General features: G+C 49.5%; 1 protein-coding gene across 1 annotated transcript; it reads right to left on the reverse strand.

Annotated features, from left to right (window-relative positions):
- Positions 1-8329: 8329 nt before the first annotated feature.
- IGLL1 (immunoglobulin lambda like polypeptide 1) lies at positions 8330-41863 on the reverse strand. The gene is made up of 5 exons (XM_040619396.1): positions 41714-41863; positions 41224-41628; positions 17396-17600; positions 10116-10234; positions 8330-8784 (listed from the first exon to the last, which is right to left on the reverse strand). The coding sequence occupies exons 1-5, from the start codon at positions 41757-41759 to the stop codon at positions 8465-8467; spliced, it is 1095 nt and encodes a 364-aa protein (XP_040475330.1). The 5' UTR covers positions 41760-41863; the 3' UTR covers positions 8330-8464.
- Between the last annotated feature and the right edge of the window lie 29422 nt (positions 41864-71285).

The raw sequence follows: 71285 nt of genomic DNA on the forward strand, positions 1-71285 counted from the left end.
TGTCTTCCTTGTAGGGGGTCTCAGTGATGCCATGAGCTTCAGCAGGTGTCTGGAAAAGTGTCCCCAGGGCGCCCCAGTGCCACAGCCCCCTACTCCCCGGGTAAAGAAGCATGTTCCAAGTCCCATTTTGGCCCCAGCTGGGCCAGTCCCATCTTGCCTGGGACACAAAGAACCAAGAGTCCTATACAGGGCAGGCCCCAGGAGGCCTCAGGGAGGGTTCATGAATGGAGGGGCGGGTGGTCAGATGAGTGACTGCCCAGTCTCTTGAGGGAGAGCCATGCTTCTGGGTTCCCAGGTCAGCGATTAGGAGGGTCCCCTTTCTCTCCCGCTCCCCGTACTTGGCCCAGTCCCTGGAGTTCCAGGTCTGGGAGCAACTGCTGAGGTGTGATGCAGGGTCCCACATCCAGCCCCGCCCAGCCATGCCCGGTCAGGGCCCCTCTGAGCTCCAAGTGTCTGCCAGTGTCCCTTGGTCAGAGGCAGCTCCATGCCTGGAGTTTAAAATGGTGCTAAAGGGGGCCCCCCGAGGAGGGGGCAGGACCCACATGAACACAGATTCTGGAACAGAAGACGCCACGTCTGACTGTTGATTGGTTGTGATCTTGAACCCTGGCCGGCTCGGGCCTGGGCACAGGGCTTGGGCAGCCTTAGTGCTGGGATGCGGGCCCCTTCTCCAGCTGGGCTTGTGGAATCTTCTGGAGCTGGACCCCTTCCCACTATGGAAGCTGGAGGTGCCTGCTGCTGGGGCTGTTTTGGGCTTCGGGGACTCTTGGTTTCACCAAGCCAACTGCACTGGGGTGAGGGTGCCAGGCCTGCGGGAGCCCAGCCGCGGGCCGGGGTGCTGGCCTGAGGCCGGCTGGGGTTGGAACAGCGCAACGATAACGACAGCCACAATCAACCACAGAGACAAACTAAACATCCATTTAACATGATTGTCTCTCCCCTCCCTCCAGGGGTGAGGTTCCATTATTGTCAACCAGGCTGCACAGAAGGGAAACTGAGGCCCCAAGCAGCCAATTCCAGCTACGGGGACCGTGCCCCCAGTCAGGGCTCCTCCTGGCCCCTGGCCTCCTCCAGCTGCGTGGGTGGGAGACCCCGGCCGGTTGCCGCCTGGCTCCTTCACCCCACTTTATTTCTCCAAGACACAAACCACATCTCCTGTGCCACACCGCCCACATTACTGTTAGACCTGTTTCCATCTCCCCCAGACGTGAGTGGTCCGAGCAGGGCCACGTCTGCCTTGCCCCCGCTGTGGGCCCACACATGGTGGGTGCTCAGGGAAGAGACGCCGAGCAGGCGACTTTGCTCTGGGTCGTGTCTACACCGGCTCATCCATGCTGGGCCTCGGTCCACACTAGAACTGAGGTGGAGCCCCTGTCTGACTAGAGACCCCCGAGGATGGGGCTCCCCTGGCTGGTCTGGGGTCCCACCCTCTCCAGCCTGCTCTGTCCTGCAGCCCCGGGCCCAGCACCCCTTCCCTCAGAGAGCCGCGCTCTACCGCCTGGCCCACGGCAGCCTTTCTGTCCTCTGCTGGGAGTCAGGCAGGTGCTGGCCGCCCCTTCCTCTCTCCTCCCAGGGTGGTCAGGAGACCCCACATCTCCCTACGAAGGACGGGCACCTGGTGAGGACACACGGCTGGTCCCGGCTCCAGACCACAAAGCACCAGGCACAGCGCATACTCAGTGGACCCTCGGTGGCCGTCAGCCCTGCCATCAGATGTCCTTGGGCTGGATGCTGAAGAGCAGGAAGGCCCTGGGGCCGAGTCCAGGGTGTTCATGTGGCCACGGGAAGAGGGTGTGACTACGGGGGGGTGCCCTGGTGGGTCATGCTGACCATCAGCCACTCTGTCCCCAGAGTGGACACAGGGGCGTCTCATGACCCCGGCTCTGTGACACTGGGCACAGAAGTCACCCCGACCTGTCCCTGGTCCCTGTTCTGGTTCCCCAAGACATTCTGCCTGATTCCTGCTGGGTTCCCGGGGACAAGGGCTGCCAGAGCAGGGGTCTGGGTCCCCACACATGCTGTATTGTCAGGATCACACCCGGGGGCTCTGGCTGGGGCCCACAGAGACCAGGAACCCCATGGTGACCATGGGGTGTGGCCCCTGGTGAGGTCAGCCTGGCGACTGCGGGTCCCATCGTGGTGCCTCTGTCGAGGCTGGCCCACAGAGCACCCGATGGTGCTGTGCTGCGGGTGTGTGGCGCGGCTGACCTCGGGGCTGGGGGCTGGCCTTGGCCCCCGACGCCCATGACAACTCGTTACATGGAGCACCATTCAGTCATTCAGCAAACAGTTATGAGCTCAGATGATTAAAATTTATCATCAAACTGTGACATTTCTGGGAGTGGAAGGGGTGCTATTAATAATTAACACCAGGACACAGGCCTGAACTGGGAATGTCCAGGAAAATCCAGGACACAGGTCCCTCCCCTTCCCCCAGAGCCTGCCCTGAGCCTGGATGTTCAGGGGGAGGCCACCACTTGTGGGATTCCTGTTCAAACAGAATTATGTTGCTGTGGTCCCAGGAGACCAACTGGCTTTTTAGAAAAACTGATCCAAGGACTGGCCGAGTCCCAACCCCACTACCTTCCATCAGAGATGAGGCCATGTGTAATTCCTCATGGTGACCAAATGGGAGCAGTCACCTCCCTCTCCTCCCTTCCCCCCAGGGCCCAGAGCTGACACCTTTCTTCCCCTGCCCCCAGGTCCCTCTGCCCTCCCCTGCCTCAGGCTATTCTGGGCTCTGGCTTTTGGGCTGAGAAGGAAGCCACAGCCTCCCTCCCCCCAATCTGACTCAGTCACAGTCCTGTCCTTTAGCCCAGGCCTTCAGCAGGAAGGAGGCCCGGAAGGGAGGGGGGTGCCCAGGGTCCTACAGCTAAGGCAGGGCGGGGCCAGGTCAAGCCCCCCTCCCGGGACCTGTCACTCTTCTCCATCCTGCTGTGGACCTGTCCGCCTGGTGCCCTGGGGCCACCACTCCTTCCAGGGAAGGATGACCCTGCTCTGAGCCGGTCTGGGCCTCAGTGCGACCCTCCTGGTCAGTGACCTTCAGTGAAATGGGCAATGACAGCCCTGACTGGGACGTCAAGGGTCCATGAGGGGCTGCGAAGCGCCTGGAGTGGTAGCCAGTGACTGCAGCCAGGGGCATTCAGCTCACATTTCTCTTGGTTCCATCTTATTCTAAGTGAGCGGGAAGATGCTTGGGCTTCATCAGGTGCTCCCTGGGCTGAGAGCTGATCTGGGGGCTCAAGGATGAGAGTGGGGTCAGCGGTGGTCTCCGTAGCTGTCCTTGGCCATGAGCTCTCTCGTCTCCTTGCTCCCGGCCCTGGCCCACAGCAGTGCTCGCTGAGGGATTGCTGAATGAAGGAGGGTGTGAATGAATGAATGACATGTCACACGAAACATGTCAAGCCGAGGACGGGTGGAGCCGAGGAAAGAGCCTGAGGGGCAAGGACAGCAGGAACTCACCTTGTGACCCCTGGCAGCACCCCCGTCCCATTGTCAGAGCCTCAGCTTTCTCGTCTGTGAAATGGGTGCACAACACCTACCCCTGCTTTGTTCAGGAGTCTGTGGCCCTCGAGGGGCTCTGACATCCTCAGATCTCAGCCTCCGGGGGAGCTTGAACTCAGTGTGCTGGAGGGTTCATGGGCCTGCAGAGACACACCCTGGGTGTGAGGACAGGAGTGTGGGGCCTGCACTGGGAACTTCAGAGTCAGAGGGAGGAGGCCTCTGGAGAGGGTCAGGAAGTGGCCTGCACTTCCCTGAGCCTGTGGGCCTAGTAGAAGGAGGGGGTAGGTGGGAGACCCCTGGGTCCCTGGCTGGGGCGCAGAGGGCCCGCTTCCAGTGTGTGGAGCTGACTGACCCCGTGGCTAAGAAGTTGCCCGTGAGATGCAGAGGGATGGGCACAAACCCACACACTCACAGCCGGTCACACCCGCAGCTCCAGAGCTCACACACACAGACACACACACACACACGCATCGCCCCCACTCACACACAGTGACACACAGCTCACACACACAGACACACACACACACACGCATCGCCCCCACTCACACACAGTGACACTCCTGCTGCCACCCTCACCACGTTCCCGGGCTGACCTTTCTCTCACCGTGCTGGGGGCTGAGGAGCCCAGATTCCCCACCCCACGGATCCTTAAGGAGATCCCTGATTTCTGGAGATTGAGGGGGTCTGTGTGCTCAGCACCTTCTCCTGGCCTGGTGTAGTCGTGACGTCCTCAGGAAGGAGGGTGACCTTGGGGTGAGGGAGTGGCCTGGGTGCCCACCATCTCTGTGGCTCTGACCACCTGGACCTCAGCAGGCCCGCAGCGCTCTGGAAGCCTCCGGCTCCTCATCTGTGAGGTGAGGGGGTACTAGTACCCGCCTCCCGGGCTGGTCTGGGCATCACATGAGGAAAAGCATGAGCCTCAAGCAGCCCTCAAGCAGGGGGTCGCCGATAACCCGTCCACGGCCGCTGCCTGCAGTGACCCACCTGACCTACCTCCGCCAGCCCCCCGAGTGCAGGGGAGGAGCGGCACCCCAGGGGCCCAGCACAAAGGACTGAGGTGCTGGGGCCGGGTCCACTGCCCACCCCTCATGCCAGAGAGCGGTCAGCACCCCAGACGTCCGGAGCCCCACAGCACCACCCAGAAAGTTCCCTGATGGACCCTACTTTTCCCAGTAACTTCCAGGGTTGAATGGAGAGAATTCAGAATAAACATGCGTCCCCCTCCCCCAGAAGATGGCAGGTGACTTTCTGAGCCACACACCTGAGACAGTACCCCATCTTTCTTTGGCAGAGCTGGGACACGAGTGGGGGAGTGGCTCATAGGCCCCGGAATACTCAAGGGGCCATCAGGCCGACTGGGCATGAGCTGGACGTGCAGTGGGTGCAGGGCTCTGGGACTTGGTGCCAAGGGTCCGTTCTGGATCCAGGGTCAGGAGCCTGCCTGGCTGCGCCTCACCGGGCCAGATCAGGGCACTATAACTGGGTAACCATCCCCCCCGCCCCACCAGGCCATGGTGACGGGGTGGTAACGGAGACAGGAACATGGGGGGGGGGCGCCCATGCAGAAGCAGCCGTAGCATCCTCATGGTCATTGACGTAGCCTGAGGCTGCCGGGTGGTTATCTCTGTGTGTGTCACAGCCCGATTCCCATCAATGGGGAGGCATTGGGTAAAACACATCCCCACTTTTTACTACGGTACGAGATGCCTGCCCTCAGCACTGAGACACCAGTTTCCCCCCGGCAGGGTGTCCTTCTCAGAGAAATAGTGAGGCACCTATTTCCCTCCTTGCACTGGTTCCTGGGGAGCTCAGAGCTTATTTTGCTGGTGCCCAAACCTCCTGGCAGGCCTTGTGAGCGACAGTTTCCTTCCTGGCTTCCTCCTATTCCTCTCACATCTCTGAACCTGCCTTCTGGTGACGAATCAAAGTGACCCCCAGATTTAAGAGCCTGTGAAGCCAAGCTACTGGGGTGTCCTGGCCCCCATGGTTGGTCCAGCCTGAGGGAGCAATAGGGCAGGGGGTAAACATGGGCAGAAGCTGAGCTGGGCGGGGTGGAGAGGAAGGGGGCATAGGGGGGCTCGGGCCAGGAGCAGAGGGAGTCCAGGCCAAAGCAGGGTTTCCAGGCTGAGGAAAGAGAGGACATCAGACTGTAGAGGGTCCCCACAAGGTCAGGCAGGCAGGGCTTATCTACAGGTCACCAGCCATGGCGGCTCCGACCAGAGAGGCAGCAGGGAGTCGGCATGGTTCTGTGCTGAAGGAAGAATGGTGGAAGGAGAGGACAGAAGGACTAAGGTTCTAGTGACCAGACTCCTCATGTCCCAGGGAGACTGTGAGCCTCTCCTCTTGGGCTACTTTCCCACTGGGTGCCTAGGATCCCATGCATCTCACCCTGAGAATCCTGGAGAGGTGGCAAATTAAATACGAGACCCCCCCCCCAAAATTAGCAGAGAGCATGAATTCTGATGGACAAAAGGACATTTTATTGAGAGCTGATTGGGTGCTGAGAGCAGGGCTGGGGATGACAGTCGTGAGCCCTGGTTAGAGCCCCCCAGGTCTGTCGGGAGCATCCCAGTGCCCCAATCAGGGGAGACCTGGCACCCGCTCTTTGGTCTCAGTCCCTCTGCAGGTTCACCTGTCCTCATAACTCGCCATCCCACCCCTGAGCAGTCTTGTTCCTGGCTGGCATCAGCCTTGAGACCTTAGAGTTTCTAGAGAAATCCATCTGTCCTCCAGCAGCAGTCTCTCTGAGATCTCCCCCAGTAACTCTCTGTAGTATCTACGTATAGGGCTTCTGTATTTGGCTTGGTGTCTGTCTTTCAGGCTCTCCTCCCTTCCAGGGAGAGGCTTCTTTCCTCACAGTACCAGCCACTGAGACCCCAGGATTCCAGGGAGGACCTTAGCCATTAACCAGGAGGCCATGGGGAACCATGGGCAGTGGGTCCCAAGACCGCTGGGGGTGGACATGGTCCACACAAGAATGGTAAATGTAGGGAAGGAGCAGAGGGTGGGCTGTCCTGTCCTGCTGGCCTATCTTTTATATTCTGGAATATTCTCTGGGCTATTCTGGGTAAGAATGAAACTACCCCATAAGGAAAACTAAGATTCCTTCTATCCCAGAGGCCAGATGAGATGGTCAACTGGAGAAACAGCTCTGAGTCACAGCGAGGAGGGGCAGGAGGAGGTCACTGGAACTGGCCCATCCTGTCCCCACCACGTGCTTCAGAGTGGGAGTAGGCTACAGGGGGTGAGATGGCCAGACAAAAAGATGAAGTTTCCAGAATGCCAGAGCAATTCAGATCCAGTCCTAGACTGAATGTAAAGGAGAGAAATTCAAATCCAAATTTCACTTTGGTCCCCAAAGAGAGAGAAAGCACGGTCACCTGAGTCCCTCTACTGAACACGTAACACAGCGACACAGCCTTGAACACAACCCTCTGTCATCCCTGAAACCCCACACCCCCGACCCAGGGCCACACGCAGCTGCTTCGGAGGCTCAAAGTCCAGCCTCTTCTTTGTGGGGGCTGGTCTGGCCCATGGGAGCTTGAAAGGGCCCCCCCCCACCTGCATCTTCAGTTCCTTGGGGGGTGAGCCTCCCCCCATCCCCAGCCATGGAGGGGTAGGAGGGACTGTCTGAGTGACATATCTCACCCCAGGTAACTTCCCGGAAGGAGCTCTGTCTATGGCTCCGCTTGCTTGGGGAACGCCACCTGGAAGAATGGACAGTCCTGTTTCCAACACAGACATGATGGGGCCTGTGCCCTCTGCTGAGTTGAGGTCCATGGAGGGTTCTGGATGCCACCACACATCCTAGATCCATGCCCCACATGGCCATGTTTGCAGTAGTAGGTGTGTGAGTGTGTACTAGTGCATGCATGTGGGTTTACGATGTGTGTGTGAGTGTGCAGTCTGTCTGTCTGGGTTAAGAGGTAAGACCCTACATCCTGAGCTAGCTCCTGGCACAGCAGTTTACCTGGTTCTCAGGGCCCATTCCCAACACCGAAGAAGGTGAGTCAGTCTCCCAGATTTGTCCAGGGCACAATCCAGAATCTGATCTTGACGTTGAACTCATGGCCTCGGTAACTACCCATGGAAACTTTGGTTTAGTGCTTGTGATTGGGTGAAAGTCCAATGACTTTATAGGGTCCCTGCCTCCCAGGGACCTTGAATACAGCTGGGACCCCCATGACACACGTGGGAGGAGGAGCCCTCAGTGGGAATGTGGGATTGAGTGACTAGGGTCCAGGGACTGAGGGTCCTTTAGTGAGTATGACAGAGATGTCTGTGGGAGAGGCACAGGACAGTGTCACTGGGGAGGCTGGAGTAGGGAGACTGCTAAGAAAGGGGGGATGCTCTAGGCTATTGACGATGGGGAAAGTTCATATGGGGTAGGAAACCAGAGAAAACATGGCGTCGAGTGGGTGAGTGGGGGCCTACAAGGAAAGGAGAATGGGACAGCTCAGGAGGGAGCTAGACCCTGATGGTGAGGCCCCAGGTCCAAGGAGGAGCTCAGACATTATCCAGGAGTACACAGGGAACCAAGAGCAGTGGGCTTTGGTACTGTTGGTGACCTATGTGGTCCATGCAAGAAAAGCAAGCATAGAGACATGGTGGAGGATGGCCCATCTTGGTTCTGCTGTTGGTATCTTCTGTTCTGGAATAATCTCTGGCAATTCTGGGTGAGAGTAAAACTACCCCTCACAAAAACATGACGATGCCTTCTGCTGACTCCTTTCCCACAGGGTGAAAAGAATCGTGTTCACATTTGAGGATGATAGAGTTCAGGACACAAAGTGTTAAATGCAATGAACAGAGAGCCACAATTTCCGACTGAATAAAGAACATTTTATTGAGTGTTGACTGGGTGCAGGGAGAAGGGCTGGGATGACCCTGGTGGGAGGGCAGATCCTCCTGGAGGTCCTGTGGCTCCAGGCCCCCTTGGGTGGGGGAGGGTCTCAGGGACCTAGGAGCACTCTGCAGGGACCACCTTCTTCTCCACGGTGCTCCCCTCGTGCGTGACCAGGCAGCTGAAGCTGCTGTGAGATTTCCACTTGTCAGGCGACAGGCTCAGGTAGCTGCTGGCCACATACTTATTGTTGTTCTGTTTGGAGGGCTTGGTGGTCTCCACGCCCTGGGTGATGGGGTTGCCGTCTGCCTTCCAGGCCACCTTCAAGCTGCTAGGGTAGAAGTCACTGATGAGACACACCAGGGTGGCCTTGTTGGCGCCCAGCTCCTCAGAGAATGGCAAGAAGAGCGTGACCGAGGGCGCAGACTTGGGCTGACCTGTGTGGGCAGAGGTGAGAGATGCGGAGACAGTCCAGGTGTTGGGCAGCCCTTCCCTCATCTACAGCCTCTGTGACTGTTCCCATGATGGCCATGCTTGTTCACCCAAGGGACTCTCTTTTCCACTCCAGCCCTGGACAGCAGGCAGCCCCCCATGCTCCCAGCAGCTCTTCCACATCACCTCTCCCAGATGTGAAAGGTGCATTTGCAGCCTCGGTTTCCTCCCCAGCCCAGCATCTGGTCCCCGTATCACATCATTCTTCTGGATCTGGGTGCTTCTCCTGTGAACTGGAGTCCCCTACCCAGCCAGCTAGGACAACTGTGACGGTGTGCATGGAGGTCATGAGCCCTGCACCAGGTGGGGCATGGAGCCCCCGTCTCCCTCAGGAATGGCTCTGTTCCTGCCTCCTGGGAAGGCTACGTACTCCAAGGCTCTGCTATCTCCCTCATCCCTCCTGCCCCGACCACAGGACCCTTCACTTCTGCTGCCTTCTTGGGGCTACTCCTTGCAGACGACAGGCAGTATGGTCCCATGGCCACCCCAGCACCTCTGATGACTCCTGACTTTAAGGGGCAGCTGTGTATCTCTGAGCCCCCACTCGCTCCCCACTTTGTCATCTCTTAAGTCTAAAGTACCCTTTGAGGAAGGCAGGAGACCATCTCTTGGACAGGTGAGACACCTGAGGATTATGGGGCTCCAGGTACAGGTAAGGCTCTGCCCCATGGGACCTGCTCTTTTCTGACCAACATCCTGGGAGGGCTGTGTTTCTGGACACTTTGTCCTACATCACTCATGTCTCTGTCCCTGTGTCCTCACGGCCTAGCAGAGACCCTCAGCACTTCAGCCTAGAGCAAACCAGACTGTTCTGTTCCCCTCCCATGGGTCTCCACTCGGGCCCCAGCCATGTCCCCAGCCTCCTGTGTGGCCCTCCTAGCCTGGATGGACATCAAGCCCTCAGCCAAGACCCCAAGGGACTCTCTCTAAGGCCGCCCCAGTGCCCCTAGTCAGAACCAGCCTTGGATCCCACACAGGTGCCTGCCCTGGAGGAAGGGAAGGAATCCCCATTTTTGGATCACCACCCCCCAAGCGTAGGCCCCTGGAATCTGGACACATTCAACAGTCAGCTTCTAAAGGTAAATGCTTGTACTATTGGGGTCCTTATTGCTGGTTTCCCTGAGACCAATCCACTTCCCCCAGATCCCACAGATCCGCTAGAGGGTCAGTCCTTAAGGCTGGAAGGGCAGACAGGAAGCAAGCCCCAAAGAAAAATAACTTTCCCAAGACAACAGAGGGGTGGGACAGGTTGGGAAGTGTGGTGAGAGCCACTTACCTAGGACGGCGAGCTGGGTTCCTTCACTGAAAACAAACCAGGGTGACTGAGATTCGGACCAAAACCCACCGGGCCAACACCTGGGGCCTGCCCCCTGGGGGCCAGGCCAGAACAGGAACCTGTGATGGGCATAAGGCTGTAGCAGGTGGGGCTGGGCAGCCAGCCTCCTAGAGGCTGTGGCACACCTGGATGAGCCCACAGCCCAGAGGTGTCCCTGTGCCCAGCCCCCTGATTGAGGCAGACTCCACCCATGTCTTGTATATGTCCCTTTCCAAGGCTGTCCTGATCATCTCTTAATCCTGTGCTGACCGTGAAACTGCATGGAGTAGGTGTTCAGTAAATCCCTGAGTGCCTCGTCCTCTCATGTGGTGTGGCAGAGCAGGTCCTGAACTGGCTCAGACCTGCCTGATGTCTCCTGGCCTCATTTAGAGCTTCTGAGGGTTCCTCTCCTACAATTTCTCATAGTCCAGCCAGGTGGCTTCCTCCCTGGACCTACTGGTTGGTCTGGGACTGGGCCATTCCTGAATCATAGTACTCCCATGTGAAGACCCCCCACTTTTTCTCTACACATCAAGACACAATGCAGTCCCACCTCTTTGATGAAGCTTTCTCTGATCTCTCAGACCACTGTTTTTCTGTCCACCTCTCTGTCCATCTGTCCATGTGTTCATCCATCCATCATCCATCCATCCATCCATCCATCCACCCACCTATCCATCCAACAGTAGCTCCAGGCACCGTTTCATATGCTGGGACATAGAGGGTCTCCCTGGCTTTCATCTCCATCTCTCCTTGAAAGCTCTCAGGTCAGGGCCAACAAAGCCCTCTTCCTGGGCATTTCCCTAGTTCCTGTTGTACATTATGTCATTACAGGATGCAACACAGAGTCAGCCTCTCTTTTCAGTAACTCTCTTCCTGTTGGCACCTGAGATCTCCCATCCTCCTCCCCTGACTTCCCTTTCACCCCTGCCTGTGCATGGCAACTGACTCCCAGACCGGCACCCTGGGTTCTCCTTCTTTGCCATCTTCCTACATTATGGATTCCTACTACTGCCCATTGGGTGAGGCTTGAGTCTATTCCAGCTCCAAACCCTCTTCTTGATTCTCCCTAAATTGCCTACTGACCATCTCCAGCTGGATGTTCAACAGGAATCTCAAACTCACCATAACCAAATGAGACTGACCACGTTTCCTCCAAACCAGCTCTTTTTCTGTCCTCATCTTGTCACATGTGACCATGAGTGCTCTCACTACCCAACCCTCAGGCCAGATCTATAGCTTCAATGCAATCCCAATCAAATTCCCAGCAAATTATTTTGCTGATATTGGCAAACTGATTCTAAAGTTTATAGAGGGGGCAAAGGACTCAGATTACCTAACACAATATCAAAAGAAAAGAACAAAGTTGGAGAGATGACACTACAGGGCTTCAAGACTTACTATAGAGCTATAATAATCAAGACAGTGTGGTATTGACATATATACAGACCAATGAGATAGAACAGAGCACCCAGAAATAAACTCTCACACATACAACCAAATGATTTTTGATAAGGGTGCCAAGACCATTCAATGGGGGAAAGGACAGTCTTTTCAACAAATGGTGCTGGGAAGCATAGATATTCACATGCAGAAGGATGAAGTTGGACTCTTACCTAACATCATATACAAAAATTAACTCAAAATGGATGCAAGACATAAATATAAGAGCTAAAACAATGAAACTCTGAGAAGAAAACATAGTACAAATGCTTTACAATATTTGATTGGCAATGATTTCTTGATATGACACTAAAGGCACAGACAACAAAAGAAAGACTAGACAAGTTGGATTTCATGAAAATTTCAAAATTTTGTATATCAAGTGATCCTATCCACAGGGTAGAAAGGCAACCCACAGAATGAGAGAAGATATTTTCAAATCATATATGTAATAAAAGGTTAATATCCAGAATAATAGGAAATTCCTAAAACCCAACAAGAAAAAAATAAACAACGCAATTCAAAAGTGGGCAAAGGACTTAAACAGGCATTTCTCCAAAGAAGATATACAAATGCCAGTAAGCACATGAAAGATGCTCAAGATTACTAATCATTAGGTAAATGCAAATTAAGACTACAATGAGATACCACTTCACACTCATTGGGATGGCTACTATTAAAAACAAAGTAGGAAATAAGTGTTGGTAAGGATGTGGAGAAATAGGAAACCTTGTGCAATGTTGGTGCACAAATACCGCATGATTCCACTTAACGTGAGGCATTTAGAGTAGTCAAAATCATAAACAACACAGTCTTAAGTTATCAATGGGTCAAAGAAGAAACTACAAGTGAAATTAAGAGATACTTTGAGATGAATGAAAGAAAACCCAACACACTAAAACCTATGGGTTTCAGTGACAGTGGTGCTCTAAGGAAAATTTATAGCTATAAAAATGCCTCTATTAAAAAGAGGAAAGATTTCAAACCAGTAATATAAGTCTATCTTAACGAAATAGAAAAAGAAGAGCAAGTTAATTCCAAAGCTAGCAGAAGGAAGGGAATAATAATGATTAGGGTAGAAATAAATTATTAGAGAATAAAAAACAATAGCGAGAACCAGTAAAACTAAAAGCTGGTTCTTTGAAGTCTAGCAGCTTTGAGAAACATTTACCAGACTGACAAATACAAAACAGAGAGGAGATTCCATTTATTAAAGTCAGAACTGAAAGTTGGGACATTACTACACACCATGCAAAAATGAAAAGGATTATAAGGAAATAATATGAACAATGGCATACCAACAAATCAGATAACCTGGTTGAAATGAACAAATTCCTAGAAAGACACAAACAACCCATACTGACTCAAAAAGAAATAGAAAACCTGAACAGTCCTATACCAACTAAAGAGATTAAAATGGTAATCAAAATCCATTCCCACAAAGAAAAGCCCAGGACGCTAAGGCTTCACCGGAAAATCCTACCAAATATTTTTATGTATGCATGTGTGTATGTACAAAATATTTATTTATTTATTTATTTATTTATTTATTTATTTATTTATCATTAAAGATTTTATTTATTTATATATTTAGAGAGCACATGCATGCACATGATTGGGCAGTGAGAGGGAAAGGGAGAGAGAGAGACCCTCAAACAGACTCCATGCTGAGCACAGAGCCCAAGGTGGGGCTTGATCCCACAAACCCGAGATCATGACCCGAGGCAAAACCAAGAGTCAAATACTTAACCGACTGACCACCCAGGGAAACCCTGCACCAAATATTTAAAGCTAGTTTAACACCAATCCTTCACAAGCTCTTCTGCAAAATAGGAAAGAAAGGAACACTTCCTAACTCATTCTTTGAGAATTACTCTGATTTCAAGACCAAAGACATCGCAAAAAAACCCACAAACTGATATCCCTTATGAATACACATGCAAAAATGCTCAACAAAATACTAGAACAGTGAATCCAACAGCATATTAAAAAAATCATACACAAGTGGGATTTATCCCAGGAATGCAAGGGTGGTCCAGCTTAAGAAAATCAATCAATATAACGTATCATAATAATAGAATGAAGGATGATAGCCATTTGATCATCTCAATGGATGCAGAAAAATATTTGACAAAATTCAACGCAATTTCATGACAAAACACTTAAAAAACTTGGAGTAGAAGGGAACTGCCTCAACTTTATAAAGACCATCTATGAAAAATCCACATTGAACATCATATTCACTGGTGGAAGACTGAAAGCTTTCCCGTCAAGGTCAGGAACAAGAAAAGGATGTTGATTTTTGCCCCTTCCGTTCAACACTGTACTGGTGAATGGCTAAACAAAATGTAATACATTGAAAAATGGAATCCTCAGCAGTAGAAAGGAACAAGCAATTGACAAATGGGATAAGCGAGGTGAACTGCAAAGGCATACTGAACTGCAGAAGCCAGACTCAAAAGATTCTGTACTGGGAATATTATTATTCAGTTATAAAAAGCAACAAACTATGATTCACCCAACAATCTGAATGGACATCCAGAAAATTAAGCTGGGTGAAAAACGCTAATGACCAAATGTTACACACTATATAATTTCACTTATAGAATAATCTTGAAATGACAAAATTAGAAATGACCAAATTAGTAGTTGCCATGGGGTCAGGAAGGGACTTGGAAGGGAGAGAAGTAGGAGTGGCAATAGAAGGGCAAGAAGAGGCATCTGTGGTCAGGGAAATGTTCTGGACCTTAACTGTATCAATGTCAATATTCTGGTTGTGAAATCTTACTATAGTTTTATGAGGCATTACCATTGGGGAAAACTGGGTGAAGGGAACATGGGACCCCCTTTATTGCTTCTTACAACTACATGTGAATCTACAATGATTTCAAAACAAAAAGTTTAATTTACAAAAAGGTAGTATACTGCACGGTTCCATTTATACGGTAGTCTGGAAAAGGCAAAACTATAGCGTCACAGAGAGATCAGTGGTTGCCATGGTTGGGGCAGAGAAAGAGACTGATTACAAAAGAGACACAAAGAAATTTTGGGGGGTGATGGAAATGTTCTCTATCTTGATTGTGGTGGTAGTTACCTGACTCTATGATTTTATTAAAATGTATACAACTACTATACCAAAAGGAGGGAATTTTACTCTGCATAAATTAAAGTAAAATAAAAATAGAAATCTTTATTATGTGATTACAGTCACTATATCTATCTATCTATCTATCTATCTATCTATCTATCTATCTATCTATCTATATAGTGAGTTTATTATTCTCTTCCATGGATATACCATAGTTTATCTTCTTTTATTGTTGGACATTGAGGGGGTTTCTACTCTTTCCTCTGAACACATGTACAATATTTAGCTGAAGTTCTGATTATTTCCTCAAGATAAATTTCTAGAAGTGGAATAACTACTTGGTTAAAAGGAATGCAGATTTTTATGAATCTTGACACATGGTGTCATTTGTTCCAAGAATTTCGTCTTCCACTGACCATCCGTGAGAGTGCCCAGTCCTCCCCCGTCAACCCTCTGGTACCATCACTTTAAATTCACTTGCCAATTTCACAGGTGATCTAAGTCATGTGTGGACAGTCTCCTCTCTGCAGCTCTAATCTGCTGTCAGAAAATCCGGAGCCATTTTCCCAAGACACAAATCTGACTCTGAGAGTCCCTTACATAAGTCCCTCAAGGGCCTCAGGAAAAACCATGGGTGCATGAAACCCTCTGCGGTCTGCCATTCCCCTTCCCCTCCTCTCCCCTCCCCTCCCCTCTCCCAACCCCTGCCTCACTCCCTCTTAGCCTTCGCAGCTCCCTTTGCCTGGAGACACCCCATCACTGGCCAACAGCGTTTCATCTGTAAAACCAGCTTGGTCATCCCCCCCCCCCACCACCTTACTGCTCCAAAAATTGTCTATAGGTCTGTCCTCAAGACTGCACATGACCCCCTTGGTTCAGGCCCATCCTGAACCCATCCCTAAGTGGCCGGAAGGGAGTGGACCTCCTTGGGGGGGGACCAACGCCTTCCAGACCACCCCTTCTCTTGGACCATTTTGTTAAGGTACAGGACACATTGGTGCAGTCACAGCGTTCTCCTAACTAGCTAGCAAAAAAGCCAGGGGGGCATCCTGGCTCCTCCCTTTCCTGTTACTCCCACTTTCTCAATCTCCAACTACCTGTGGACTCTGCCAGAGACACCACCACACCCTCCTCCAAGTCTATCTAGCCCTAGATTCCCACCCTCAACCACCCAAGTCTGGTCATGTCCTTTCCTTGCAAACATTCCCCAAGATCCCCCAGATGAAGTCTGTCCTCCAGGGATGGGTCCTCCAGGTCAGGGGCTGGTACCTGTGTGGCCTTCTCTCTGACCATCTTGGCCCCAGCAGCCCCTTGTTCCAGCCCTGCAGACCACTGGGAGCTTCCTGGGCGTTCTGTGCCTGTACCACCTTGCCGTTGTCCTTGCATGTGGTGGCTGCTTCCCCCGCCCCCTCTCCCGCTGGACCTTGAATTGGGGCCCAAACTTGCTCCTCTGGGATCCCAGCTCCAGCACAAGGCCTGACCCAACATGGGGGCTCCATCTCTCCTTGTGTTTCCCTGGGCCCTGCCGGATGCTGAGATGCCAGTCCTTTCCAACCCACACGTGCTGACCCGCCCTCCATGGCCGGCCTGCTAGTACCAAAGAGAAGCATCGCATCCTGTTCTAGCCCTTCACCACAGCAACCCCACCATCCTTGGGCTGGGTGTCAGGCTACAAGGCCCTCAACCAGTTAGGACCCCTCGCTTTGCAGGGTAGGCACTTGAGGCTGGGAGGGGCAGACCTGTCAGCCCAAGTTAGGAGGTGGGGGTGGGAAGAGCTGGAGGCCATCGGGCTTGAGTGTTGGGGTCTGCACTGGCTGTGTGACATTGGGCAGGTCTCCTCAGTTCCCTGGACCTCTATCCTCATCTGTAAAGTGGGGGTGACAGTGAGCTCTGCCTTGTAGGGTTGCCGAGGGAGGTTCTGCCCCTAAAGTGATTAGTGCCCACCGTGAACGTGCTGTCGGGTCACTCATTATCATAAGTGGACCCCGATGCTTGGCACTTCGTCCAGGGACTTTCTACCGCACTCAGAGAGGAGTGGGCTGGGCTTACTTGGAAAGTGGGGGCAGACCTTGGCCCCCCACAGACCCTCGCAGGGGCCTTTCCCACGGAGGCGCTTGCACCATGGGTGGGATCGAGTTCTTAGGGGGTCGGTCGCAGGAGGCGGCCCTAGCCGAAGGTCCTTGGCTGAGGGTCCGGTGACCTGGGGACAGCAGGGAAGGCCCACTCTGACGGAAGAAGCATCGGCTGGAGCCTGCACCCTAGTGCTTCAGGGAGTGGCCCCTGTCCAGCAGGGGAAGGGCAAGGAGGGGGCTAAGAGGAGGCGGCCTGGGAACCCTGGCCCAGCCACAGCACCCTCTACCCACGTGGGTATCCTGCCCCTGCCTCCTGTTTCTTCCCTACCTGGAAGACCAGGGTGAGCTGAGGGAGGCACTAGCCTTGGGTGCAAAATTTAGGAGTGCCAAAAAAATTCAGTAATGAAGATAAATAATAATTTAATACAATACTGAAAAAAAAAACCCCTAAGGCAACCGAATACACCCTGGACGAAATGTCAACACTTTATATAAAGCCAGGGTCTGTCCAGACTGTCCCTCTTCTTGCCAATTCTTCCTTGTCCTTATCCCCCTCACAGCCGCTCTGTGCCTCAGTCCCAGTTCTGGCTGCAAAGACCCTCTCCTCCCTCACTCACATGACTCACTCAGTCCCTTACCTGTCCCACAGGCTCCGAGAGCTGCTTCCTGCTGGGGCTCCAGGGCCGGGGGTGCTGTTCGGTGGGCCTACTGTTGTTGGCGGCAGACGGCCCTGGGCGCCCACGGCCAAGCCCAGCAGCAGCAGGGGCCAGCACGGCTTGGGGCCAGGGCTCTGTCCCCAAGGGGCCTCAGAGCCCACCTGACCTGTCCCCGGCCTCATTTGCCCTCAGGGTCAAAGGACCTGCAGCCTTGAGCTCCCTGGAGGAGAGTCAGTAGGTACCCCGGTCCTCCTTGCTGACAGTGGCTATCCCAGTGTTCCCTGGCCCAAGTGGCCCGGTTCTCTGCCTGAACCTTCTCTCCAAGGCCCATGGCTGTTACTCCGGGAGGGGGGTCTCTCCCAGCGGGCCATTGGCCAACTGCCCTGCTGTGGTCGGCATCCAGAGCTCAACCGTCTCCCAGCACAGCTGCACGCCTGGTCTTGCCCCTGGGGCCCTGCCTTCCTTCTCAGAGGGCGCCTGGCTCTGTGGAGCCTCTCTCCTGGGACTGGAGAGGCCACGGAGGGCAGCGAAACGGTAGCGGAGCAGGAGTCGCCTGTGTTCAGTGGGCTGGGGCTGGGGCTGCTGTTCTGACAGCCCGGGGGCAGGGGTGGTGACAGGGGAAGGAAACAGGTGTGGTTTAGCAGGAAGCCGGTGTTCAAGTTCAGGAATCATGGTGCAATTATAAACACCGTGTTTAATGCACCACGTTCAGCACCTCATGGGTGTCGCCTCTCTCTCTTTCTGACACACTCACACCCTCTCACCCTCATAGATTTGATCCGGACGTCACCGTCGTGAGCATAGCGTCGGACCCTGCACGCAGTAATGGCTTCTGTGAGACCCCTCTCCCATCTCCCCAGAATGCCCATGCACTGTCCGGCCGGGAACCCCTGCTTCGGCGTGGGGTGGGCAGCAGCAGTGAAGAGGGACCGAGCCCCCGCATGGGGTGGCAAGAGCCTGGCTCTGCATTGGCGCTGCCAGGAGGGATGTCACCTCCGGGGGTCACCTCTGGGGCATCCAGGCCTCTGTGAGGTGGGGCTGGCAGCCACTGCTGGCCCTGCTCACTTTCAGGACCACGGCGGGGTCCAAGCTGGGAGATAATGGCTGTGAAAGTCGCTTTTTTGCCCTTGAGTTTTTAAAAAACTGTGGTAAAATATACATAAAATGACGTTTGCATCTTAGCCATTTTTAAGCACACAATTCAGTGGCATTAAGCACATTCACCCTGCCGTGCAAGCCTCACCACTCATCCCTCTCCAGAGCTTGTCCGGCTTCCCAGACTGAAACCCTGTCCCCCCCTTTTTTTTTTTTTTTAAGATTTTATTTATTCGACAGAGATAGAGACAGCCAGCGAGAGAGGGAACACAAGCAGGGGGAGTGGGAGAGGAAGAAGCAGACTCATAGTGGAGGAGCCTGATGTGGGGCTCGATCCCATAACGCCGGGATCACACCCTGAGCCGAAGGCAGACGCTTAACCGCTGTGCCACCCAGGCGCCCCAGAAACCCTGTCCCCTTGAAACACTGTAACTCCCCCTCCCCCTCCCCCAGGCCTCCCACACCTGCCATTCCACTTTCCATCTCAGTGAGTCTGACTTTAGGGGCCTTATATACGTGGAATCATATAGTATTTGTCCTTTGAACGTGTTTTTTAAAGATTTCATTTTATTTCTTTATTTTAGAAGGGGGGGAAGGGGCAGAGGGAAAGTGAGTCTGAAGCAGACTCTGCACTGAGCATGGAGCCCGACCGGGGGCTCGATCTCATCACCACCAACCAAGAGTCAGGTGCTTAACCGACTGAGCCACCCAGGCGCCCCTGAACGTGCATTTTTTAAAAAATGTAAATTCAATTAATTAACATATAATGTATTATTGGTTTCAGAGGTAGAGGTCAGTGATTCATCAGTCTTATATAACACCCAGTGCTCATTCCAGCACGTGCCCTCCTTAACGTCCATCACCCAGTCACCCCATCCCCCACCCCCTCCCCTCCAGCAACCCTCAGTTTTTTTCCTACAATTAAGAGTCCCCTATGGTTTGTCTCCCTCTCTGATTTCATCTTGTTCTATTTTTTTCTCTTCCCCTATGATCCTGTTTCGTTTCTTAAGTTTCACATATCTGTGTGATCATAGAATTGTCTTTCTCTGATTGACTTCTTTCGCTTAGCATAGTACCCTCTAGTTCCATCCACGTCACTGCAAATGGCAAGATTTCGCTTTTTTGGGGGCTGAGCAGTACGCCATTGTATATATGTACCTCAACTTCTTTATCCATTCATCTGTCGATGGAGGTCTGGGCTCTTTCCACAGTTCAGCTATTGTGGACATTGCTGCTATGAATATTGGGGTGCAGGTGCCCCGTCAGATCACTACATTTGTATCTTTGGGGTATATACCTAGTAGTGCAATGGCTGGGTCATAGGGTAGCTCTATTTTCTTTTCTTTTCTTTTTTTTTTTTTTAAGATTTTATTTATTTATGTGACAGAGAGACAGCCAGCGAGAGAGGGTACAGAGCAGGCGAGTGAGAGAGGAAGAAGCAGGCTCCCAGCAGAGGAGCCCGATGTGGGACTCGATCCCGGAACGCCGGGATCACGCCCTGAGCGGAAGGCAGACGCTTTAACGACTGCGCTACCCAGGCGCCCCAGGGTAGCTCTATTTTCAACTTTTTGAGGACCCTCCATACTGTTTTCCAGAGTGGCTGCACCAGCTTGCATTCCCACCAACAGCGTAAGACGGTTCCCCTTTCTCTGCATCCTTGACAACATCTGTCGTTTCCTGACTTGTTAATTTTAGCCATTCTGACTGGTGTGAGGTGGGATCTCACTGTGGTTTTGATTTGTATTTCCCTGATGCCGAGTGATGTTGAGCATTTTCTCATGTGTCTGTTGGCCATATGGATGTCTTCTTTGCAGAAGTGTCTGCTCATGTCTTCTACCCATTTCTTGATTCGGTTATTTGTTCTTTGGGTATTGAGTTTGATAAGTTCTTTATAGATTTTGGATACTAGCCCTAACTGACTGAGCCACCCAGGCACCCCTGAACGTGCTTTTTTTTTTTTTAATTTAAATGCAATTAATTAACATATAATGAATTGTTGGTTTCAGAGGTAGAGGTCAGTGATTCCTCAGTCTTGTATAATGGACATCTGGTATGTCATTTGCAAATATCTTCTCCCAGTCTGTCGGTTGTCTTTTGGTTTTGTTGACTGTTTGCTTTGCTGTGCAGAAGCTTTTTATCTTGATGAAGTCCCAATAGTTCATTTTTGCCTTTGTTTCCCTTGCCTTTGGGGACGTGTCTAGCAAGAAGTTGCTGCCGCCCAGGTCACAGAGGTTGCTGCCTGTGCTCTCCTCTAGGATTTTGATGGATTCCTGTCTCACCTTGAAGTCTTTCATCCACTTCGAGTCTATTTTGTGTATGGTAAACATGCTTTTTTAAACGGAGAAGTACAGCGAGCATAGCGCCTATGGAGGACAGCTATTATGACCACATGTCTTATCACTGTAGTGAGTGTTGCCACCAGCTGGTCCGTCTGTCAGGGCCGGAAAAAAATCACTGGCTATCAAAAATAAATGAAACCCTGGTTATATATCAACTGTCACTTTTCAAAGTTTGTCTTGTAACTCAGAAGGTTGTGACAACAATTCAGTAGGTTGCAACTAGCATTTTGCAAGAGAGAAGTAGCCTAGAGGAGCCGGGAGAATGGAGAGCGTCCCATGCAAGGGGCGGGGTGGCAAAGGCTCACGGGATTTTGCTTCGGTTATCGAAATCCATAGATGTACTCTGGATGATGACGGGAAATGCATTACTTACTGAGGGTTTTGATGGGAAACTTGTGGAAAACGTTATCTCGCAACACCCCGGCTCGGCTGCGCACTCCAGCAGAAGCTAGTTGTCAGGTCCACCGCGCCCTTTCCGGTTGGCTGACCTGGAGCTCAGGTGAAAGCACCCTGTGTTTCAGGTCCTCTCTATCCTGGTGTGTCCTGGAGCAGTGCGGTCCTGGTGGCTCGTCCATGTTTGTGAGGCTCCTCTTGGGGTCCCCCAGAGTGAATTTCATGGGTGCCATATGCCCTAGTGGAGCCAGGCCATCCCAGGTGCTCCCTTGGCATCTGTCCAGCCATGACCCTGGGGCGCCGTAACAGACAGACAGACTGACTTCCTCCTATCACATGGCGCTCATGAGGTCGGACTCCACGGAGGACTGCGACTCTGCTTGGATCCCTGTGTCCCACACACAGTGACCTAGCATCCCTGAGGGCCAGGCACTGCGTCCTGGAGAGCTCAGCGTCTACAGGGAGATGGGCAAGGCACGAACACTAACGGGAGCCAGCACCCTAGCAGACGTCATACAGGGGACAGGAGCAGACCTTGGGAGGCCCCCGGTTCAGTCCGGCTTTTCCTCATCATGATGCTGGGCCCACTCCTGCCTCCGACCTCAGGCTTCCAGCACCTTTGGAGCTGGGGTCGGGTCTGTCCCGGGGGTCCAAGTGGAAGCTGCTCCCCCCAGCACCCCTGTGTGGGTGTGACACTCTCCCACTGCCCAGGGTTCAGAAGCTGTGGTTCCACCTGGGACAGCCTCAGGTCTCAGGGTGAAGGAGGGGCTGTACCTGAGCTCAGTGACCCTAGCTGCCCTGTCACAGCCTCTGGGCTGCCACTGCCACAGACCACATCCTCCCGTGGTGGCCGAGGTTGAAAATCCAGGTCTGACTGCGTCCTGGGGACTCTTGAGGGCTGGGCTGGGCTTTCTCAGCTGGTGCAGTGGCAGCTCTGGCCCACCCAGGCCTGCCACCACCCCTTCCCTGGACTGGATTCAGGCCCGGCCTGAAGGCCATTTGTATTCCAGGTATATCTGAAGCCTTGGTTGAAACAGACTAACGGGAGACAGAGCCAGTTCTATTCACCCACCTGTCCTGGCAGTTTTAATGGAGGAAGAATGGCCACCAGCAATGCCAAATGCCTGTTTCCCTGGGCAGCAAAGCTCAGGGAGGTGGTTCCTGGGATGGAGGAAACTAGGGGAGGGCAGCAACAGCCCCAGCCAGGGGGAGAAGCCTCCAGGTCCTGCTGGGTGAGGGCTTAGAATGCAGAGGGTGTGCAGGGGCAGGGGGGCTGGAAAGACAGGTTGTAGGAAGAGGGAGCCCGCTCCCGGGAGGGACGGCAGCAATCAAGGAAGCACGGCTGCAAAGCTCCAGTCAGAGACGTGATCAAGATGTCCAAATAGCCCAGACTAAGACGGAGGGAAGCGGTGTGCAGTTTAGAGCCCATCAGCGCCAGAGACCAAGGGTGATGAGGTTGTGGGATATTGGTGAGGTGAGATGGGGTGGAGTCCGGAGCCGACGACCAAGAAAGAATTATTGAGATGTCTTGGGTGCAAAATTGTGGTTCATTAAAGCACGGGGACAGGACCCATAGGTAGAAAGAGCTGCACCGGGGTCATGAGGAATGGCCCATTATATACCCTCAAGTTGGGAGGGGGTTAGGGGTAACGTAAGTCTCTGAGGAATTTTGGAAGCAAGGTTTCCAGGACCTTGAGGGGGCTAGCTGTTGTTGGGAAAAGGTCATTTATTACCATCTAATAAAATCTTAGTCCTGAGACCCTTCATATGTATATCGGTGGGCCATATGCTTGGGGGATGATTGGCAACATGTATCTTGGGGGGGATTTAGAGATCCAAAGGAATTTTTTTTTAAAGATTTTATTTATTTATTTGACAGAGATAGAGACAGCCAACGAGAGGGGGAACACAAGCAGGGGGAGTGGGAGAGGAAGAAGCAGGCTCATAGCAGAGGAGCCTGATGTGGGGCTCGATCCCATAACGCCGGGATCACACCCTGAGCCGAAGGCAGACGCTTAACCGCTGTGCCACCCAGGCGCCCCCCAAAGGAATTTTTATACATTAAAGCAGACTTACAGGATCCTGGTGGGAGGGGGAGGCGGTCAGCGTGGGACTGCCTTTTTGCCCTTAGCAAAGTATTACCATCGAGGCAGTTGAGTCCCTAGAGGAATGTCACTCTGCCTGTTTCAAGGACTTGTCAATGGGCTGTAGGTAGTAGGGAAATGTAATAATGTAATGCTTTTTCTTCTGCCTTTGTTTCCCACATCAAAGGGGAAGTGACTTCTCTGCTTGCCTAATGTGTGGTTTGAGCGCAAGCAGGTAGAGTTGAACCAGATCATGAGGGCTAAGGACGTGCTTTCTCAGACTTCGATGTGCAGAGGATGCCAGGGACCTTGTGAAAATGTGGGTTCATACTCAGCGGGTCTGGGTTGGCCCCGGAAACGTGGCATTTTTTTTTTTTTTTACAAGCTCCCACGTGGTGCTGCGGCAGCCAGCATAGGGACCACAACTTTGAGTAACAAGGTGCACATGCAACTCTGCACTGCCCCCTGGTGGCCTTGCTGAAAGGTGTTTGCACTTGTCCAGTAGGTAATGGACGTCGGTGGTGGGCACCTGTGGCCGGAGGGGCGACTCTGGGGGACAGATATGACATCCGCTGAACTGAGGCCGAGATCGAACTGGATCGTCAGAGGGTAGAACATTCAGAAGCCCGTGCCTCTTCGCATGGGTACTATTGAGATGCCGAAAATGAGAGAGTGCCGATTTGAGGGATTTTTCCACAGTTCCCAGTAAGAAGGTAGTCCCTGGGAGTGAAGGGAAGGGTTGTGGTTGGCTTGTAGGGACAATCACCTTTCCAGCTCCATCCGCCTCAACTGCGTTCCAGACAGTCCCATAGAATTTCTGCTCCCCAACTTCGGGCCTCCCTAGCGTTATGCCTTAGCTCTGTGGTGAGAAACGAAGCCTCGGGAAAGGGGCAGGAGGCTTGCAGAATATGCCAGTATTTTCCTTAGACTTTAACTCTCTTTCCTACTTTTCATTTTGTGGGAGTGATGTACGGTGGGCTGAAGTTATCCCGAACTATCCTCATTTTTTTTTCCTCTTTTGGGAGAGTGAACCATTTGCATCTCCTACCCTCCTCCCACCCTTGATCTGATCCCCAGTATCAGAAACCATATTCACGATTTGTTCAAACGTGTTCCTTCATTCAGTGATAGTGGTTCAAGACTCTGATACCCCAGTTTCCTTTTTTTTTTTTCTCTTCCGGCTGCTAATTGAAACTTTTCATTCTGGATTCATTCGTGATCTTTTTGTTTTGTCAATTTTACTATTTTTAAGTTTTAATTCCGGTGCATAACATACAGTGTCATATTAGTCTCAGCTTTTGATACGCCACTTTCACTGGTACATGGAACAGCTAGACGGAAGATCAACAAGAAAATAGAGATTTGAAGAACGCTGTAAGTCAACAAAAGCCGACAGACACCTCTAGAATGGTCCATCCACCCCACAGTAGCAGTGTACAGAGTCTTCTTAAGTGTACATGGAATATTCCCATGGATAGACCCTATGGTAGGTGATAAAACCAGGCTTACTAAATGTAAAGGAATTGAGATAATACAATTATATTCTCTAACCACAAAGTGCTGAAACGAGAAAGCAATCACAGGAGCAAATTCGAGGAATTCACAAATATGTAGAAATTGAACATGTTCTTAAATAGTCAATGGGGCAAAAGAAGAAATCACAGAAGAAACTAGAAAATATTTAAGATGAGTGGAAATGAAAACACACGTACCGAAACTTGTGGGCAATGATGTCTTGGCTATTGCACCAAAGGCACAGATAACAAAAGAAAAAATAGACAAATTGGACTACATCAAACTTAAAACTCATATAAGTCAAAGGACACACTTGAGAGCGCAAAGGCAATACACAGAATAGAAGAAAATATTCATAAATCAAACATGTGATACAAGATTGATATCCAGAGTGTAGAAAGAACTCCTACAATTCAAAACCAAAACTTCCAACCCAGGGGCTTCGGGGTGGCACAGTCAGCTGAGCGTCCAACTCTTGATTTCACTCAGGTCATGATCTCAGGGTCCTGGGATCGAGCCCCGTGTTGGGCTCCGTGCTCAGCAGGGAGTCTGCTTGAGATTCTCTCTCCCTCTGCCCCTCCTTCCACTCACTCTCTCTCACTCTCTAAAATAAACAAATAAAATCTTAACAAAACAAAACAAACCCAGTTAAAAAAATGAGTGAAGGACATTTCCCCCAAAGATATACCAATGACCAACGAGTACATGAAAAAGTGTTCAGAATCACTCACCATTAGGGAAATGAAAACCGAAACCATAATGACAAGCCACTTCACATCCACTGTGATGCGTGTTATTAAAATGTTCTCAAGGTCCGTCTTTCCTTTTTACGGCTGAATGCTGTTCCATTGTATGGATAGACTGCATTTTGTTTATTCATATGTCAATGGACACTTAGGTTAACCTGTTTCTACCTTTTATTTTATTTTTTTAAAGGTTTTATTTATTTATTCGACAGAGATAAAGACAGCCAGCGAGAGAGGGAACACAAGCAGGGGGAGTGGGAGAGGAAGAAGCAGCTCATAGCGGAGGAGCCTGATGTGGGGCTCGATCCCATAACTCCGGGACCACGCCCTGAGCCGAAGGCAGATGCTTAACTGCTGTGCCACCCAGGCGCCCCTGTTTCTACCTTTTAACTATTGTAAATAATGCTGCTATGAATATAGGTGTACAAATATGGCTTTGAGATCTTATCTTCAGTTCTTTGGTTATATACCCAGAAGTGGAATTACTTGATTATATGGTAATTCTGGTTTGCGTTTTTTGAGGCTCCTCCGTACGGGATCCATAGCCGCTGTGCCATTTTGCTTTCCCGCCAAGGGCACAAGCCTTCTGATTCCTCCACATCCTCACTCACATTTGTAATTTTCTGTTCTTTTAATAACAGGCATCACAGTGAATGTGAGGGACTTGAGCAGCCATTTCCCCACATCCATGTCCCCAAGGTGGTTGGGTGTCGTCTGCTCCATCGAGGGCTTGAATAGAGCAAAAAGGCAGAGGAAGGTTAGGACTGCTCTCCCTTGGTCTATCTCTTGAGCTGGGACATTGAGCTCCTGGCCCCCAAGCCTTCGGATTTGGACTAAAACCCACACCATTGGTCCCCCAGCTCTTGGGGCTTCAAACCACGCTGCCAGCCTGTGGGGCGTCCAGCTTGCAAGAGCAGATGTTAGGACTTCTCAGTTCCATGATCACATGAGCCACTGCCTTACAGTAAGTCTCTAGATATTGCTATATCTGTCTGTCTGTCCTCTCTCCATCCATCTATATATCCTATTGGTTTTGATTTTCTGGAGAACCCTGACTAATATAAAGGTCAAGGTCAAGAAGAACACAGGGGTCAGGGATGGGGTAACATTTTGTCTGAATGCAATTTTCCATTAATAATTGGAAGTATAGAAGAAAATCTATAATTTCACTATTTAAATTTTCCACCTGCGCATATGAAAATCCCCCATAAACAAAGTTTACGGCTGAGTTAAGGCACACGGGGAATATAATTTAATCAAGAGGGGAGGGAGGGGGATCTAGGGGTCTTTCCAAGAGACAGGAAGAAAGGAGGGCTGTGGCCATCAGCTGAGCAAGTGCGAGGCTGAAGATGACGGGGAAGATATGAAGGGGAGAGACGCAGGGGAACGGCCCAGACGTCCCCAGGAGGCTGCGCTGTTATTGCTCACTGAGTGGCCAGCCGAAGGTCAGCCAGTGGGGAGGTGAGCTGCTTGCTTCGGGTGAGAGATGTGGTTTGAAGTGATGATCAGTTATTCATTCAAAATACCCCGGTGCTTAAAATGCCAGGCATCGGTTCCAAAAGCTTAAGATGAGCAAACCAAAAAAAGGCACCGGGCCTCTTCTGTCTGCTGTCCCGTCCCTCCCCACTGCACCCTCCACTCTCCTTAAGGAGCCTTTTTAAAAATTTTTTTAAAAATATTTTTATTTTATTTTATTTTTTAATTATTTTAATAAATATTTTTATTTTTATTTATATTTATAATAAAATAATTATTTTAATAAATAAAAAAATTTTTATTATGTTAGTCACCATACAGTACATCCCCCAGTTTTTGATGTAGTCTTCCACGATTCATTGTTTGCATATAACACCCAGCGCTCCATGCAGTATGTGCCCTCCTTAATACCCATCACCGGGCTAGCCCAATCCCCCACCCCCTCCCCTCTGAAGCCCTCAGGTTGTTTCCCAGAGTCCATAGTCTCTCGTGGTTCTGAGCCCCCGCCTTGGCTTGCTCAGCTCTTAGGGGTCTGGGCCCCTTTTCGTCGTCGCCTGGGGTGGCTCTGTGGCAGCTCTTTCAGGCAGAGGATGAGGCTGACTGGGGCCGGAGGAGGGCTCCATGGGATCCATAGCTGACCAGCCCTGTCCCTCTCTCCCTGCCCTGCCAGCACCCCTGGGAAGATGAGACCCCAGCTCATTGGCTACTCAGCGGCCTTTGACAGGGGTTGACCGTGGCAAAACCTCAGTCTGACTTGCAAATAGCCCAAAACACAATACCCAAGGGAAAGCCTTTGAAAAAGACATCTGTGTTACATGTGGGAAGTAAGATTCCTCCAAGATACAGAGGCTGAGCAAAGCTCTTAAAAATATTTATATCAGAAACCACTAGAACCCACGCAAGCCTGCCACATGCATGTGGGCGGGGGGGCGGGGAGGTGTCTCAGGCTGTGCAGACCACTCTGACGCCTGCATCTTCCTGCACCCCGGAGGTCCTCTCCTAGGACTGGCCACGTATGGTTCATACAGGTAGTGCTTCGACCGAGGCACAACCTCAATTTTATTTTATTTTTTTTTAAAGATTTTATTTATTATTTTTTTGAGAGAGATAGAGTATGAGCAGGGCGGGGCAGGGGCCGAGGGAGAGGGAGAAGCAGGCTTCCCACTGAGCAGTTGTGGGGCTCGATCCCAGCACCCCGGGATCATGACCTGAGCTGAAGGTAGACACTTAACTGACTGAGCCACCCGGGTGCCCCACAGTCTCAATTTTCAAAAGAAACCGAATTTGAGCATTAAAAACAAAACCAATCAAATAAAATTCCCTTGTGGTAACCTTTCCATTCACTCAGGGAAAAGGCCCAAATCCTCACCGTGGCTTCCGGGCATTCAGTCTGTCCCTCAGAAACCTCGTTCCTCCTATTCTCAGTACTGCTGGTCTGGATGTTCAGAGAACATTCCCAGAACATCCCGAGTGCCCTTCCACCTAAGGTCACCTGTTCTGGATGCTCCCACCCCCTGGTCGGCCGTCCTCTTGTCTGCCTGGCTCACGCCCTCCCCACAGCAGCTACTGCTAAGGTGTGCCCCCCCAGAAAGGCCTGTCCTTCCCCTGACCAGGACAGCGCTCTCATGACCCTCTGTCCCAACCCCGCTTTGTCACGGCCTCACAGGTGATGTATTTGCTTAGTTGTTCATTCTTTGTCTCCTTTCACCAAAAGGTGAGCTCCCCGAGGGAAAAAGTACTGCCTGCTGACAACTGTTGTCTACCAGTGCTGGGTGTGCCTGTCAGCCCACACTCGCTCAATGTTTGCTGAATGAAAGAATAAACTTCTTGTCCGATAGGGAAAAGTAAGGGGACGGGTGGGGAGTGGGCAAGATGGAAGAAGGTGGTCAAAAGGTACAAACTTCCGGGCGCCTGGGTGGCTCGGTTGGTTAAGTGTCTGCCTTTGGCTCAGGTCGTGATTCCCAGGGTCCTGGGATCCAGCCCCGTACTGGGCTCCCTGCTGAGCGGGGAGCCTGCTTCTCCCTCTCCCTCTGCCGCTCCCCCTGCTTGTGCTCTCTCTCTCTCTAATAAATAAATAAAATCTTTTTTTTTTTTTAAAAAGGTACAAACTTCCAGTTGTAAGAAAAGTAAGTCCTAGGGATATGACGTACAGCATGGGGACTACAGTTAACAATCCTATAGAGTATATATTTGAAAGTTAAGAGAGTTGATCTTAAAGGTTCTCATCACAAGAAAAAAACTATAACTATGTCTGGTAGTGGTACTTAACCAAGCTTACAGCGGTAATCACTTTGCAATAGATACATATAATCATCTTGCTCACCTAAAATGAATATAGTGTCATATGTCAGTTATGTCTTAATTAAAAATACATTTTGATGTATGAAGTGTGTCCAAAAAGAAGTGGGGTGATATTTCAAATATTAAATGAAATTCAAGATTCTGTTTACTTTTGGGTATTTATATTTTTCTGGATGTACAACTTTTTGGATTATAGATACATAGTTGACTTTCCCTTTGCTGTGGTAATGTTTTGCCATTTAATTACACTGTAAAAAGCTAATACATTTTCCTCCTCTTAATAGCAAAAATGACTTGAAAGTGTTTTATTTATCTTAGCCAATGAGAGAAGCACATTAGATTGAACATCATAATATAATTGCTTGTTCTCTGGACAAATAAGAGCAGAAAAAATTCATCAGGCCCTTAAAGAGTGAAATTTGAAGCACAATATAAACGAGTACTTAAGTCTTTTGTTATTAAGCCTAACCAGAACTTGCCACATTAAAATAAAATACGACTACCCATCTCCTCTGTATGCAAAGATATATTTCAGATATACTGAACAGCTAAAGGCAAAGCAAAAGAAACAGGAAAAAAGCGCATTAATTTTTTTTTTATTAAGTAAACTCTACAAGCAATGTGTGGCTTGAACTCAGGACCCCAAGATCAAGAGCCCATGCTCCACCAACGGAGCCAGCCCGGAGCCCCAAGTTAATTCATTACTAAACCTAGAATTTAGAAGGGTTTTGTGACAAGATGTAGGAGCCAAGAAAGAAAAGATGGAAACATTCAGCTGTCCAGAACGAACACCCCATCTGTTGGTTCTTTGGCCACTCCATCTCTCAGCGTAGCGTTGGCAGCTCCAGAGCTTGGATCCGGTCTTGAATCTAAGAACCTCTTGGGGAAAGACTGAAATTTGACCTGTGGCCAGCAGGAGGCGTTGTGGCTTTGTCCCGGGGTGTCCGCAAGAGGGCTACGCACAGCAGTCTCCCAGGCTGGGATTGGACTTCATGCTCACTGATGGGGACTCAGTGGCAGAGTCCACAGCACCTAGATTTGGGTACTGTCCCAGCAGCTGCTTCCTGCCCGTCCCTGTCATGGGGAAAACCCCATGTCAAAACCCAACCATTCCAGTGTCCCAGATCAGAACTGATTTTGAAGGGTGCTCCTCTTCCTCCCCCTCCCCCTCCTCCAGCCTATAGCTGTGGCCACCACCTAAGTGCAGACAACCAGCCAATCGTTATGGGGGGTATTTACCCTCTTTACAATGTTATTTTCCCATTGCTGTTGACTTCCCTCCATGCTCCACAATCTTACAAACGATAAACCAAAATAAATGCATTGTCAGATTTCTCTAGCGCAGCTTTCTCCTCCTCAATTACTTGGGGGTGGCGTTGTCCTGTTTGGGCTGAGCTCAGCTAAAGCACGTTAGCATAATTCTCTTCCCTGCATGGCTTGGCTAGGGTGAGGTGAAGGAGAACACTTGTGAAAGATCTGGAAGTTGAATGCAAAGCTGCCATCACTGTTTCTGTGCCAGCTTCTTCCACGGGTTGCCGCCAGCACGGAGGTTAATGTGGGAGAGGAGATGGGTATCCAGTTGCCCATGTTCTGGCCCACACCGGGCTTTCCTTCCCAACCGTGGATCTGGATGACCTAGAGCGAGCACAGGCTCGACACTAGAGGAGAGGCAGTAGCCTGCGAAGATTGCTCCACCGCTCACGCCACGGCATAACATCCACCCTCATGGTAATCCCTCGTTCTGCATCTCTCGCAGTGATTCTGCTTCTCTTGTCAACCCTGACTGACACTCACCTAGACCAGGACACTCGGTCTATGCATCAGGACTCTCCATCTGCCTCCAACATCTTTCAAATTAACATAGCCCTCTTCGTCTCCACTGCTAGTACCTTCATTCAGCTTCTGGAGATTGTAGTGGATGCTGTCAGGGACCTGCCTGTATTCCCTCAATACTTGTGTTTCTGTTTGACTTCTAGTTGCTATCACATGGGCCTCTCTGGCCACCAGCGCCGTCTGTGCCTCTGTGCAGGGGAGACGGGGGTGCAAGAAATTAGCTTCTCCCAGGAGCTCTCAACCAATGACTGATGAGAGTTGGTACATAGACGCCTCAATTCTCCTACCCTTCCATGGCGGTAGTCTGAGTTGTGTGTTCTAGCATGTTTCCAGGGGTCCCCAGTGGGATTAAATTCCAGTTGCCCAAGAGTGCCAGTCTTCCCTTCCTTATCCATGTTTCATAGGATTGCCTCCTAAATAATCTACTTGCATTTGATTCAGGATCTGATTCTTGTGAAACCCTAAGTAGCTGCTTGTGCGATAGGTATTCATAAGAAGCAGATCTTCAGAGTGAGAGTCTGGAATTGGATAGCTCACCAGCCAAATGGACCTTATGTCTCTAGCATGTTGGGTTCCCCAAGTAATATGACATTTACCTAATAAGACCCCCTCATGTGTGGTGGATCTGCAGGTTCAGACGGAAGGCAGTTGCCCTGACTAATGGAACATCTCCAACAGTTGAGCAATATGGCAGAAATGGTCACTATGAAACCATGGAGTGGGTTGGTTGTTGCTAAATGCCAACAGAGCACTAGAAGAAAATGATGGGGTCAGGACAGCCAACTGATGTGGGAGCTAGATGGCTTCTATGGCAGTGCTTAGAGACCTTTGTAACCTGTGGCCAGAGGGAAGGCCAAGATCTGTGGGTGGAGTGTAATGGAGAAACAGGTGATAGATTTCACAGCCCCAGTGACTCTGACACCAAAGTCAGGCTGTGATAGGGAAGGCATGGGACCTGGGACTTGGCACAGGCACATCTAGCTGCATACACTTAGAATCTATAACTCTGATTCTCTAAAACCTCTGGGCCAAGGGGCTTCCTCCTTCCTACAGGTCTGGAGCTTCATGTGGAGACATTGCAGAGACTTCACTCAAAGGCTGGTTCAGGATTATGCTTGCTTTACTCAAGAAATATCCCATATCCCATCATTTCTTTTAGACTAATAAGCAACATCAAGTCTCAAAATGGCCTGACATGAGAGGGAGGATGACCAAAAAGGACCTAGGCGGTCATGCTTTGATGTGTCTTGAGGTTTTTGGATCAAGAGGAGGGTAAAAGCCTGGATGGGGAGAGTTTATTGATCTTGGCACAGTCCCCCATGATTAAGACACCAAGAGTTGGTCCTAATGGAATGGTACTTGAAACTTGGATAAATGGGACCCCAGTGTCAAAAAGACAGGGATGCTGGAACTTTCTTGACCTGGAGGAACAGGGTCAAAATGATCAGAGAGAGGTGTTCATGCCACAGTGGATTTATTATAAGGTACCAGAGAAACACCAGTGGACTGTTTTCCAGAGGGTTCAGATGACACTTCCTTCATGAAATGAAGCCAATGGCAGGCACAGCCACCCTGGAGATGCTTAATGGTGGCTGTCCTCCACAGCCTAGGGCTCATGGTGGGGATACTGCCATGGAACCAGACTAATCTATTTCAGTGCATATGGCAGGAGTCCCAGTGGCAGCACCAAAGCACAGAGACCAGGTGGAAGTACTTACCATGAAGGAAGTTTGGTGGCCTCATGCAAGTGCCCCTCCCGCATTTCCTTCCAGAGCACCCGGGGTTGGGGGGAGGGCTGAGAGAAGACAATTGAACGATAGCCCTCAGCTGCTTCATCCAGGCTGTTCCCATCACTTTACTGGCCGGGTTACAAGTGATGGACTACTCCTCCCCAGATGGACACCCCAATGGGCAATTTTGCTTGGAGACTCCCCCTCAGTGTGGACAAGATTCTCCTAGAACTGCAGCCTGAGACTCTTCCTCACCATTCCTTCTTTCCCTTTCTCCTTTTCCAGGTCTCAGACCAGTAGTATGGTCTGAGGGCTATCCCCACCAATTCCTGCTCCTTTACTTTTACAGCTATTTGCACTAAAAACTCTCATGGATATCTAATCCCAGCTTGGTATCTCTAACCCTCAGAAGATTCTAACTGACACAAGAAGAAAAGTTGAGAGGGCAACAAGAGAGTCTGGATCACAAGGACATGTGGAAATGATTAATAGACCTTGGTATACTGAGGTATCGGATGTAGGGGCAGTCACATATGGCTTGACAGATGGGTGAGCCGTACCAGTGATTCAGCCACACCAATGAAGAGTCATGAACCCTTCCCAGTTTCCAGTTATAAGCTGTTCCCAGATCCAGAACAAATCAATCAGAAAGTCAGGTGTACTTGAGGGAGGACCTTACTATTTCAGAAATCCTTCCCCAAGGGGATCCTCCCATTATTTACCCAATAACTGCCAGGAAGTGGGAATATCTAGACACTTTTGAGGGCTGTTGACACAGCTTCTGAGGTGATACAGAAGATAGGGCAACAAAAATGCCATCCTGTTCATTGCAGGTAACTGCAATACAGAGGACTGGTGATTAATGGGTTCCTCCCCCATGTCAGTTTCACACTGTGTCCAGTGGATCTGCAAAACTGGCTGCTGATCATTTCCTGTTTCTGGACATATAATTGATATGGACATACTTAGCTGGTAGAATCCTCATGTTCATTCATGACCTGTGGAGTAGGAGCCATTATGATGGAAAAGGCCAAATGCAAGCTCCTGAAATCATACCCCACCCTCCAAAGCCAATATAGATCATTAAAAAACAATATGGGGGCACCTGGGTGGCTCAGTCAGTTGGCCACCCAACTCTTGGTTTTGGCTTGGGGTTGTGATCTTGGGGTAGTGGGGTTGAGCCCTGTGTGGGGCTCTGGGCTTGGTGTGGAGACTGCTTGAGATTCTCCATCTCTCCTTCTCCATCTGCCCCTCCCCCTGCTCTCTCTCTCTCTCTCTCTCTAAAATAAACAAATAAAAATAAAATCTTTCTTAAAACAAACAACAGCAACAAAAACCAATATTGCACTCTAGGTGGAATGGCAGAGTATATTCCCACTCCCAAAACTTGAAGTAGATGCAGTGATCCCCATCTTTTAAATCACTCATCTGGTCCCTGAAAATTCTGCTTAGATCAGGGCTGAGAATGGTGGTAAACTTAATCAAGTGGCAACCCTAATTGTTCCAGATGTGTTATCATTACTAGGACAGATCAACTTAGCACTTACTGTGTGAATTTTTTTTTTTTTTTTACATCTGGTATACTGAGATGTAATTTCGTGTACAGTTCAGAGTTTGAATAAACTCATTCAGTCTTGTAGCCACCACTGCAATCAAAATATAGAACAGTTCCATCACCCCTAAAAACCCATCATGCTCTTTTGTCATCACGCCATCCCTCCACCTGCAACCCCTAGCAACCAACTGGTCTCTTTTTTTAATCCCTATGGTTTTGCATTTTTAGAGTGTCATGTAAATGGAATCATACAATATGCAGCCTTTTTTAAACTGGTGTCTTTCTCATAGTCTACTGCACTTGAAACAATCCATGTCCTTCATATATCAGCGGTCATTCATTTCTTTGTGTGGCTGAATTATTATTCCATTGTAGAAATGTTCCAGTTTGTTTATCCATTCACCAAGCAAAGGACAATTCTGTTAGCAGTTTTGGGGGATTATGAATAAAGCCACCGTAAACATTTGTGTGAACATATGTCTTCTTTTCCCTTGGGTAAATACCTAAGAGCGAGATTGTTGAGTTATAAGTAAGTGTACCTTTAACTTTACATGAAATGGCCTTTTCAAAAATAGCTGTGCCTTTGGTAATGAATGAATGTTCTAGTTGCTCCACACCCTTTTTTTTTTTAAGATTTTATTTTATTTATTCGACAGAGATAGAGACAGCCAGCGAGAGAGGGAACACAAGCAGGGGGAGTGGGAGAGGAAGAAGCAGGCCCATAATGGAGGAGCCTGATGTGGGGCTCGATCCCATAACGCTGGGATCACGCCCTGAGCCGAAGGCAGACGCTTAACCGCTGTGCCACCCAGGCGCCCCTGCTCCACACCCTTTTAAGCATTTAGCATTGTTAGAATTTTGGTTTTAGCTATTCTAATAGATGTGTAGTGTTATCTTGCTGTGGATTTAATTTGTCAGTTTTGGTTTGGTTTTGTTTTGAGTAGGATCCACACCCTGCGTGGAGTCCAGCGTGGGGCTTGAACTCTCAACCCTGAGATCAAGACCTGAGCGGAGATCAAGGGTCAGATGCTTAACTGACTGAGCCACCCAGGCGCCCCTAATCTGTGGCTCTAATTCCCCAATGATTGACAATGTTGAGCATCTCTTCAGGTAGTTACTTGCCTTCTGTATATCTTCTTTGGTGAAGTATCTGTTCAAAACTTTTCCCTTATTAAAAGCAAATGGATTGTTTTCTCATTATTGAGTTTTGAGAGTTCTTTATGTTCTAGATACAAGCCCTTTATCAGATATATATTTTGCAAATATTTTCTCCCAGTCTGTGGCTTGTACGTGAATTTTCTTTTTTCTTTTTTTTTCTTTCTTAAGATTTTATTTATTTATTTGACAGAGAGACAGCCAGCAAGAGAGGGAACACAAGCAGGGGGAGTGGGAGAGGAAGAAGCAGGCTCCCAGCGGAACGTGGAGCCTGATGTGGGGCGCAATGCCAGGAGCCCGGGATCACGCCCTGACCAGAAGGCAGACGCTTAACGACTGAGCCACCCAGGCGCCCCTGGACTTGAATTTTCTTACCAGTGTCTTTTGAAGAGCAGACATTTTTTTCATTTGTATGAAGTTATCAACCTGTTATTTTATGGACAGACAGTACTTTTGCTGTTACATCTAAGAAATCTTTGCCTAACTCGAGGTCACAAAGATTTTCTCCTAGAAGTTTCATAGTTTTAGGGTTTCTATTTAAGGCTATGGGATATTTTGAAATATTTTTGGGATATAATGCTACCCAAATGTTTGTCAATGAGAGAATGGTTATACGAATGTGGTAATCCATTCCATGGAATATTATGCAGCCATAGAAGAGAATGAACTATTGATACATAATTGTATCATAGCAACAAATTGGATAAACTTCAAGGGAATTATGTTGAATGGAAAAAGCCAGTCTCAAAAGATTACCTACTATATGATTCTATTTCTATGACATTCTCAAAAGGACAAAATTAAAGAGATGGAGAACAGATTAATGCTTGCAGGGGTTGGGGATGGGAGGGATGAGGAGATGGATGTGGCTATAAGGGGGTAGCATGAAGGAGCTTTGTGGTGACGGTAGAGCTAAATATCTTGATTGGTGGTGATATACACGTGATAGCATTGGCACACACACACAGCACACACATACACAAATGAGTGCAAGTAGAACTGGAGAAAATGGAGTAAGCTCTGGATTATACCAATGTCAATTTCCTGGTATTGATACTGTACTACAATTATGAAAGATACTAACTAACATTGGAGGAAATTGGGGAAAATGGAACATCCTTGTACATTCCTTTGCAACTTCATGTAAATCTATAATTATTTCAAAATTAAAAGTTTGGAAAAATTCAGTTACAGTTGTTTTGACACGTTCTCCTAAAAAGCCACAATATCATGATCCCATCTAAGTAAATTATTATAATCCCATAAAAGCTAGTATCTGTTTCAGAGTCAAATTTCCACAATGGTCCACAAGATGACTTTTATTTATAGTTACTATTTTTGTTTGGTTTGGTCTTCAGAGAAGATCTAATCTCAGTTCCTATATTCTAGACTCTTTTCATCTGTAAGTGTCTACACCTTTTCTTTCTTGATAGTCACTTTTCAAAGCATCCAAGCTAATTTCCTTTTCCAACGTTCCACAGTCTGGGTTTGTCTGGCTATTTTCCCGAGGCCCCTGTATTTCCTGAGAACTGGGAGTAAAGGCTGGAAGCTTGAGTTTTTTCAGGTGCAATATTTCCAGCTCCCTGGGCATAGAGTGCTTCCTGTTATGCCCTCCAGAAGGGACCCACGTTGGTTCGTCCCATTAAGAGAGCAGCCAGGGTTGAGTGCCACATGGGGGGGGGTGACAGCCAAATTTCTCCAGTGGAAATGTCTGTATTCCCTTTGTGACTAGAGTATGTGGGGTGACACTTACACACCCTCTGCGTCCCACTAATCAAGCACCCAATGGTTTTGGCACCCATTTATGGTCCTTGCCTTAATCATTACTATGATCACACTAAGGGTTGCAGAAGAATGATTTTCTCATTGCAGGGGTCTTTCTCCATGTGTGAGAACAATTTCTCCACTCAGTGTGTTCTAAATCATCGTCCCCTTGAAAAGTAGTTGAAATGAAAATTTGCCCACTTTTTTTAAATACCGAAAACAAAATTAAATGTACTGTTTTTGACACAGCCATATGTTCCTGGTTACAGACCAATCTGAATGGGCTTGTATGGGTCAAAGCAGAAAAACTTCTATTAACTGCAATGGATTTAAACACCTCAAATATGCTTATACCCATGGGCTTATCATGACAAATCAAAGTTGGGCGAAGCTGGCTCACTGACTTGTCATTTTGATAGTTGGTAAATAAGAGGAAAAAAGATAAAACATTTATCTTGCCTTTACCTTACACATAGTTCCTCGGGACTGAATCACTGACGAGGGCAAGTTTTCTTACCCAAGTGAAGGAGGAATGCAGGAATGAGGACATCCCCAGCTTGCATCCAGTAATGAACGAGTGGATTGGGGCATTGTGCTTACATCACAAAAACACAACTTAGAATGAAATGCGAGGGCCCCCCATGTTCTAATGGGTGTCTTCATGTTAATTCCACCCCCGTTGTTATGTGGGGCCACCTCCCCCAGCTCATCTTGCCAAACCATGTCAGAGCCACGCTGGCCTTCTGTATGTTCCAAGAGCCCCTTGCATTTTCATTGTCTGATTGGCGTGCTCCATCCCCCAAGACCCCTGGTCTTCCTCAGATTTCAAGGGTCTCAGCATGTAACTCAGGTCAAAATATTGGGTCCTCCGTCTTCAGCATCACTGGTGCCATATCCAAGCCCCTTGGGTTCTGTGTTTCTGTGTCAAATTTGGGATCTGTGTCAAGCATACCTGTGCACAAACCATAGTTCTTAGCACCCCAGGCTCTTGCCTTGTGTCCCAGCTGGGAGCGCTGTTGATGCTTAGGGTGGGTGGGGGGTCAGGGAGCTCTTCGGAGTACCAGTCACCAGATTCCAACAATCTGGGAACCACACTCTCTCTGACATCTCTCTCCTCCTTTACTGATTCAGAAAGTTCCCCAAATGTTCCCTTCCCCTAATTGGCGTATTTTGACCTTTTCCTTCCCACACACCCCTGGGTGCTGTATATAATCACCAGCTTCATATGCGAGGCATTAGAGGGGGGTGTGTGTGTGTGTGAGAGAGAGAGAGAAAGAGAGGGAGAGGGAGAGAGAGAGAGAGACATACAGACAGCCTGACAGAATGTGGCCAGTCAGTGATGTGACACGGTTTCCCTTCTTAGGGAATCACAATGAACCCAGCTATCTCAGGGACTCCTAGAACGGCGGGGTCCTCGGAACTCGAGAATTCATTCAGTCACGTGATCAATTGCTCATTCGTCTACGTGCTCAACTCTGTTAGCACCTCTTGTTTATCAGAATAACATACATTTAGATCTGGGTGGTAGGTGCTTAGTTAGGGAAGCACAATGTTTACACATGGCAGGAAGCTGGTAACTGCGTAAAGAGGTCAGGGAAATCTTGCCCAAGGAGTGAGATTTGAGATCATTGTGGAACCCTGAGTGGGGAAGCCAGGTGGAAGACACTGTAAAGGGACAGGAAGTCCTGTCCGCAAATGCACGGCTTGGAAAAAGTGTTGGAGGCAACCAAGAGAATGAGGGGTTGGATCAATTGCAGATGGCTTAATGCAGCAGAAACACTTAGGGGAACATATGAGACATGGGACTTGGGACCAGATCTGGGACAGCCTCCAAAGGCTGGGTCATGATAAGGAGTCTGATTTTTTCCCTTCAATCTGTACTGTCCTCCCCAAGCCATAGGCAGCCGTTGATCACTCGGAACATGGCTGGTCCAAATTGAGATGAGCCAAGAGTGAAAATACACACAGGATTTTGAAGATTTCATATGGAAAAAAAAGTTTAAAACCATCAAAGCTAACTTTTATATTGACTGCATTCTGAAATGATAACATTTGGGATGTATTGGCTTAAATAAAATGCACTATTGAAAATCATTTCACCTGTTTCTTTTTACCTTTTTAAAAAATGTAGCCAACAGAAAATTAAAAATTACAGATGTGATTAGCATAGGTGACTTCGAAGGTGGGAGACAATCAAAGGTTAGAGAAGAGGAGTGCAGGCAAGGCTGGATCTGGGAGTAATGAGGAGGAGGAACTGAAGTACAGGCTGCAGCAGTGGGGACAGGCAGGAAGCCAGATAATGGTCGAGGTGAGAAATGGCTCAGGCTACAGGAAAGGACTTGACAAAGAGGAAGGCCAGGCCTGGTGACTGATGAGGAAATAATATATTAATAAGAAGAACACAGTGTATTTGAGGAAGTAGAAGCTCAGAGGGTACCTAGAAAATGGCACGAGCTGAGACCATTGTTTTACGCAGGTGGAAGGGCCAGTGCTGACATGCGCCCACCTCTCTTTCCTTTCTTGGGAAATGGACATTCTCAGCCAAGTTTGGGATCACAGGACAGATAGTCTACCTGGCACCTCTCTGAGGATGAGGCATGTCCCCCCTAGGTACCTACTTTCGGGGTCCCTTTCTGCAGGGCACATCCTCACCCACCACCTAAGGGCTCAGGGTGCTGCACGATGAGTCAGAGGTGCAAGGCACCCACTGCTTCCTCTTCACCCAATAAGCCCCCTGGTAAGGCCATGCCCCCCTGCCTCCGGGGTTTTTCCGTGAGTACAGAGGTTTCCATGGAGTTACCAGGCAGGGGGAATCGAGGTTGACCTTGATTGCACCACCAGGCGTGGCTTGATTGAAACCCAGCGGCAAGAGGGTTTCTCTGGAGCAGGGCTCAGCAAGCTCTTGGGCATTCTGGCACAGCTCTATATTGCTGTAAATAAAGTTAGATAGGAACGCAGCCATGCCTACCCGTTTACGTATTGTCTGTGACCGCTGTCACATTATAAGGACAGAATTGAGTAGTTGGGACAAAGATCACATGGCTTGGAAAACCCAGATTATTTACTGTATGGCCCTTTATAGAAAGTATTTGCCAGCCGCTGCCGCTCTCTTGCACAGAAGAATCCATGCATTTCTCTCACCCGCATCAATGCTGTTTAATCAAGGTCATGTTGCCAGCTTGGGGACGTTTGGCGATGTCTGGAGACATCTTTGGTTGTCATAATTAGGGGCAGAAAGGCACAGGTACGGGCATCCGTTGGGAAGAGGTCGGGTGCTGCTCAGCAGGACAGCCTCGCCACAGAGAACCATGTTCGAATGTCAGAGAACCGAGGCGGAGCACCTGCTTCCGACCTGTCCCCCTGCACCCACCATCCCCCGCAGAGGCTGCTTTACCCTGTCCCTCCCGTGCAGTTCAGCATCCTGTCCTCAACAGCAATGTCCCCCAGGTGCAACCCCCGCCCCCGCAGGACCCCGCAGAGCAGGGGCTTGGGTCAAGCAGATTGTGAGCCGCCGGTCTCCTGGGACCTTCACCCCATGTCGGTTCTTGGGTGCGGCCCACTCCTCCTGACCTTCCACAGAACATCTGGGGCCCCCCCTCAGCAAGTTCAGCACACCAGGCACACCAAACTCAGCAAAACAACTGCCCAAGACACAAGCAACTTTAATCCCCCAATCCGGCCTTCAGAGGTGAGGGGGAGCCTAAGCAATGCTGCCAGACAAGAAGCTGAGCGGGGTCTCTTCTCCTCAGCCCTGTGAAGCTCATGGCCCAAGCCCTCCATGTCCGCACCCGCTTCTCCCTGAGGACGCATGCCCGGCTGTCTTTAGTTCACGGTAAGTGTGTCCTGGGGAGCCTGGGACCCTGGAGCAGCAGGCTCCTTTTCTTCCCTCCTCATCTCCCTCACCTTCTCCATGCCCTGGGCCCCCACAGCGCAGAAATACACAGCCTCGTCCTCAGGCTGCAGCTCAGAGATGCTCAAATACCCCGTGTTCTTGGCCAGATCTTTGGATCCGGAGAAGCGAGGGGGAATCTTGGAGCCCTGGTTGTTGTCTGAGCGGGAGAAATATCTCAACAGGAATCTGGGAGGGTGGCCGGGCCTCTGCTGGTACCAGTAGATGTTATAAATGCCGACATCATGGTCTCTGCTCAAGGTGCAAGGCAGGCGGATTGTGGTTCCGAGGGACGAGGACATGGATGGCGGCTGGCTCAGCACCGGCTGAGAGCCACAGCCTGGGGACACAGAAGCATATGGGTTTCTGGGGCAGAGGAGGGCAGCGGATGGGGCCAGGGGTCGTGAGCTCTGGGGTGTTCTCACCTATGCAGTGGGCGAGGAGTGCCAGCAGGACAGGAGTCCAGGACATGGTGTAGACGTGCTGGGCTCTGTCTCCTTTGTGCTGCCACAGCTCCCAGGGCCCTCTCAGGGCTGGGCCAGCACCCTCCTGTGCCCTCCCAGGGGTGGAGCCATTGCAGGCCTGTTTCCTGGCCACCACCATCCCGAACTTTCTAGAGTTTGCAGCGTCGGTTGGGGAACGGTCCCATGGACACCTTTGTGGCTCTTGCCTTGGCCCCATGGAAGCGTTTGGGGAGGAAGCACCTGCTGGAAACTCACGGGCCAGTGCCCAGGAGGCCAGCCTGCAAGGTTGGGTCCCATTAGGTAGGGTAACCTCAACGTCCTCCTGAGGCAGCTGAACCCCACAGTAATATGGTTTTTGTCCAAATTTACATGCCTGGTGAAACAGTAGAGAGAACAACCTCAGGGTGGTGAAAACACCTGCTTTGTGCAGCAGAAAATGCTGGGGCCCTGGAGTGAGTGGGATACTCTGTCCCCTTCCAAGCTCCTGTCCTCCCTCCCACCAAAGCCAGCCTGCTTTCCTCCTAGAATGAAGTAACAGTGACTCACAGCTTCTGAGAAAAAAGCAGCAGGAGGGACTTTGGGGGGGGGGCATGTGGGGCCCAGGGCAGATGGGGGTGGGGGTAGAGTAGCCTTTTCTCCCATTGGGTCCTATAGGGGCCTGGCCCCAGCCTTCCTGACCTCTCTCCTCTTTGCAATTGTCTCCCTGGGGAGTGGGTATGGCAACGTCCCCCTGGTCCTCGGCCCACTCCTTGGCCAGTCCCTGCACCTGCAGAGGTTCTGTGTGTCCCATCCTTGCCCCACCCGAGTTTGATCCCATCACCAATCACTTCCAGAAGGCCTGAGGCCTACTCTCTGCTCCGCGCTGCCCACCAAGCCCTGTGGGTTGTGCCGCTGAAGGCTGTCAGGGTGCTCAGAGGAAGACTAACGTCCCTATACGTTAATCAGAGTTCTCCAGAGAAACAGAACCAATAGGAGATGCATAGGAAGAGATTTATTATGAGAAATTGCCTCACTCCAGTATGGAGATTGAGAAGTCCCACGATCTGCCAGACGTCTGCAAGATCGTGGACCCAGCGATCCATGACCTGCCGTCTTGGGAAAGCCAGTGGGGTAGCTCTGTCTGAGTCCAAAGGCCTGAGAACCAGGGGAGCGGGTGGTGTAAAGCCCGGCCCAAGGGCAGGAGAAGACCAATGTCCCCATTCAGCAGGCAGTCAGGAAGCAGAAAGGGACGAATTCCTCCTTCCTCCCCTTTCTGTTCTATTCAGGCCCTCAATGGACCCACGTGGTGGACAGCCTCCTGCTTTAATGAGTACACTTGTTCGAATGCTAATCTCGTTTAGAGACGCCTTCACAGACACACCTAGAAATAATGTTGAATCTGGGCATCCTTTGGACAAGTCCAACTGATACATGAAATCAACCATCACACTTCATCATCCCTTACCTCATCTCATTCTAGAACTTTCTCAGCAAGGCATAGCCACAGAGGAAAGCCCAGGAAGTGAAGTGGGTCCTCAGCTCTCAGGGGGCTCTTTTTTTTTTTTAAGATTTTATTTATTTATTTGAGAGAGGGAGTGAGAGAGAGAGAGAGAGAGAGAGAGCACAAGCAGGGGGAGGGGCAGAGGGAGAGGGAGAAGCAGATTCCCTACTGAGCAGGGAGCCCGACTTGGGATCATGACCAGAGCCCAAGGCAGACGCTTAACCGACTGAGCCACCCAGGTGCCCTCTCATGGGGCTCCAAGGCAAGGTCTCTCTTCTAGTGGAGGTAAAAGAAAGAAAAGAAAAAAAGAAAAAGGGTCACTTCAGGGGTTGGGTCATCTAGCTTCTGTTTCTCCTCAAAAGGAACCAGCCCCCGAGATGAGAACATGTTTAATTCTAGAAGGGGCTGCAAGGTGACCCACACCTGCAATAATTTCCAGGGCAGAGGGCAGAAAAACTCCCGGCTGTGACTTAGCTCCCCGTGGGCCTGGTAGTCGGCCAGCTGGAGACTTCTGGCGTCCATGCAGAAGGCCTTCTGGGTCATACTGACGGTGGGGACCCAGGGAGCTGCCAGCCAGAGTGAAATCCTCTTCCAGAGCAGCAAAGGAAGCAGGAGGGGTCGCCCACCAGCAATGTGCCTACCCACACCCCGGAATTACAGGTGTGCTTGTCTGGGGCTTATTATGAATAACAAAAGACACCTCTGGGGCTCTCCTCACTTGAGAAACTCCAGACAGACAGTCTCTCTTTTGCTGTCCTGCCCTCTGCTCCCTTGTGTGGTGTTCAGTATACTTCTATTTCCTTGAGAGAAAGGAAGAAAGAAAGAGAGAGAAAGAAAGAAAGAAAGAGAAAAAGAAAAAGAAAGGGAAGGAAGGAAAGGGAAGGGAAAGAAAGGAAAAGAAAAGAAAGGAAAATAAACGAAACGAAACTCCAAAAGTTTCAGGAGCTCTGTGCCAGGAACTGGAAGAAGATCAAATATATATTTCTTACCATAAATCACAATATCACAGGCCGGTGCTCCTAACTAGGGAAGCCTCATTTACTGACATTTTAGGAGAAATTGGGATTTGGGTTTTTATATGACCTCTTCTTCCACATAGGCCGTTCTTCGCGCGTCTTTGGTCAAGAGCAGCCACTGTGAATATCTGTGGTCCCCGTCCCCACGGAACTTAGAGTCTAGTAGGGAATCCTAAGTAAATACAGTTGACCCTTGAATGATCCTGGTTTGAACTGTGCAGGTCCACTGATAATGTGGATTTTTAAAAAAGATTTTATTTATTTATTTGAGAGAAGAGAGAGAGGAGCACAAGCAGGTGAGGGGGGAGAGGAAGGGCAGAGGGAGAGAGGGAAGCAGACTTCCCCACTGAGCAGGGAGCCTGGTGACGTTCCATCCAAGGGCCCAAAGATCTTGACTTGAGCAGAAGGCAGATGCTTAACGGACAGCCAGCCAGGAGCCCCATGCATGGATTTTTTTTTGATAAATACAGGACAGTACCGTAAATGTATTTTTTTACGGAAGAAGAATGCTGGGCCCGGCTGGGAGAGCTGGAAAGACAAGAAAACCTGCCGGGTGAACTTGACAGTAAGCCAGAGGCAGGGGTCACCTATGGAGAGGAAAAAAATAATATCTCAGATGAGACTCTCAGGGTCCCTTGCGCAGGAAAGTTTTTACAAGGAGATTTCACAGTGCAAAGTCAAAGGCAAGGTCAAGAGAATGATTCTGAGCATTACCACCACCTGCACCATGGTGATGATGGTGGTTCAGGAGATGAAGATGGATCTTCACCAACAATTTATTTTTCCCACAACACTGAACCAAAGAAGGTCCACAAAAATACAGGAAAAAAACCCATCCACAGCATTCTTTTTTAACGAATGCAAAGAAGGAATCAGACATAGCCCTGGAGACCTCCAGTTGCCCCAGAGTGCACAGGGCTCAGAACACGAGAAGATAATTAATACTTGCTGACACTGTAAATGGGGAGCACAGCCCTCAGATGTCTGAAGCTGAGATGCAGAAAGACTCTTTGATGTGGTGGTGGTGGTGGTGGAGAAAGGTAAGCTGCTCGGCGTTATGACCCATGGTTTGTAAGGAATCCTGGCTAAGGAGAAGCCGTTCGCAGAGAGGCTGACAATGTCTCTTTGGAGAAGGAAGAACGAGGAAATCCTCAGCAAGAGCTCTCATCCTCACCAGGGACAGCATTTTCCTAGCGTTATGTCAGAAAAAGAATTTTACCCCCTTCCTTGACACCACGCCCCGCCACTGCTGCTTACGTATCACTTGTCTGTCCAGAGAAAAAAGACCCCATCTCAGAAGGGCTGGGGGAAACTCCAGAGAGGGTTTACAAGTTCAAAGCTGCCAGACTGAGTCTGAGACACTAGGTCCTGCTGTGAAATGCAACTGGGTCTTTGAAGCCGGGGTGTTTGTCCAGAGCATGCAATCCACGATGATTCTAACGACGCCTGCAAGGAGGCATCCTGGATCAACCAATCGCAAACTGTCTGCTTCTCATCAGCACTATGAAAAGAGCAAAAATATAAAATTATCAAAAAATAAAAATTATAATATTAACAACCTTATGTTCTCCTCGTATAGAATCACAATATTTGTTAGTATTTTTCAAAGAAGTATGATCATATTCATCATTCTTGTATTTTTTAAAAAGATTTTATTTATTTATTTGACAGAGAGAGGCAGCGAGAGAGGGAACACAAGCAGGGGGAGTGGGAGAGGGAGAAACAGTCTCCCCGCTGAGCAGGGAGCCCGATGCAGGGATCGATCCCAGAATGCTGGGATCATGACCTGAGCCAAAGGCAGACGCCTAACGACTGAGCCACCCAGGTGCCCCCATCATTCTTGTATTTTAACCCAAATGAAGGCTTTTTAAAGTTTTATTTATTTATTTATTTAACTTTTATTTATTTACTTTAAGTAATTTCTGTACCCACTGTGGGGCTCAAACTCGCGACCCTGAGATCAAGAGTTGCATGTTCTTGCGACTGAGCCAGTCAGGTGCCCCCAAGGCTTTTTTTTTTTTTTTAAACAATAGTTACATTGCTATTCTTTATTCAGTATTGATCATTTTAGAGAAATCTTAAAGCTGAAATTTCATATACGTTGCACAATTACATTTCATTATTTGCCAACATTTTTAAGATATTTCCAAAGGTACCGTTACAATTTTTGCAACTTAACAATTCAAGTAATCAACTTCAAACAGTGGTGAGCTCTAAGAAGAAAGCTGGTACAGCATGGTAAATATAGCTGATGATACGGCATGTTGGCAAGTTGCTAAGAGAGCAGATCTTAAAAGTTCTCATCACAAGAAAAAAATTCGTAACTAGGTGGGGTGACGGATATCACCTAGACTTATTGTGATCATTTCACAATATATGCAAGCATCGAACCAGTATATTGTACACACAAAACTAATACGTCAATTTTATATCCCCCCAAAAAAAGTTTTTTTAAAAAAATACTGGGTCTCAGGGCACCTGGGTGGTTCAGTGGGTTAAGTGTTAAGCACCAACTGTTTTTTTACCCCCCAATTTTTTATTTATTCACTTGAGAGAGATAGAGAGAGCTAGTGAGTGCATGAGCAGGGGGGAGGGTCAGAGGGAGAGGGAGAAGCAGACTCCCCGCTGAGCTCGATCCCAGGATCCCAGGATAATAACCCGAGCCCAGGGCAGACACTTAACCAACTGAGCCACCCAGGTGCCCATAAGTGTCCAACTCTTGATCTCAGCTCAGGTCTTGACCTCAGGGTTGTGGGTTCAGGCACGGCATTGGGTTTCACACTGGGTGTGGAGCCTACTTAATAAAATAAATAAATAAATAAATAAATAAATAAATAAATAAATAAATGAAATAAAAATTTTAAAAATTTAAAAGCTGGGTCTCTGAAGAACTGCTCTTATTTAGGAGTAAGAGTACACACAAAGCCTAAGAGACCAATAAAGTTTGTACTGAATTTAAGCTATGAAATAAAGAGAAAAGGAGAAGAATCTGTAAGAATTATAAAGGCATAGATTTCTTACCAGCCCCCCCAAAACTGGTTACAAAATAAAAGGGAACATTTAAATTAAAAAGGCAATATTACCAAAGTACCAAGTACATTAATAAACATTTTTGTCGGAATATTAATGTTCCATAAAACCACAGTAAGCACTTTTTTACTAATTTAATTGCACATTTAACTTTGTATAACAGAGAAGCCTAAATATATTTAATGAATTCAGGGGCTCCTGGGTGGCAAAGTCGTTAAGCGTCTGCCTTCGGCTCAGGGCGTGATACCAGCGTTATGGGATCGAGCCCCACATCAGGCTCCTCCGCTGGGAGCCTGCTTCTTCCTCTCCCACTCCCTCTGCTTGTGTTCCCTCTCTCACTGGCTCTCTCTCTGTCAAATCAATAAATAAAATCTTTAAAAAAAATAAATACTTGCTATTTCTAAAAAAAAAAAAGAAAAAATGAATTCAAGCAATACATCACTTAACCAAGGAATTGGAATTTTAAAATATTCGTGTGGCAAAATACTAGATGAGTATGAGTAAGTTAATTTATTGCCAGAAGACTTGGATGTTGAATGTTCTGGTTATCTGGTTTACCTAATGTCAGTGTATTAGAACTTTGAGATATAGAAGGACATTATAACCATAATGAGGGGCGCCTGAGTGGCTCAGCCGGTTAAGCGTCTGCCTTCCACTCAGGTCATGATCCCAGGGTCCTGGGATGGAGCCCAGCATGGGGCTCCCTGCTCTCGGTGGGGAGTCTGCTTCTCCCTCTTCCTCTGCCCCTCTGCCCTCCCCCTGCTCGTGCTTTCTCCCTCTCTCAAATAAATGAACAAAATCTTTTTAAAAATAAAAAAAAAATAAAACCAGAATGAGTATAATCTGACTTTTTGGATTCAGAAATTACTTGGTATCTTTCAGTGCTTCAGTGTTGCCATTATGAACAATTAATCATTTGTATATGCGGTACTGTAGACATACTAGGGCCGTCTGTGGCATTCCCCTGCTGTTGCTTTTCTATAAAATTAAGATGTCAGATTGAAAGGAAAAAAAATGCTGAGTCTTCCAGAAGATCGTTTTTTCCCAAATAACTGTAACCATGTATGTCTTTTGTGGGATGCACTGGTACGACTTGGTGAGGGATGGATCATTGAGTAAGAAAGAAGATTCCAGAATGATCTCAAGCCATCGGAAGGGCAGCTCTAGTGCTAGTAAGAGATATAAAGGGAGAAGAAAAACCCAAGAGAAATAAATATTTGAGGAAATAGTAGAAGATAAATATACCAAAGTCAAAGAAACATAAAAGACCTCAGCTTGAAATGGCCCATGAAGAGATAAGAAAAACCCTGCACCTAGACGTATAGTAAAATTAAGGGTTAAAAAAAGAATAAAATCTAAAAGTTTCAAGAGAGAAAAAGATCACTTAAAGGGACACAAAAAGGAACTAGAATCAGGCTGACTGCACGCACACCTCTGGACACAAAAAAAAAAAAAAAAGAAAAAAAGAAATAATTTCAATGTAATGAACGGGGGAAAAGGTAAACCTAGCATTCTATATCCAGCCAAATTTTATAAATGAGAGAGCATAATATTATAGCATAACAGAATCGGTCTCAGTCATAAAGACCCCAGAAATGTTGACACCCTAGTTCTGCAGGAAGAAACACTTTTGGGAGAAGTATCAACATGACTGGCATGTGAGTGGGCTAACTTTCTCATCTAGTTAAAGGGAAGATGTAGAAATCAATTTTTAAAAATTGAGATGAAGGCCACATAGCTTAAAAGTCACCATCTTATGTTCCTACCAGCAATGCACAAGGGTTCTGATTTCTCCACAACCTCATTCACCTTTGTTATTGTCTGACTTTTTGATTCTAGCTATCCTGGGAAAGAAGCCGTGTCTTCTTGTGGAATGGCTAATGACGTCGAGCTTCTTTTTATGTGCTTGCTGGTCACTTGGCTATCTTCTTTGGGCAACTGTTCATTCAAGTCTTCTGCCCACTTTTATTTATTTATTTTTAAAAATTTTATTTATTTATTTGGCAGAGAGAGAGAGACAGCCAGCGAGAGAGGGAACACAAGCAGGGGGAGTGGGAGAGGAAGGAGCAGGCTCCCAGCGGAGGAGCCTGACGTGGGGCTCGATCCCAGAACGCTGGGTTCACGCCCTGAGCCAAAGGCAGACGCTTAACGACTGAGCCACCCAGGCGCCCCCCTTTGCCCACTTTTAAATCGGGTCGTTTGTCTTTTTGTTTTTGGGTTCTAGGGGTTCTTGGCATACTCTAGACAATAGACTCTTGCCAGATTTGCAAATATTCTCTCCTATTCTGTGAATTTTATTTTCACTTTCTTGACAGTGTCCTCTGATGCACACGGGTTTTAGTTTTCATGAACCCCATTTATCTGTCTCGTTGTTCTTGCTTGTAGTTTTGGTGTCGTGTTTAAGAAATAAATTTAAGGTCACAAAGATTTGCTCCTATGTTTCCTTCTAAGAGTTTACAGCTTTAGCTCTTAGTTTAGGTTTTGATCCGTCCGGGTTCCGTTTTGTACAAGTTGTAGGTGGTTCCTCCATGCTGAGTACTTGTCAAACTCTGTGTCGGGCTCTGATTTTATTAAGTGGATGGTGACCATGTGTCTCAGAACCCCCCTCACCGAGACTGGCTGGGTCAGCACTGACCGGGTCCAGGACCCTGGAAGGAGGGAGACACAGAGCGCAGTCCCCCTGCGCTGAGAGCCACACTGAAGGCAGTGGAAGGCAGGAGAGAAGCCCAGGTGCTGTCTGAGACGCCATCAGCAGGTCACGTGGGCAGAGAGCCGAGGGGGAGGAGGAGCAGAAGGGTCAGGCCATGCTGGAGGCACCGCAGAGCTCGGGCCCTGAGTCCGCAGCAGAGGCTGGTCTCTCGGGTGCCTCTGATACCTGCTAACACCAACCTGGGGGCAGAGATGCAAGAAGATGCTGCTTCCTGATTGGCCAGTCTGAGCATGGGCGGGGGGGTGGGTGGGGCTTGGCCTCCTGGAACCGTCTCAGCGCGAGGGCGGGGGCGGAGGGCAGGGCAGGGCAGGGGCGCCTGGTCCCATTAGGATCCCGTTGGTCCTGGCAGGGCACAGCTGCGATCAGTCATACCCGAGTGAAGACCACGTTGGCTCAACATCCTTAGAATCCCCTGAGGGGTCCGCTGGTGGGAGGTGCCCACCTAGTGTTCTCTTCAGGGCTGCTGCACAGCGCCCCCTGCCGGCCAAAGATGAGCGAGCACCAGCACAGGGCTTCCCCGAGGCTTGGGGTAGAACTCTGCGGGTTGGGAACTTGGGGGGGGGATTAAATGTATACCTTTATTACAACTCACCTCTCACTAAAATTTAGCAGTTCCTTCTGTGGCGAATATAGGCATAGATCACCGCAGTCTTGGAGATACCTATTTATCGCCAAGAGAAATGGTGGTTGTTTTCACATCATGGTACCGTTGTTGACCGACTTCCAAACATAGTTTACACTTATCACTATGGTTAAATTTTGGTGGTGATTAGATTAGACCTGCTGCTACAATCGCATAGATGTGTTCATTCTAATATCGCGATAACTGTGCTTCAATACAATTAGATTTATTTGTGATCCTGTGTACTTGTCAATGTTCTCCAGACGAAGACCTCCAGGGTACACCTGCAGCCAGACCGGGTTGGATTTAAGGACTTGTTGCAATGTCAGATACTGGGTATCCTGGAAAGGGGAGGGATGGCTCAGTAAGCGGGTGTTAGGAAAGAATTATAGGATTTGGGTTTGCTTTAGGGAATTTTGGAGAGGGTTCAAGGAAGCAGGGCTTTGCGGGGTGGTTGGATGCTGTCCGGAAGCCAGGGTGATTCTATCATTAAAGGGTGTCCTAATTCTAACCTAAGAGGAGAAGCGTATAACAGGTGTAAAGCCGTGGGTGGTAGAGAAGCAGCAGTCATTCAGGGGAGCCAACCAAGGTGGGGGGCATTTGGTCGTTTCGTGGTTTGAACAACAGCTCATGTTTTGGCTGTGTTCAGATATGACTGTGGCAAGGTCTGTTTTGTCTTGATCCATCACTGGCCTTGTCTGAGCCTGGCGTTCTGTGAAATTGTGCATGTTCATGGGAGCTGGGCAGCCAGGCCAACTCCCAGCAGCCCAAGACCCGCCTGACAGGAACAGGCGGGCTCCCAGCTGTCAGGAGCTACCTTGCTCTTGCTCACATATATATCTTAAGAAAAAAGGGGCACCTGGGTGCTCAGTCGGTTAAGCATCCGACTCTTGATGTTGGCTTAGGTCGTGGTCTCAGGGTCATGAGATCGAGCCCTGAGTCGGGCTCTGCACTGGGTGTGGAGCCTGCTTAAGATTCTCTTTCTCCCTCTGCCCCTCCAACCCTGCTCACATGGGCTCTCTCTAAAAAAAGAAAATGATAGTGGTTTTATGAATATTTTAAATGTGCTTCAGTGTTATTGTTCTGTAGTGCCTAGCCAATCTGTTACTCTTTTTTTTTTTTTTTAAATCTACAGTACAAGTAGAGCTCTCTCTGTCTATGGCTGCATAGTACTCCATTAGCTGGATGACTGGGTCTCACCCATACCTATTAAACCAGAACACCTGCGAGTTGAAGCCAGGCATCAATGTTTTTTTAAAGCTCCCCAGTGATTCCAAGATGCCACCAAAGTTGGAAACCCCTGCCCTGTGTAATACTTCTGGAAATCTTACTTACTGCTTGTTAGAATCACCTGGGAGGTTCTTCTAAAAATCTGTTGCCTAAGAAATGGACCAATGGTCATGTTCTATTTCTTTATCTGGGTGTTAGTCGCACCGGAGAGTTCGCTTGGCAAGAGCTCATCAAACTGTACACCTATGCTTTGTGCACTTACCTGTAGGCTAAACCTCAGGAAAGCATTTCCAGAGTCGTCTGTTGTCTGAACCCCTCCCAAACCAAAAGGATAAGAACCATCGAGGGTGGGCTCCAGCTTTCATACTGTCCAAAGCTCCTCAGTGATTCTGCTGTGATTCTTGCTGCCCTGGAGACTGAACAATTCTGTGGTCACGTGCACCTCACATCTCCCCACAAAAGGGGGGGGACATGCCCAACAGAGCCCCACATGAGAAAGGAGCTGCCAGCTGGAAGGAATGAAGGGACACCTCGTTTCGTTCATACTCATGAGTTGCACCCAGAACATTGCACATCGTTCCACCCCCACCCACATCATCAGGCCTTCCATGTCTGCCACTGTCATAGATCTTTTCTCTCTTTCTAATTTTCAGCACTCCTTTTTTTCTTTCTTTATAAAGATTTTTTTATTTGTTCATTTGACAGAGAGAGAGGCAGCGAGAGAGGGAACACAAGCAGGGGGAGTGGGAGAGGGAGAAGCAGGCTCCCTGCTGAGCAGGGAGCCCAATGTGCGGCTTGATCCCAGGACCCTGGGATCATGACCTGGGCTGAAGTCAGACGCTTAACAACTGAGCCACCCAGGTGTCCCCTAATTTTCAGCACTCTTATTACCACGAAGGCGTGCATTTGGCCTTTTACCTCTTAGCCTTCTGGCACCTGCCTGTGTATGTTTCCATGAGATCCCCTTTCCTTCTGTTGATTGGTGGCTTTCTTATTTCCCAGACCTTGATCACGTGCCTTGTAAATATCTTGTCCGAGTTTACAATCCAGCATTTACAATTTTCTCCTTTATCTTTCTGGATAGGAAATTTTAGTTTGACATTCACTGATTTGCTTCCCCTCTGCTTAGTGCCATGCTCAAGCAGCCCTTCCAGGTGACAGAAAAACGTTCTCCTGCAGATTACTCATTATCTTTATAGTTTTATTTTAATCAGACTTGGGTTTCTTTCTCAGTGCTGTGCGGTACAGAGTCCACCTTAATTTTTCTCCCTCTGGAGAACCAATTTTAGCAATAGCACCAATAAATCATCTTTTTCTCCACTGGTTTTCAGGCTTTTTTTTTTTTTTCCTTATACACCAAGTGTCTACTTGAAGCCCCCTTCCCATCAGGAGCTCCTGGATTAGGAAAAGTGCCTGAAATTTGATGAGTCCAGGGGAAATCAAAGGTCTTAAGCTCCTCCTGCCCCCCCCCCATGTCTTGCTGGGCAGAGAACCATAGGCTTTGGGCTAAAAAGTGGGAGGAAAAGCTGCATTGGAACTTAAAGTCCTGAGAAATCAGTGTGGCGGGTAAAATTCGTGCTATTTACAACACCCACCTCAACTGGAGAGGGGCATCTGAGAGGCTCCTGCTGGTGCTGAGCGGGGAGATCATTTGGAGTTTCTTTTTTTCCCCCCTTTAGATTTTCTTTATTTATTTGACAGAGAGAGAGAGAGAGAATGAGAGCAGCAGCAGAGGGAGCAGATTCCCTGAACAGAGAGCCTGATGTGGAACTCGATCCCAGGACACTCAGATCATGACCTGAGCTGAAGGCAGACCTTAACCGACTGAGCCACCCAGGCGCCCTAATTTGGAGTCTCTATTGGGAGAAGCTAGAGGTGTGAATGGCTCCTGCTAATAAAGGAGCATGTCCAGGCTGACAGGCTGAGGGAGGGAAGGGGAGATTGGCTCATGGAGAGTGGGGATGAGGTTTCACTGCCATTACCCTGGGAACCTCTCCTCTGTCCCCTGTGAAGACCCTGTATATTATAGCTGCAGTCTTTGGAAGTTGGATTTATTCTGCTGGAGGAGAGGGATTTGGAGTTCTGGGCAAGAACCAAGGTCAGAGGAGGGTGCCCAGCCTCAACTGCTGCAAATTATTTTAGGTGAGGTTGTGTGGTTTACAAGAGGTTGGATGCCCAGGGAAGGAACATCTCTTGGGTGCTGCCGAGAGCAGGACAGGTATTCAAGAAGGGTCTTTCTGTAACTTCGCCCAAGGTGCTTCTTAACACCTAAAGTTTAAACATTTTCTTTTTCTGTGGCTTGAGAGGCCACGGTGGGGGCTCTGGTGAGCTTGGTGGGAAAGGGGATGTTCACTTTGAAACATGGTGATTCAGAACCTCTAAGGCCAGCAAGAAACCAAGATGAAATCCAGGGGTGATGGTTCTAACATAGACACTCAGACCCACAAAAAAGAGGGGTCCCTGCCACAGCAGCCAGGGCAGGAAGTAGTGTCCTGGTCCTGGTCCCTGTGAGCAGCAGATTCTGTGCAACCTAATTCTAGACACACAGGAGGGACGAACATGTCTGAGAACTCACAGGTGGGGAGGATGGTGCCCCCACTGCTTCTCCCCCACTGGGGGTGGGGGAGTGGCCTCCGTGCTAATTTGCTCTCTCATCTCTGACTGCAGTGCGCCTCAAGCTCCCAGGTCCTTGTGCTGCCAAGGCCACAGCTGGGAGGGAGGAGAAAACGAAAGCATCTTCTTCACAGAAAGGAATGAATGAATGAATCAAAGTGAGTGATTCCTATATAACCTATCCTTTTGACCACACTATCAAGGATTCCCAAAAGGGCACGTGATGCACTCATGGTCCTCAAAGAAATCACCAGGGGGTGGATCAGTGCACTCCTATTTCCAAGCCCACGTTCTATTTTGCAGCTGTCTTATTTTGTGCGGAATCATCCTAGAATCCACCGGAGGCACTACCTACAAATATTTTTATTCTATGAAGTATCCATGAATGGTCTATATTCAAGGTCTTGGAATAAACAGTATCCTTAATGAGGGTTAATGAAGTTAAAAAGAATGTTCCAGTAGAAAACTCTAAGGGTCAGACATGAGAAAAGGAAGGGTTTGTGTGGAACCTCCAGCAGGATTCTTGGGAGGCAATGAGGTACAGCAAGCCCGTGACAGGGTGCTTTGCACAAGGCCAACGTCTATTAAGAGGTAGTTACTTCTTTCAGGCTCCTGTTGCCCTTAGGGGAGAAGGTTGAGGACCTGCTCTTTCTACAAAACATGGTTCAGAGCAGGCCTGTTGCAGACCCCTGGGGACTCCTATCTGGGCACCAAAATACAAGGTAAAAGATGGGGGTTTTCAAGCTGCTCACTGGAGCAGGGCTGCCTTCCAGCCCTAATCCTTACGCCAAGTGCTGAGATTTCGGCGCGCGGTTTCTGAACCTTAAGCTCTTTCCGCCCAATTCTCAGAGGGACTCTCCCAGGGTCCAGACGCCTCTGGGGTCCTCCATGCCCCCTCCTCGGTCTCTCCAACAGGTCCCGGCTGGCTGCAGGCCAGCACTAGAGCCAACCAGTCTGCAGACCCGATCTCACTCAGTCCTCCAGGTTTCCAAGCCCATACTGGTGGGCAGACAGCAGCCCGCGGGGGCGTCTCCATCCTTCCCAGCACACTCGCAACCCAGCGGAACGGTGTGAACGGAATAGGCCCTAACCACCTCCCACGTGATCCCAGGCGAGGAACACCTGACCAGCGTGAGGCGGTCAGGCCCCGCCCAGTCACCCAAGATCCCTTTCGGGGAGCAGGCCCCGCCCCACCTCCCATGCTTCCTTTGGGAGGAATCAGGCCCCTTCCCTGCCCATAGAGGGGGTGGGGAGCTGGTCCCGCCCTGCTTCTCACGTGATTCAAAGTGAGGGGGAAGCAGGCCCTGCCCACGTGACCTGTGTGAAGCTACCAGCCCTTCCCCGCCTGCGCGCGGTAGGAAGCTTCGAGACGCTGCAGTGAGGCTCTGAGTCTTCCGTTTCAGGCTCTTTGAGACGACTCTCCTTCCCCAGGTCGCCGTTTTCAGCTGCCTCGTAGGCTTTGGCTGGAACCTCAAAATGTGGAACAGGAGCCCAGGGCTCCCGCACCAAGGCCTCAGGACGCGGGGATTTGAAGCTGCCGGGGCCCTGGGCTTCCTGCGCTCTCCTGCGGTTCAGGTGGCCGTTCGGGCCACTCCCTGTCTACTTTGCTTGGTGCGGGATCCCGAGAGGTTCCAAAGGAAAGCCAAATGGGCGGACTTCCAGGTGGGTGCAGACGATTTTTTTTTTTTTTTTTTTAGATTTTATTTATTTGAGAAAGGGCGCGCAAGTGGGGGGTGGGGCAGAGGAAGAGGAAGAAGCAGACTCCCGGCTGAGTAGGGAGCCAGATGTGGGGCTGGATCTCAGGACCCCGGGATCATAGGCCACCCAGGCGCCCCGGGTGCACACTTCTTATCACAGGGCCAAGGTAGCCAGCCATTCTTTTTTGCTGTAATCACCTGCGCTGCCTGTTACCCTTGACCAAAGACTGCTAGTGGTACCCCACTTGGGAGGCTGCCACCAACGGTGGGACAGGGCACGTGATAGACCCGATTTCCAGCGTTGCCCGCACCCTGGACCTACGAGGATGGGCTGACCCTGTTACCCCGCCATGCCCTGCCTTTGGATGCAGCGCACTGCCTGCTGGCATGGAGCGCCATCGCTGGTAGAAGGGAGTGGAGCTCAGATAGCCCAGGTACGAGATGGCGGCCGCACAGTTAGAGCTTCAACTGGTGGTGAATTGGGATGGTATGCCCATGGAAGGGAGTGCACTAGGGAGCGCAGTAGATGACGCATTTTGGAAAGCATGATGAATTAGTAATTAGTAATGAGAACTATGGGATTGAATGGCTAGTGGTAGGGTGCGTTGCACTTGTAGTAAAGGACAAAGGCAGAGTCAACTGGCTATTGGAGTCCGTCCTTAAGATCTCCATGGCAGCAAACAAAGAGGCTTTCATCTTTGTGGGGGAGCAGTGCGGGGGAGAAAAGCTAAGGGTCTGGCTGGGACTTAGTCTTCAGGGAAGTGGAGTTCCAAAGAAGGTTGAACTCCTAACCACAGCAGGTCTGCTATACCAAAGTCATCCTGGTTGGGAGAAAATGGCACCCTGGCATACTGATAGAGTTATATGCATTGAGGCCCCTGTGGTCTGAAATTCACTGATTCTCCTTAACCTTCTGAGACCGCAGAAGTAAGTGGGCTAACCCACCCTATTAAAAATTAAAATCTTGAGGCATCTGGGTGTCTCAGTTGGTTAAGCATCCCACTTGATCTTCACTCAGGTCTCGATCTTAGGGTGGTGAGTTCAGGCCCCATGCTGGGCGTGGAGCCTACTTAAAAAAAAACACAAGCAAAAAAACACTGAAATCTTTTATTTGAATACATTGCAGAGGTATTCTTCACAAATACAGAGTAGGCTTTTTTTGCTGTCTTCCCCAGTTTCCCTCCCGGTGTCTAACTAGGGCTGTGTCCCAGCATAACACAGCAGGGGATGTGCTCAGGCTGAGAAGGGAGATAAAGGTACCACACCCTACAGAAGCTGAAAGACCTAACCAGCATGTACCAGCTTGGGGACTATGGTCGGGACTGGATTATGGGTTCCTGATAAAGGGGAGGGAGTTAAGATTGGGTAAGGTGAATTTGTTGATTGGGGAGTATTTTTCTTAGATACAAGATTTAATATCCTGTCAAGGACCCCAGGAGTTTGTGTGAACTTGCTCCTAGGATGGCTTCCAGGAGCATAAAAGAGAGCAATCTACACCTTCAATGCCATCCTGATCAAAATACCAATGACATTTTTTCAAAGAGCTGGAACAAACAGCCCTTAAATTTGTGTGGAACCAGAAAAGGCCCCGAATCACCAAGGAAGTGTTGAAAAGGAAAAACAAAGCTGGGGGCATCACGTTGCCGGATTTCAAGCTATATTACAAAGCTGTGATCACAAAGACAGCATGGTACTGGCATAAAAACAGACACATTGACCAATGGAACAGAATAGAGAACCCAGAAATGGACCCTCGGCTCTTTGGGCTACCAATCTTTGACAAAGCAGGAAAAAACATCCAGTGGAAAAAAGACCGTCTCTTCAATAAATGGTGCTGGGAAAATTGGACAGCTACATGCAAAAGAATGAAATTTGACCACTCTCTCACACCATACACAAAGATAAACTCCAAATGGATGAAGGACATCAATGTGAGACAGGAATCCATCAAAATCCTAGAGGAGAACATAGGCAGCAACCTCGTTGACATCGGCCGCAGCAACTTTTTTCATGACACGTCTCCAAAGGCAAGAGAAACAAAAGAAAAAATGAACTTGTGGGACTTCATCAAGATAAAAAGCTTCTGCACAGCCAAGGAAACAGTCAAAAAAACTAGGAGGCAGCCCACGGAATGGGAGAAGATGTTTGCAAATGACACTACAGATAAAAGACTGGTATCCAGGATATATAAGGAACTTCTCAAACTCAATACACGAGAAACAAATAAATCAAAAAAATGGGCAGAAGATATGAACAGACCCTTTTCAAATGAAGACATGCAAATGGCTAACAGACACAAAATCATTAACCATCAGGGAAATTCAAATCAAAACCACACTGAGATACCAGCTTATGCCAGTTAGAATGGCAAAAATTGACAAGGCAAGAAACAACAAATGTTGGAGAGAATGTGGAGAAAGGGGATCCCTCCTACATTGTTGGGGGAATGCAGGTTGGTACAGCCACTTTGGAAAACAGTGTGGAGATCCCTTAAAAAGTTAAAAATTGAGCTACCCTATGATCCAGCAATTGCCCTACTGGGTATTCACCCCAAAGATACGGACGTAGTGAAGAGAAGGGCTATATGCACCCCAATGTTCGTAGCAGCATTGTCCACAATAGCTAAATTGTGGAAGGAGCTGAGATGCCCTTCAACAGATGACTGGATTAAGAAGATGTGGTCCATATATACAATGGAAAATTACTCAGCCATCAGAAGGAACAATTACACCACATTTGCAGCAACATGGATGGGACTGGAGGAGATTATGCTAAGTGAAGTCAAGCAGAGAAAGACAATTATCATACAGTCTCACTCATTTATGGAAATAAGAAATAGCAGGAAGATCGGTAGGAGAAGGAAGGGAAGAATGAAGGGGGGGTAAACAGAAGGAGGAAGGAACCATGAGAGACTATGGACTCTGGGAAACAAACTGAGGGCTTCAGAGGGGAGGGAGTGGGGAATAAGGGTAGGCCAGTGATGGGTATTAAGGAGGGCAGATACTGCATGGAGCACTGGGTGTTATACACAAATAATGAATCATGGAACACTACATCAAAAAACTAAGGATATGCTGTATGGTGACTAACATAATAAAAAATTATTAAAAAAAAAAAAAAAAAGAAAGCAACGGCCCATGCTCAGTGAGGTTGCAATTCCGGGACTGCTGACAGGTGGCAGCTGAAGGCTAGGCTAACACACTCAAGGAAGTTGTCGGGCTGGTATAGATGCACTTGCGGTGTAAGGCCAGGAAACCTAAGCAGATGGGTATATTCCACAGGAAGGCCCAGCGAACACACCGTTTAGCAGGGCTCTGGGAATATGCTGATGAGAGGGGCAGCGGCGTCAGTTTAGCGGTGGGGTACCTGCGTAGGCCGGTGTTGACGAAGAGTAAGAGCGGCTGTCACAGAATTAGCCTCGCTCATAGAAACAGGGATGGTAGGACCCTGAAGCAGTTGAGGTCAGGCGGCGGCATAAACCATCAGAAGTCAGGTTCACACCGTTTAGTATGAGCATGAGGCTGGAGCGGCAGCCAAGGCATCTGACCCACAAAGAGTTCCAGAAATGGGTGTTGTGCGCAGACGATGGATCATGGAGCTCTACCTCAGGGACTAATGAAGTACTGTACGGTGACTAACGTAACGTTAAGAAAAAATGATTTAAAGAACACAGTGTCTTTAGGTGCGGGATGGAAGGGCAGCCACCAAGAGTAATAGTCTTATTATCAGAAGAACTCAAGGCTGGATGGTTGGGAGGCTGAGGGCAGTGAGCTCAATACAAAAGCATGATCCCTTGCCAAGTTCTAGACCTGAGTCCGTTTTCAGGGCTGAAGCCGTCTGGTTGAAAAAGAGGCCGGGGCCCCAGAAGGAAGGACTATGTAACTCTGTGGTGAGTTCTTTTTGTTCTTATCTCACGTGGTTTCTGTGGGTCATGAATTTGGTTGTAGCTTAGCTGGGTGGTGCTGGCTCATTGGCGTCTCTGAGGATGCAGGCAAGACCCGGGCTGGGGCTGCAATCATTTGAAGGTTCGGCTGGGCCTGGAGTACCCACTTCCAAGTACCCTCACATGCCTGGTCAGTTTTTGACAAGAAGCCTCAGTTGCTTGCCCATGGACCTTTCCATAAGGCTGCTTGAGTGTCTCTATGACATGAAAGCAAGTGTTCCAAGGGGAAGCACAGTGGAAGTCACAGTGCCTTTTATGACCTAACTTTGGAAGTCACACACTGTAATTTCCACAGATTATCATAGGTCTGCCTTATTCAGAGCTGCAGGGGACTTCACAAGGGCACCAATGGATACCAGGAGGCAAGTATCATCATGGCCATTTTGGAGGCTGCCTACCACACTTGGGTAAATGTAAACGAGGGGGATTGGAAGGTACAAGCAATTTGAGGAGTGGACAGGGGAAAGGAGGATATATAAACAGTTTGAATATTGTTGCGCATAGGGTCAGAGTTGACATGAGTATCTGGACATACGAAACATAACTGTGGCCCACTGTTAGGATGGGGACCTACGGGGAGCCAGATAATAAATAGAATCCGGGGTCAGAATCCAGCTCACAATGTAACCCTGTGTCACTGCCCAGTTTGCAGTTGTGTAATTGGAATAGAATATTTGGAAATCAATGCAGTACCCACATTGGGTCTTTCATCTGTGGGATCGGAGCTATCATGATGGGGAAGGCCAAGTGGAGGCCTCTGTACTCTTTTCTATTCCTGGTCAAGATAGTAAATATAGGGGCGCCTGGGTGGCATAGCGGTTAAGCGTCTGCCTTCGGCTCAGGGCGTGATCCCAGCGTTATGGGATCGAGCCCCACATCAGGCTCCTCCGCTATGAGCCTGCTTCTTCCTCTCCCATTCCCCCTGCTTGTGTTCCCTCTCTCGCTGGCTGTCTCTTTCCTGTCGAATAAATAAATAAATAAATAAATCTTAAAAAAAAAAAGATAGTAAATATAAAACAGTATCAGATGCTAGGTATGACAGATAATGTTGTCATTCTTAAGGATGCAAGGACTTGAGTGGTGAACCTTGTCCTATTTCCATTTAATTCAGCAGTCTACCTCTGCAGAAACCAGGTTCATCCTGGAGATTGGCCAAGATTTCTGTAAACTCAGCCAGATAGTAGCTCCAGCCGAAGCTGCCATGTCAGATGGGCTTATTTTGCTCGAGCCAGATTAAAGACGTCTCGGGTATATGGTGTACAAAGGTTAACGGGCACATCTGTTTCTGTCCCTATCAGATACCGTTTGCATTCCCACGGAACAGGCGACAATATACGTTTAATCTTGCCCCAGGATTATACCCTTCCTCCCTCTGTCATAGTTCAGAGAGATCTGGACCACCTACCACCTGGGCATCCACAGAACGTAGCGCCCATTCACTACTCTGACAGTATGCTAATCGAGCTGGGTTAGTGAGAGATGGCTGGCGTGTTGGAGGCCTTGGTAAGAGACATCCACTGCATTGCTGGAGACAGTGCCTGTGAAGAGTCAGGGATCTGCCACATGAGAACAATTTGGAGTGCCCCAGCGGTCAAGGACATGCTGGGTCATATCCAAAGGAAAAGATGAATTATCACAACTTGGACCTCCTATGGCAAAGAAGGAAGCACGATGCCTGGTAGGACTCTTCAGGTTTTGGAGACAACATAGTCTGTATCTCGGAATACTTCTCTGGCATGTATACTGGGTGACACGAAAGACTGCCACTTTTTTTTTTTTTAAGATTTTATTTATTAGTGTGCATGTGTGCACAAGCAGGGGGAGGGACAGAGGGAGAAGCAGACTCCCTACTGAGCACGGAGCCTGACATAAGGGCTTGATCTGAGGACCCCAAGATCATGACCTGAGCTGAAGTCAGACGCTTAACCGATTGAGCCACCCAGGTGCCCGAAAAGACTGCGACTTGGAATGTATCCCAGAATAGGAACGTTCTCTGCAGAGTAGCAGAGTCTAGGCTGTAATGAAAACAGCCCTGGTGCTTGGGCCACAAGACTGCACAGATCTGAGGGGACCGGGGTATCAGTGATAGGAAAAGGTACCTTCTAGGGGCCTGGAGCCAGGCCGTGCAGTCTGCAGAGGTGACTCATGCGTGTTTTATGACGAGGCCCGTCAGACAGGACATGACCCCATGGCCAGAACGGCTCGTCAGGAGGTGAGTTCTGTCAAAGCCACCAAGTCATAAAGTTGGTGAGGTTCAGCCGCCATCCATTGTGAGTCAGGGGATCCCGTTGAGTTGGAAGCTGTGGCTGCCACCCGAACACTTGATCCTCTTTGTGTCCACTCCCCAGCTGGTAGGAAAAGGAGCTCCCATCTTGGTGGGAGTAATTGACCCAGATTAGGAGGGGATAGGGCTGCTTTTAAACCAGGGGTAGAGAGGAATAAATCTGACTCCCAGGAGATCCATTTAGGGGCCTCCTGGTATTTCCTTGCCCTGTCGTGACAGTGGAGAGACAGGTGCCGCAACCCTCACCGCAAGGGGCATAGTGACAGGGTTCAGACCCTTCAGAGACGAAGGTGTGAGCCAGGCCACCTGGCACCCTAGCAAGGGCAGCCGAGGTGATAGGGACCTTGAGGGGAATCTACAAGGAATAGTGTGGGAGGACAAGGTGAGTATCCATCGGTGCCCAAGACCAACTGCCGTGGCCAAGACTATCACTGCCTAACTGGCCTGCCTCTTCTAAGTCTCCCCCAGGGTTAGAGGCCCCTGGAATCCCAGAGGAGACTTCCCAACAGACGAAGTGCATTCCGGCAGTGCACGTGGTAGGAGTCGGTCAGCAATAGATCCTGGTTTTGTGGACAAGAAAAGCAGTGGCCGGTTGTTGGCTCCGCACAGGAGCCAGAGGCCTCAGCTCATCATGTCCTGCTGGGCCGAGAGCCGTGGGCCTTGGGCCGAAAATCCCTGTGCAGGGGAAATGATGCCTTGGAACCTAGGAGAAGGCCCTGAGAAGATCCGTGTGACACGTGGAATATGTGCTCACAACATCCCCTCCACTGTAAAGGGAGGTTGGTGAGGGTCGTTGAGGTGCACAGCAGGGAGATGCTTGGGCTTCAGTTGGGAGAAGCTGGAGGTGTGAACGGCTCCTTCTGAGGAAGGCATTTGGCAGGAAGGCTGACAGGCTGCGGGAGGGGAAGGGATGTTGTCTCCAAGTATGAGGCGTTCTCACCGCCGAGTTCTGGGGAACCTCTTCTCTGTGTCTTGTGCGGACGTCAATAGAACGTACATCCCTTGTGGAGAGTTTGGTATTTGGACTGACATTTGCCGAGTGAGAAGGGCGTGGAGGAGGGGCAAGGGCAGAGATGCCCCTGAGGGTCCCCGGCATGTCGTTTCCCTTGGGCTGTCCCTTCAGAGAAATGGGACATTTCAGAAGCACGGGGAGGCTTCAGACACAGCCACTTGTGCAGCTAGGGCCCTGCTGCTTCAGAGGAGCTCTGCCATCAGAACAGTTGGTGGATCGTGACAGGGGCCTGGTCCTCCCTCTCCTGCCCTGTCTGCTCCGTACTGCCTACCAGGCCTCATCTCTGAGCAGGTGCCCCTTCTCACTCACACATAGGCGGAAAATGCTCAGTCGGGCCGTAGTCCAGTGTTTCGGTGGCTAAAATGATCATTTACCAGACCAGCTCCAGCGCAGTCCCCTCGTCCCCCAGAGAAGAGCAGCCTGCTGTAGGACGAGGGCTGGGAGCTGCTCCAGGGAGCAGCAGGGCAGAGTCAGGGTGGGAACTGGAGGATGGCCGGGCCCGGGTGTGGATTGCTGGCTCTGTTGGGGGTGGAGGGAAAATGCACGTGTTTGTAGAGAATCCTCCGGAACCACAGGGCCGGCGACGTTCTCTAGCCCTTGTCCGGGGCCCTGCTTGTGCGTGTCACTCCTGAGGCCTTTGCTGGTTCTGCAGTTGATTTCTGACTTTACCACCCACGCAGGCTTAGGTTTTGGTTTCTGTAGTCCGCACACTAGTTCCCCTGATCCACCTTTTGCCAGATTCCAAAACGTGGCTTTTTCTTGAAGAGCAGGGATGTCTAACTCCTTCCCTTGGGCTTTCTGGTTTTCGCTCTTCCTTTACTTGGTTTGGGTTTTCAGGTGGCAGCTCAGAGCACTCATGTTCAGTCATCCAAGTGTCATGAGAAGTTCACTGATAGAAGTCACTCTAATGTGTCGCTGTCCTTTTGTTCTTGGAAGAAATGCTCTCTGATTCTGCTTCGTTATGAGACACTGTTTCGTTCTGTTTAATAATATTTTATTCAGGACTGTTGTATGTACTTATACTGGGGATGGTGCTTTAATTTTCCTTTTTCTTGTTTTTCCCTGACATTCTGTGTCAAAATTTTACTGGCCCCGTAAGAGGAGTTTTATATCTTTCTGATTTTTTGAAAATAATTTTCTTGTCTCTGAATTGCATTGAAGCTGGGTGGGATGTGATGAGTAGGAATGCACCTGTAGAGCGGGAAGGAAGCCAGATCTGAAATGTGGAAAGTTGCCGTTACCATTTTAGAAGGCCTGCCTGCCAGAGAAGGCAAGCAAAACCTCAGGACCTGACCTCTTACCCCTGGGCTAGGGTAAGGGATGGGTTGTTCAGTCCTGCTCCTTAAAATCACCTTGGAGATGATAATGATGTTGGGGAAAGCTCAGGAAATTAAGTTTGGAACAATTTATGGTCTCTGAAGTCCAATAAGGAACAGAGATAAAGGCCTAATTATTCTCCTTTCAGGCATCTGGGATTAGGGTAAGGGACACTGGTGCCACCAGCAGAGAGAGAGAGCTGCAGATTTAGCACTAGAAGTGTAGGATGGAAGGAGGGATGGGAGACCTCCTGGGATTCCACTTCTGCTAAGAAGGGTGGTGGAGGCTGGGTTTTCCTGGCCCAACAGAAGGAGGCTGAGCACCGTGGAAATCCACTCAGGATTTTCCCTTACCTTGCCCCAGGTTCGTGGAGATGAGCGGACAGGACCCTCTCAGTCTCTTGGATCTTGCAGGTGAGGACTCAGCTGTCCGTGCTCTGGAGGAGCTCCCTGTGGGCCTTTTCCCAACCCTGTCCACGGCAGCCTTTGATGGGGGACACACAAAGACTGTGACAGCAATGGTGCAGGCCTGGCCCTTCCCCTGCCTCTGTCTGGGATCGTTAGGAGATCATTCAATAACTCAAGATCTCACAGAAGCCGTCCTAGATGGGCTGGAATTGGTTCCTACCCATGCTGCTTGTCCGAGGTAAGTGGAGAGACGGGGTGCTGGTAGGGGAGCAGTGAACTGAGGAAGTGGGAGCTGGATTCAGGGATGTGGAGCCCAGGCTTGTGCCACCAGGTACAACATTGATCATGGCGAGGCCTTGAGGCCGCTGCTCAGGGTCCCTCTGAGAAGAGAGCCCTGGTGTAGTTCAGAGCTGATCACGCTGCTGAGGTGGTTAAGAGTGTGGCTAGGTTCCCGGCTGCATCCCCGGACTGTATAAAAGGTGGGCACCGAGGAGGGCCTTTTGAAGGCATAGCGGGTGGCCGTGGGCAGGGCTGCTGGCTGGCTCAGAGGCCCTTCCCAGGGTCCGCTGCTGCTGGTCTCCTGCCAGCCCTGCTCTGCTGGCCTGAAAGTCCCAGCCTCTGTTCTCCTCATTCCCCGCAGGAGATCGAAGCTGAAGGTGCTGGATTTTACCCATGACTTTGAGCACTCCAACTGGGAGGAGTGCTCTGAGACTACTCCTGCCCCCTTCACAATCACGCACATGCTGGAAGAGCCGGAGGGGGACCCGCTAGTGCCCAGTTCCAGAGAACAGCCTCCGCATCATTGAGAACCCGTGGAAATCCACACAGACCTTTTCCTCGGTGGTTTGTTCGGCTTCTTCCACCTGTCGGGGTTCCCCTCGTACATACTGCAGAGAGTCGAGAAGAGCCATGGCTGTCTGCGTCTCCGCTGTCGGACCCTGGTCCTCAACCGGGTGCCGTTCCACAGCCTCGTAGAGATCCTGGGAATGCTGGAGCTGGAGACCATCCGAGAGGCGAGGCTTCATCACAGGAGTAGGTTCTGCTTCTGGTCAGACCTGATCCAGTTCTTCACCCACGTAGGGCAGATGAGCAACCTGGGCCACTCTTCATGAACGACATCCCCTGGGATTTCCCTGCGGACTGTTTCTCTTTGCTGAGTCCGCTGGGCCGCCTCCAGAAGCTCCATCTCGTCTTTGGCTGTCTCTCAGGCCAGCTGCAGAAGATGCCGAGGTGAGTGTTGGCAAGTCTCCCTGAAGGTGCGGAGGCCAGGATCCCAGGACGCGTCTCTGGGCATTGCTGCGTTGGTGCAGAGACCAGCCTGGACTCTTTCCCTTCTGTGAGTCCGCAGGGTCATGGCTGGACCCAGACTGCAAGGCGGGTTCCTGGGGGCCAGGCGGTGGCTGGCAGCTACCATAGAAGAGAAGGATGCAGGTCTGAAATTGGCATCTCATCCACTCATTCATTCATGCACTTAGTCCATGCCAAGCAGGCAGCTAAGAATGGATATGAGACCCTGAACAAGATCAGGGTCTTGTCTTCCTAGAGCTTATGTAGAGAAGATGATAAGAGGATGGTAAGTCGTGAGGGTGGTGTTTGAAGTAGGGAACTGCTCCCGCGACATCTAAGCTCGGCTGATTTGGTGAACTCATTCCCCTCGTTTATGTCTCACAGACTTCTCTGTGGCACGCCCTGGAATAGGGAGCTGTTCTCCTGGGGCCTGGTCTTTGAGTAAATAGAAGCAAGAGGAACCATCCTCCTGAATCTTCCACCAAGTAAAACCTAGGCCTTAGCACAAGTAGGAGCTATATCTAAATTTTATTAATTCTACACTTTATGGAGCATGAGTGATGACGTGGCTCGTTAGGAAGCTGAGGCTAAGAGGTGTGCCCAATACCATACTGTGAAAACAGAGGTCCTGTGGGGAATGGGGAAATGTTTCACTCCCAGCTGTGTTCTTAACCGCTACAGAGGATGGCTCCCACCATTTGCATCCAGACCGAGGTAGGAGTAGTGCAGATTTCTCAGCCTGGGTTTCTGGATCTTTCCCGAGCGTATCTTGAGCCACACTCCAGTTTCCAAGAAGTAAACTGTGTCTGTCTCTCCACAGTGGCCTGCAAAAACCACTAGAAACGCTGGTGATCAATGGATGTAGGCTCACTGAGAAGGACATCTCCTACTTGTCCCAGAGCGTTCATGCCACCCACCTGAAGGAGTTGGTTCTCTGTGGCAATAACCTGTCCCAAATGGTTCCTGGGCCCCTTGAGGTTCCGCTGGGGGAGGTGTCAGGCACTCTGCAGCACCTGAACTTGAGAAGCTGCCGGCTGAAGGAAGCCCAGCTCCCTGTGCTGCTGCTCCCGCCTCCGCTCTCTGTTGTTCTGTGACAACGTCATCTCCACGTCGGGCATCACGAACGTGCTGCAGCACTTAGCGGCGCTGAAGGAGCTGAAGCGCGTGCAGTACCCGGTCCCTGCTGAGTGTGCCGTGTACTTGGATGAGTGCAGGTGGGGGAACCCGAGCAGGGCGGAGCTCGCCCGTGTGCACGCCAAGTTGCGGGAAATGTTGCAGGCACTGCAGCGGGCCGACATGGAGTTCACTAATTCGACCTCGGTGGCCTGACTTACGAAAAGGCACAGCTGACCTGATGGGGAAGAGGGGCAGCAGCGGGTGCTGGAGCCGTGGCAGTGGATTTTCCGACTGGATGGTGCGGCTTTGAGGAAAACTATGAAAACAAGAAAAAACACAACGAACGCTTTCTGGATCCCGCTGGGGCTCCCTTATTCATGACATCGACAAGCGCCGGTCAAAAATGAGCACTGCAGGTGCTGTTCTAGTGCCCGATATAAAAAGACAGCTTCTCCCAGCACTTGTGCTTCTGGTCTGTTTGCCCAATTTCCCTTTCATTTTGCTTCAGTATTCCCACTTTGAACACCACGCAATTGGGTGAGTTTCTTCTCAAAACATTTTTTCGTTCATAAAGTGGGATCATTTCATGTTCATCAAGGGAATAGATGAATAGATGAAAGCACTCAGCTTTCATTCACGTATTTGTTCGAATACTTGTTGACTTCTGTTTTGTTTAGAAACCGCTGTCACTGAAGAAGACAGACGAGTGTAAACATTAGGTGTCTGCTTTCAACGAACTTAGCTTTGAAAGGGAGTGGGGACCACTAAACAGGTCAGCAAGCCGTAAGCCGGTTTCAGAGGAGCGCCATGAGAACAACAACACCAGTATGATGAGGGGTTACCGGAGTGGGGGGACTGTGGGATGATTGAGACTATATGTTGGTCTGTCCTCCGTTCCTGGCACAGAGCTTCTGAAACCGGGTGTCCTTTCCTAAGTAAGAACACTGGGAGCGTCCTTCGTTGCACCATTTGGCCTTTGACCCCACCCCTGATGCAGGGCTCTTGAAACCCTTATACATTCCTAAGTGATAAGAACACTAGGAACATCTTTTCGAATAAGGCGCCTCAGGGTGGGCGCTCAGATGGCTCCCAGATGGGGCTGGTCCCCAGAAAGACCAAGCCATAATTAGAAGCTTGGAATTTTTAGCCCCACCCCTCATCTTCCAGAGGGGGGAGGAGGGGCTGGAAACGAGCGCGTTGATCATGCCTACATGAGGAAACCTCCATAAAGCCCCAGTAGTAGGGGTTTGGAGAGCTTCCACATACTGGGAGAGTGATGTACCCCAACACCACGAGGACAGAAGCTTCTGCACTTGGACCCCCTCCTCCCCAGACCGCACCCTATGTATCTCTTCACCTGGCTCTTCATCCATAGTATTTATCATCCTTTCATAAACTGGGAAACCTAAGTAAGTGTTTGCCTGAGGTCTGCGAGCCACTCCAGCAAATTAATCCAACCTGAGGAGGGCGTCATGGGAGCCTCTGACTTGTAGCCAAATCAGACAAGTTGTGGGTAACCTGGGGACTTAACTACTTGCTGTTGGCATCTGAAGTAGGGTGGGGGCAGTCTTGTGGGACAGAGCCCTTCAGCCGGGATGTGCCCCTGTCTCCAGGTGGATGGTGTGACTTAGTTTTTGTTGCAGGGAAAAATCCCTGCAATTTTGGTGACCAGAAGTGTCAGAAGTGCGGTGTTTTGTGTGAGGAGTAAAGGGGACCCAGGAGAAAGACGGCCAGCAGGGAAGAACTGGGGTTTTCCCTGTGAGGGAGGGAGGTAGAACTGGGGTTTTCCTTTATAGTGGCTGCTCTTTTTGAGGCGGTTGGTGGGGGGAGATCAGGGAATTGAGGCTTCCAATAACTGACATATATGCCACTAACTGATAGGTGAGTGTGCAGAAGCATCCAGATAACAGGAGAGCTGGGGAGAGCCCTCCCAGGCAGATAAATGAGAGGTACCGTGAGAAGGAATCAAGGAGACGGAGGATGAAGGATATGTCAAACCCTTTGATGGTGAAAACGGAGAATCCTTTCTCATGGAGTGGCCCTTTGCATAGAGTCCCCTGGAGAAAAGCAGCTGAGCTGGAACAGGGGTGATTAAGGTGGAGGGCAGGGTAATGGAGAATTGTTCTAATTTTTGCTTCGTAATAAATGGCGGTACCTAAGCGCGTGTCTCTTCCCCACCCTGCTCCCTGTCCTGCACTACTTCCCGAGAACTGCCCTTAACTTTCTGGGCCCATTTCATTTCCTTCTGTTATTTCTAATAATTTGTACTTTCGCGTTTTCTCTGTCATCTGCGATAGCGGTTTTATTTGCTTTTCTCCGATTCTGTGTCTCCGATACAGTCCCATTCCTTATCACCCAGCCTGGGATCTCCAGTGCCATGCTGGGTGTCCTTGTCTCATTCCTGATGTTGTAAGCTATGCCTCCAGCATATGGCAGTGAGAAATGATGCTGCTTGATTCAGGACGACGTTTGGGTTTTTTTCCTAGACACAAGTGTCCCCTGCTTTTTGAAAATTTGCATTACGCCCCTTGACTTGTGCGAAAGACCTACATTAGTACCTGTTTCCGCGAAGCGAAAGAAATCCAAGGATTTTCACTTTTACAGAAAATTCAAAAATAGCGCTCAGCGTTTGTTTGGCAGCAAGCCATTGTGGAGGCGGCACGCACCCCGAGCAGTGAGAGTGGCCCTGCCAAGCCCGCCCCGCCCCCCCCGGCGACCTCTGCTTAGCGTCTTGTCGTCAAGCTACCAGAGTTGTGAACTGTGTGAGCGTCTGTGCTTTATCTTGGGTTAATTTTGTGCTTTTGTTAGCAAGGTGTGTGCTCAGGTGTCAGACAAGCCTAGGAGAGGTTATTTTTTGGGGTCTGGGAACACTAAAATGTTTTCCACATAAATTAGTGGCAGTTGCTTTGCTTTATACCATTTCAGCTTAAAAAAAGTTTCGTAAGAATGCTTTACTTTTGGGGGTGCCTGGGTGGCTCAGTTGGTTAGGCATCTGCTTTCGGCTCAGGCAGTGGTGCTGGGGCTTCTGGGATCGAGCCCCGCATTGGGCTCCCTGCTCAGCAGAGAGCCTGCTTCTCCCTCTGCCTGCTGCTCCCCCTGCTTGTGTGCGCGCGCTCACTCTCTCTCAAATAAATAAATAAAATCTTTAAGAAAATAAAAAGAATGCTCTACTTTCGGATAGGGGAAATCTATAGTTTCTAAAAGTTTAGTAGAATTCTCTGCGAAACCCTCTGGGCTTGGTGTTTCCTGCAGGATAGATCGTGATAACTTTTTCTATTCCTTCTATTGAAATTAAACTGTTTTAAGTGTATAATTCAGTGGCATGTTACATTCACAGTGTTTTGCAACCAGAACCACTATTTTCCAAAACTTCTTCATTCCAAATAGTCTCTTACCTTTACACAGTAACTTCCCATTCCCCCCCTGCCGTAACTAAGTGGCTTAAAACAACAAATTTATTCTCTCACAGTTCTGGAAGCTAGCAGTATGAAATCAGGGTATTGGCAGTGTCATGCTCTCTCTGAAATCTCTAGCAAATGTTCCTTCCTTGCCTGTTAGACCTGGTAGCCCAGGCATTCCTTGGCTCGTAGTAGCATAACTACAGTCTTTCCCGTCATCTTCACATGGTTGTCTTCCCTCCCTGTGTCCAAATTTTCTTGATAAAAACATCAGTCATACTGGATTAGGCTGGTCCCTAATCCAGTATGACCTCCTATTAATGGGATAGCATCTGTGAAGACTTACTTCCAAATAGAGTCACATTCACAAG

Source organism: Ursus maritimus, unplaced genomic scaffold (assembly GCF_017311325.1).
Source record: "Ursus maritimus isolate PB19 unplaced genomic scaffold, ASM1731132v1 scaffold_33, whole genome shotgun sequence".
NCBI classification, from domain to species: Eukaryota; Metazoa; Chordata; class Mammalia; order Carnivora; family Ursidae; genus Ursus; species Ursus maritimus.

Bases quoted from the DNA above. Each gene is read 5' to 3' on its own strand.
- IGLL1 (XM_040619396.1), bottom strand. From the start codon at position 41,759: ATGTCCTGGACTCCTGTCCTGCTGGCACTCCTCGCCCACTGCATAG. The intron at 10,235-17,395 runs GTAAGGGACTGA...TGCCCATCACAG, and splicing joins TCTCGGAGCCTGTGGGACAG to GTTCCTGTTCTGGCCTGGCC. The intron at 8,785-10,115 runs GTAAGTGGCTCT...CTGCCCACACAG, and splicing joins AACCCAGCTCGCCGTCCTAG to GTCAGCCCAAGTCTGCGCCC.